This window comes from Leiobunum rupestre, chromosome 5 (genome assembly GCF_980474605.1).
Source record: "Leiobunum rupestre chromosome 5, qqLeiRupe1.1.hap1, whole genome shotgun sequence".
Lineage (NCBI taxonomy): Eukaryota > Metazoa > Arthropoda > Arachnida > Opiliones > Sclerosomatidae > Leiobunum > Leiobunum rupestre.
In genome coordinates, this window is record NC_143388.1 from 38,741,689 (window position 1) to 38,812,650 (window position 70,962).

Below are 70,962 nucleotides of genomic sequence, written 5' to 3' on the forward strand. Positions count from 1 at the left end.
GCGACGTTCAATAAGGTTGAGGAAGATAATAAGTTTATTTATAACGAAAAGGAACACGACTGAGTAATAATTTAGAATAATAATAAAAGATAAACGCGACGTTCAGGTCTTGTAGCGGGGACGGAAGATTCTTGGACGAAAATAATACTTTGGCTTAGCGGCGATTTCGGCGGTTGAACCTTCTCCTTCCTTCTCCGGACTTAAACCTAAAACCCCTTCTTTTCAAACCTCCTCTAACCGTCGTTTTTCCACCTCGCTCGAGCGCTCGTTCTTTAATCTCCTCCCCACGCTCTCCGAAGCGCGCGGGCTCTTCACCGATCTCGAATCTTGGGAAAGGTTCTTCTCTGAATGCGTCACAATATGCTTTATTTTTGGTGCTTTTTCAATTCCCAAAACGAAGATAGATGGCAGGGATGTGCACCTTTTTTTGTTCATTCCGCCAATACTACGTGGCGCTAGGTGTTAAATTGTCAACCTTTCTATGATACAGAGACGCCAGTCTATGTAGCGATGGCTTATATAGTCTTTGGTTCGTGTATATAAATATTCTTGTATTTCTTCCAACAAAGGATGCGAGGAAAGTTGTCGGGGGCTCGTTGGAATTTGAGTGAAAAAGTGGGTTTTACCTCATTACTGACTGCGACTGAAGGTCGCCAAAGGGGAGACAAAGCCCCAAGAAAAAGAAGCGAGTCATTGGGAGCTTTCCTCGGTCCCTCGAAAAGAAAGGCAAACCAGAATTGGTTTGAAAGCCCACTGTGCGGGTATAGGCATCGTGCGCCTCTAAATTTTTCGTATCTTGAAAATTTGTAACTGTGTGCTCTTAGTTATTAAACTTGTGTTATGTTTTTAAATTGTGGAGTAAATCTATTACGCGCATAATTACGTGCCAGTTCCTAGTTATTATTTAAGTGCCGTTAGAATTCGATGTTTCAGTCCGTTGGATTTTAACTTAAGTTTAGCTATCGCAATTAAAGCTACGTTGGACCAAAGTAAAAGTAACAAGCATGTATAAGAATTGCCTGCTCCGATTTGGACAAAATATTATGTCTGGATTGTCCTAAACCGCCATTAATTTCAGCCATTTAGAGCTCGGCGAAACAGAAATTAACCGCTAAAGTTTTGATAAACCATAAAAATTACTATTAACTGTTTATCCATGGCTATTATCCACGGCTACATAGCAATTTAACATGTAAAATAATCGGGTTTTTTTCGGATAATTTTCATTTGTGGATAAAAATAAATGAAGTGATTATTTCTTATCCAAACGCCGAGCTCTACACCCATTTCGTGCCATGCTCTACTAAGCACTTCACTATAGTGATCAGCGCCTTAGGTTGTATTTCGGTAACTGGTTCAGAACCATGGCGGATGCCAAAGAAGATTTCCTCCGTTTGATCCTGTCGTTCGACGAGTGTTCCTTTGGAAGGGACTGCCCATTTACACGCCAGAATAACCATATGTGGAGCGATGTAAAGCCGCACTGGGGATTTCCACATCACGATCAAATACCATTCCGCTTGAACGTCTGGGCAGGTCTACTAGGAGATCGGGTCATTGGGCCATTTTTTTCTTCCGGATGGGCGTTTCTACGAAAGAAGTAGCAGAAGCATTGGAAAATGTCCCTTTAGTCAACCTGCCACGCCTTTGGTTTTTGCATGACGGTGCACCTCCTCACCAGGAACGAGATGTGGTGCAATAGCTTAACATTGAGTTGTCTGAGCGTTGGTTTGGGAAGAATTGTCCAGTGCGATGGTCTCCTAGGTCCCCAGATTTGACACCGCTGAACTTTTACCTGTGGGGATTCGTCAAGGAGGAAGTAAACAAGACGCCAGTCACTAGCTTAAACAACTCGCGCCAGAGAATCATTGCAGCGTTCCAACTCGTTACTCCAGATATGGTCCGTGGTTCGTTCCAGAATATGCTTCATCGCGTACGGATTTGTATAGCAGTGGACGGAAGCATTATTGAACCGTATTTGTAACAAACTTTCTGTAATTCCTTATTATAATAATTGCACTTGTTCTTACATTTAATTTGTAAAAGTTAACTCCATTAAGGGTTTTCGAGTATGCTCTAAAACTTACTCATTGAAATTTTTCGTCTACCACCGTGAAAAATTTCACGATTTTTCACAGATATCAACAATCTCCACTAGAGGTCGGCGTTTGAATAAGAAATTATTCAATTATTTATTTTTAATCATAACCGCAAATTATCCAAAAATATACGAAACAAAAACGATTATTTTTACATGTTAAATCGTTGTTTATTCGTATAAAATGTTCATAAAAACAATTAACCCATTTTTTTAAGGTTAATCAAAAATTTGCCGGTCAATTTATTCGTTCCGCCGACCTCTTATCTCCCCCGCGAGAGTACATACTGAAAATTTCACATTTCTAGAAGATATAGGTTTTAAGAAAATGCCTGGGCCGATCAAATGAAGACATCCTGTTTAGGTCAATTAAGAAAGGAAGTCCCCTTTGTTATAATACAGTTTTTATTTTTATAATTTTATGTTATAAACGTATACGACAAGTTTCGCTTTCCCGTTCGGGAACATCATCAGGTCTAAATAATAGCGTTATATAAATTTATATCATTAAATGATAATCAAAAATTATACACAGTTACAAACAATTAAAAATATACAAAATTCCTTAAACAAGTTTATCTTTAGGAATAACAATTTTTACCCCTCTTTGAATTAATAATTTTTAATCCAATAATGCGCAATCGGGTTTTTTGGGTTCGTCATTTCTGTTAAGAATATTGTCGGGCTTTTGTTTACGTTTCTTTGTGATCCCTAAGTATAAGAAGCTGCCTACTTTACGAATTACTTTTATTTCCTCGAAACGGGGGATACATTTCAATTCGGTGGTGTGTTCAGCCAGACCTGATTTGTGAGATCTGTTAGGACGTACGTCAGCATTGTGTTCTTTAAGTCTGATTTTAAAATAACGTTTGGTTTGGCTTATGTATATTTTTACACAAGAACATGGTATTTCATGGACACCATAAATCCGTCAATTCCTCTATTGCGTATGTTGGTGTCGAATCCCCGGTTTTTGGCTATTGCTTTCATGAGTGAGATTTCTTGTTTCAGGAGTTCATCGTTCAAGCCTATTTTTATTGCTTGTTCGATAAAAAAATAAAATGATGTAAGTTTTTGGCCAAGGGGCATCGTATAAACGACGTGTATAAAACGACGGGTTAATTTGGAAATGTACTTTCTTCAACACCGGACTTTCGATAATGATGGCGCATTTTACCAACGCAGAATACGCCGACATGCACTTGATGTACGGACGAGCCGAAGGAAGAGGAGATAAAGCCCGACGATTGTACCAAGAAACTTTCCCTAACAGAAGACTACCGAATAGACGAACTTTCGAAAGTGTGGACCGGTGTTTACGAGAAACTGGTCAACTTCAACCCTCTCGAGGAGTGCGAGACGTTCTACTCCACGTAGAAGAACAGGTAATTATTTGCAATCTCTGTTTCCGCGATGTAGTTTATAACATAGTGTTTTCATTGAAAAAACCATCGGGAATGTTTCAGGTACTGACAATTTTCGATGATGACCCCAGCACAAGTACCCGTCAAGCTGGACGACAGCTGGCTGTAAATCACGTGATGGTCTGGAGAATTCTTCATGGTCATCGTTATCACCCTTACCACTTACAGAAAGTTCAAGCCTTAAGCGAAGCCGACTATCCACACCACCGCAACTTCTGTCAGTGGATTGTGGACAGAGTGCCAGAAGATACGCAGTTCCCAAGTGTCATCTTAGCACGCGATGAGGCCAATTTATCGCGAGATGGTATTCTCAACTTACACAATACCCGTTAGTGGAGCCAAAACCACCCTCACGGAACTGTGGTCGCAGCTCACCAAGAAAAATTCAGCCTAAACGTCTGGTGTGGCATTGTTGGAGACAACTTAGTGGGACCCTATTTCCTTCCGCCAAGATTGAATGGAGAGTCGTACCTGGAATTTCTGCAACGAGCCCTATCAGAGCTTCCGTTAGCGACTAGACATCGGATATGGTTCTTGCACGATGGGGCGCCACCACATTTCAGCCGTGCCGTGAGAGACCACCTCGATGCGACATTTCCTTTAAGGTGGATAGGACGAGGAGGAACTATTCCATGGCCAGCACGATCTCCCGATTTGAACGCTTGTGACTTCTATCTTTGGGGACATCTGAAAGACGTAGTTTATAAAACAGAGGTCCGAGATGTCGACGACTTGCGCCAGCGTATTATCGATGCATGTGAGACAATTCGAAACACACCAGACATCTGGGAAAACGTTCGTCAATCATTTTTACGACGTTGTCGTTTATGAATTAAAGTTCAAGGTGGTCATTTCGAACAACTCTTGTAAATAATGTGAAGGGTGCGTGTAACAATGTAAATAATTGTTCTGTTTTGATAAATAAAAACATACCATTAATTATGTTCTGCTGGTTTTTGTACTATCAAACAAGACTATAGGTTACAGTTAAACGTCGAAAATTATTACAGTCTTGTTTTTAAAGCTTCTTCGTAAATTCACAATCTGGAGTTGCATACTTCCGGACGATATTGTAATGATCTTTTGATATTCGGCGATCCTTTTATCACTTTATCTCTAAAAAACGACCGATCATTTTAATAAAAACTCGTTGAGGTTAACGGTAATAGTTAGTGTAGGGAGCTGTTGGCTTGCAGGGCTTGCCACCACCCTCCTACGCATTGTAACCCGGCCACCTGAATTTAAAGGCTTTAAAAGTCGCTCGATGACTTAGGCCTAGGGTGGTGCCTTGGGTATTAGCCTAGCTGATTATTATTATTATTATTATTAAAAAAAAGACAACAATTGTGATCAAGGCATAAGGATTTCACATTTGCGTGATTTTCGGTGTTGTTTAGGTCAAATTTTGAAAGCTTGTATCTCCTAAACAGTACATTTTAGGACCATGGTTCATTAGACATTTTCAACTCGTATGGACCCATAGAACACATTATAAAAGTTTCGGTACTCTTATCCGTAACACCCTGTATATGTGGATGACATTCTAGCACTATGGCGACAAGGATAAGAAAAATTAAATGCATTCTTAGAATACCTTAACTTACATAGCTGTTATATCCCACATAGAAAACGTGAATAACATCATCGGTAGCGTTTCAGGCCAGGCCAAAATTAAACCCATATCCAAACATCTTGATCGCCATAAAAAAATTATGATGTCTATGAAATACCATGTTCTTGTGGAAAAAAATATATCACCCAAACCAAACGTAATTTAAACATCAGACTTAAAGAACACAATACTGACGTACTTCCTAACAGATCCCACAAATAATGTCTGGCTGAACACACCACCGAATTGAAATATATCCCCCGTTTCGAGGAAGCAAAAGTCATTTGTTAAGTAGACAACTTCTTCCATTTAGATATACGCGAATCATAAGAAATCACAAAGAAACGTTAAAAAACCCGAAAATATTCTAAACAGAGACGATGGACCAAATATACAGATTGCGCATTATTGGATTAACAATTGTAAATTCAAAGCAGATAAAAAAAATTCCCCCTGAAAATAAACTTGTGGAAAAAATTGTAAATTTTTTATTTGTCTGTAACTTTGTATAATTTTTTTACTGATTTTACTTTTAATGTTAAAGACATATAAAAGAGCTTAGCGCTAACACTATAATTTCGACCTGATAATGCTCCAGAATTAGTAGGTTTAAAAAAAATTAAAAATTAAAAATAGAAACTGTATTATACAAAAGTGGAATTCCTTTCTAAATTGAAAGTGATAGACAAGTTAAACTTCCCCGAATGTCTGCTAAGCTACTCAATTTGGTTTAACTAACCTTTTCCCTTAAATAATTTTTGGTACCCCTTAGTCCAAAATACTACCGACAATGAGCAATTTTTTTATATTCAGACCTTGAGCAAATTTAACTTGAAGCATTCATGATATTAATTCGTTTGAAATATATATTAGAGGATATACATGTAGTAAGAGTAAAACATAGTCAATGTGATGTATAGCTCACAAAATAAGAGAGTAGTAAGAGTCTTAGATTGTGCTATTTTAATTGTAATATATCTTGAAAACCTAAATTATTTTATTATAATTTAGAACAAACTCAACATGTGGACATAAAGTCTTTAAGCCATTTCGTTTTAAGGAAAGAGGAAAAACTGCAAATGAAAAAGTAGGTCATAACAAACGTTTTAAATAAATATTGAAATAGGAAAAAAGAATGAAAAATAAAACATTATAAGACAAGGATCCAGCATTATCTTGTGCAAAATTCAATCTTATGCTCTCCTTTATTAGCTATTTCGGCTCCCGTGCGATGCTATAAGTTACGCGAAGCAATCGCGGGCTAATTTCCTTCGTTTGAAAAACAATCACTCTAACCACCTGCCAAAACTCAGGATCTTTAGATGTAGAGTATCGATCTCCCAACTAAGTAGGGGAGGAATGAGATTTTTACTTCGCGTGGTGGAGGTGTGGTCCAAGGTGTGTGTTAAATCTCCATAGGATTTTGCTGGATGAGATGTCTGAATCAGGAGGCTGAGGTGTATGTTAAATTTCAATACCATTTTTGCTGGATGGGATTTTTACTTCGCGTGGTGGAGGTGTGGTCCGAGGTGTGTGTTAAATCTCCATAATGTTAAATTTGCATAGAGTTTTGCTGGATGAGAGTTCTAAATCAGGAATGTCCGAGGTGTGTGTTAAATCTCCATAGGATTTTGCTGGATGAGATTTCTGAATCAGGAGGCTGAGGTGTATGTTAAATTTCAATACCATTTTTGCTGGATGAGATTTTTGAATCGCGTGGTGGAGGTGTATATAATTTTTCCTTTTAGAGGAGGAAATCGTTTTGGTATTATCAGTGCGTGATTAGGGCCAGATAAATATGGTATATAAAGCGCACGACGGGGGGAAACCGGCGCAAATAATTCTCTTAAACTCATCAACTCGGATAAATTATTGTAAAAAGAAAGCTAAGAAAGTGAGTGTTACAACTATAAAGTTGTATTATATACCTATCTGTACTAAAAAGTTGTTCTTTCCCTTAGAAGATGCCGTGTATTATAGATGGGAACTTTTTTCGTGCGAACGGCGAATATGTTGTAAAAGAGGCAGCGTTTGTCATAACGGAAACAGGAGAAAAAGGAGTCTTCCACTTCAAAGCTCCGTTCCCATACGGATACTTAACTAACAAGGATAGACGTACAAATTCATGGATCTCCCGTAATATTTGCGGTTTACTTTGGGACGAAGGGGAAGATGACTTATCAGATGTTTTCGCGCTCATTTCTGCTAAGTCGATGGAGTTTTTCACAAAGGGCTCTGAAAAAAGCGCGCTTTTATCCAAACTTTTAGGATGCAATGTAGGAAATTTGGAAGACAAAGGATGTTCTAAATATAGTTCCCTCAATAAATTCAACCTGGAATTTAATTGTAGATATCATGCTGAAAATAATAATTGCGCGTTGTTTAAGTCGCAACAATTAGCACAATTTTTTAATGAATGTAACAAAACATAATAAAAAAATAGTTTATTTCATTTTAAAAAATGAATATTTTTATTTATTCAAATTTTTTCTATCTACATACAATTAAAAATAAAAAAATGGTTTATTCTATTTTAAAATGAATATTTTTTTTTTTTATTTACATTCAATTAATTTATCCCGCTTGAACCGAAACCTCGACATCCTCTTTCAGTTTCATCTAACCGCTGTCGTTTAAAGAAATCATGTTAAGACTTTTTGGGGGTGTATATTAAATTGAAGTAAACTGACATCACATTCCGTTGCTGATGGGTATATAACACATTCACAAATCAGTTGCGCTATCCTATCCCCTCTTTGAATTTTGTACGCTTCCTTTCCATGATTGATAAGAATAGCACACACGTTTCCGGTGTAGTCCACATCGATTACGCCAGCGAGTACATCGATACCATAATGTAGAGCGAGACCAGAACGGGGTGCTTTAAGATAATGTAATCATAATATTGTAATCATGAAGTAAAATCGAAACTAAATGGGAATTACATACCTATACGGCCGTACGTGCCCCGTGGTACTTTAATGGACAAATCTGTTTTCACCACAACTCTATCTCCAACATCTATTGTATAATCATACGCCGATCTCAAATCCATACCCGCCGACTGTGTAGTAGCACGCGTAGGCGGGAACGCGAATTCGGTTAATTTAACGAATTTAACATCCATTTTAAAACAAAATGAGAGAAAGCGAGAATAACTTTAATTGCTAACGTAAAATATTTTTATACAGGCTCGGAGAAAACTGAAGTCTCTCCCCATAAACATTTATTATAATTGATTTTATAAATAATCAAAAGTGGTTCCGATTAATATGGAATTATCTTATTATATCGTCACATCTTCAACTTAATATTTTTCCGTGGGTTTATTAATCTTTAAAAAAAATCCAATTAAACCGTGATTTCACCATTTGATGAAAAATTGATTTCTATTTGGGAAGTTTCCAATGGTATGATTATATTCTCAAGGATTTAGGTTTTTAGAATAAAAGGCTGTGAATCTCCATTAAATGTATCCATATTCTTCTTCAACCGAGTGGAAGTAACAGCAGTAGCATCATGGCAGAAGCAGCAGTAGACACGAGCAAGACGCAGCAGGTGATTCGCCTTTCAGTGCTTAGAGAGACCGTCGCCGGGATACCCAATTTCCGGTTCGACTTCCAGGCCCTTAAAATTATTGTGGATAACTACAACAATTGGTATAAGAGAAAAAGTTATGTAAACCACACTAAAGAGTACATCGATGTTCACTTAGCCACCCATCACAAGATCAACAAAATCTTTGAGCGGTTGGGACCAGAGTCAAATAAATTTATAAAGGTAGGACCGTTTTTAAATATTATGAAATCGCTTTCTATAAACGTGTTTTTACGAAATTTCAATCAATTAGATTGAACGCCGGATGGTTTGTGCTTCGAAAGAGGAGGCGGAGAAAATGGAGACGGTTCTAGCCGTTTTTAATGGAGAGGGTGCCAGCTCATCAACCCCCGCCGCACCTGTCGAAGAGTTTGAGAGCTTCATTTCTCCAGCGTTAATATCCGCCATCAACGAAGTAAATTCACCCGCCCCACTGGAAAAGAAGAGACGACCGGAAGACGTGGAAAAAAACCCCAAAAAAATTAAAAAAAATATTGTAAATAAAAATCTTGAAAATATCATTAATTCAAAAGATTTATATTAAAACTTATAATAAAGGAGTTTATTATCTGTGATTGAATATATTTATTTCTTAAGTGGTGGGTCTTAATCGAAATAATTGATTAAATTATGTTGATATATAAGGGCTCCCATAAAATTCTTCAATTCATTCACCATTTAAAAACTGTCTAACAGTGATCCAGTTCTCTTGTAGAAAGGTTTTTGTGCGCGATTTGTTCGAAGGAGTTTAGTAGAAAAGATGCTTTAAACCGTCATACTAGGGAGAAGCATGAAAATAAGAAATTTAGTTGCGCAATTTGTGAAAATTCTTTTACACGGAAAGAAAACCTTAACCGTCATTCCCTTATTCATCAAAGGATTAATGATGAGAACGTCGTGGATAAAACCGAGAATTCAGCAACAACCCTCACTTCAATTTTGGATAACAATTCCACCAACTCAGCATCATCGAGTAGAATACTTCATCCCCCTATATTCCATTCCCGTTTATCTCCTTCCCATACCTCACCAACAACTCCTTCGTCCACACCTAACATTCCATCAATCCTCTCTATACCTTCTTCATCCTCATCAACCCTCACCCCCCCTCCTGAACCGCCCGTAAACCGAGGAGATGACATTATAAATTTTGATGAACTTGAGGAGGATATACCTGAATTGGATATCGAAGTGGTGGAAGCTTTGGGTGGTGCAGTCATCAGTTCCCGATACACCCCGCCTGAAAACTTTGTGGAACCACGTATTTTAATCCTGAAAATAAAGGAATCTCTTATCGAATATTTGGAGACCCGTCTTCGTCAGAATGGCATAAAGTGGTATTTTCTTATTCGCGCCCGCTATACGCGTGATGTAGCGGAAGGGCAAACTGTGGAAGCGCACCTATATTTTAGAAGTCAAACTTTCACTTCATTATCACCCGAAGAGTTAGCTAATCAAATCGAGGTAGGTATAGACCGAATCGTGAAAGCTATGGAAGAATTTGAGGATATGGGAAGCGGATTTAAGATTCAGAATATTGAATTTTTTCAAGTTGATATTGTTAAATATTTACCACTTGTTGCTGGGACATATATGGAACTCCCTGACAATGTTAAGAGTACCAAAGGTGTGCTTAACGTGAGATCTACAGATGAAAAGTGTTTTTTGTGGTGTATTTTAGCTCATCTACATCCCGTTAAAGATAATCCAAATCGTGTTACTAATTACAAAGGGTATGAAAACGAGATAGATTGTTCAAACATCACGTTCCCATTCGTATTTAATCCCTCAAAGCTTAAAGCTTTTGAAAAGAAAAATGACTTGTCAATAAACATATTCGCATATGAAGATGGTGTTTTCCCGCGCTATATAAGTGACGTGAAAGTGCTAGAAGGTCGTCAGATTAATCTTCTGTTTATCACTGACGAGAAATATCACCATTTCTGCTTAATAAAAAGTTTGAGCAGACTTTTATCTAAATTCACGAATCACAACGGACGAACATTCTACTGCCACTATTGTTTACACCGATTTTCCGGTATCAATTGTGAGATAAACCATCATGAATCTGAGTGCAGCGTTCACGATCCACAACGTATTAAATTACCATTCAAAGAACCTATTTTAAAATTTAAAAAAATTGAGATGAAACAGAAGGTTCCATTCGTAATCTACGCTGATTTCGAATCGATTCTGAATAGGGTAAATACGTGTTTTCCTGATTCAAAACTATCGTCCACGACTAGAATACAGGAACATGTAGCTTGTGGATTTAGTTACGTTGTTGTTGGACCTAACGGTAAGAAAAATATATATATATTTTTTTTTCATACAGATTGTTTATCGCAAATAATTCCGTTATAGGAGCTAACCCCCCCGTTTGTTATCGGGGCGAAGACGCGGTGGATGTTTTCCTAGAAAGTTTGAAGCTGGAGGAGGAGTACATTCAAGCCGAATTAAAGGGGAATATTCTAATTAATCTTTCCTTGGAAGAGATTGAGGAAACATATAATTGGGATAAATGTCATATTTGTGAAGAGTATTTCACTAGTGAGGACACACCTGTTCGAGACCATTGTCATTATTCTGGTATTCAGTTCTACGTTTGATAAGGAAATAAAATGAATGTTTTTTTATTTATTTATTTTTTTTTAGGGCAATTCCGTGGTATGGCTCACAATGAATGCAATTTAAGACTTAAAGTTGTGAAGTTTATCCCCGTTATAATGCACAACCTTTCGAGGTGGGGGAAAGATTTTCATACATTCTCGAAACCACCGTCGAAACAGATTGATTTTATTTTTTAATGAATTTCAGATACGACGCTCATTTGATAATGCAACGAATTGGTATTCAAAAAGAAAAGAAGCTTTCCTGCATCCCATCAACCACGGAAAATTATATCAGTTTTTCTTTCGGATCATTGAGGTTTCTGGATTCCTACAGATTTCTAGCTGACAGTCTCGAGTCTTTAGTAGTTAACGTTGCCAGGAAAGGAGCTAACCATTTCAAGATTTTAAATAGTTTTTACCCACCGGAACAAGTAGAACTGCTCTTACGTAAACAGGGTTATCCTTATGAGTATATGGACAGTTTCGAGAAATTTAACGAAACACAACTACCACCGAAAGAAGCCTTCTACAGTTCGCTAACTGAGGAAAATATTTCTGATGAAAAATACAACAACGTGGTAGACGTTTGGAGGAGACTCAATATTCAAACTCTCGGTAAGTTCTAAAACAAATATATAATAGTTTTCAATCATATCTTATTTTTTGTTTAATTATAAATAGGAGATTTGCACGACCATTATGTGAAGGTTGATACTCTTCAGTTAGCGGATGTCTTTGAAAACTTTAGAGATATGGGGATAGAAGATTTCGGATTAGACCCCGCACACTGTTACACAAGTCCTGGCTTTTCATGGGAGAATATGTTACCCATGACCAAAGTTAAATTGGATTTGTTCTTAGACCCTGATATGAATTTATTTATAGAAAAGGGGATTCGTGGTGGTGTTAGCATGATATCTCACCGCTTTGCGAGGGCGAATAACCCATACCTCCCCGAAACATACGACCCTTCAAAACCTAACAATTACATAATGTACCTAGATATAAATAACCAGTATGGTATGGCTATGTCTTATCCTTTACCTGTTTCTGGTTTTACAACAAAACCTCTTAGAGTATACTAAAGGGATTATTTTAAACTGCTCTGATGATTCCCCAATCGGATATATTTTAGAGGTAGACTTAGAGTACCCGGAAGAGCTTCACGAGGAGCATAATGATTATCCGTTAGCTCCGGAATCGATCAAAATTAGGGAACACATGTTTTCCGAATACTACAATCGTATGATGGAGGAATTGGGCATCCCGATTAAAGACACTGTACCTAAACTAACCCCCAACTTATACGATAGAGAGAAATATGTAGTTCATTACCGAAACTTGAAATATTATATATCTAAAGGAATGAAACTCATAAGTGTTCAACGTATCTTAACTTTTAAACAGGAAGCGTGGCTAAAACCATATATCGATTTTAATACAGAGAAACGAAAAGCCGCTACTGACGAATTTTCTAAAAACTATTACAAACTTTTGAACAACTCGATATTTGGTAAGACGATGGAGAACATACGTAATCGTATAAATTTCTATCTAGTGCACACCCCTGAAATGGCTATAAAGAAAGCATCCTCCCCCACCTTTGAAAAGTTCACAATTTTTCACAACGAACTCGTTGGAATTCAACAGGTGAAAAAAGTTCTTAATTTATGTAGGCCGATTTATGTAGGTTTTACAATCCTTGAGCTGAGCAAACTGCTTATCTACGATTTCCATTATGATTATGTTAGAGTTAAATACGGGAATCGTGCTCGTCTTCTTTTTACAGACACAGATTCACTTACATATGATTTCCAAACAGAGGATATTTACGCAGATTTCGGGGAGGATTCAAATCGATTTGATTTCTCGAACTACCCACCAGATCATTTTTTATATAACGATAAAAATAAAAAAGTGTTAGGTAAAATGAAAGATGAACTTGACGGAACTCCGATTGAGGAGTTTGTTGGTTTAAGACCAAAAGTTTATAGTATTCTCTCTGAAAAGGGGGAAAAGAAAACATTGAAGGGAATTTCAAAACGTGTAGTAAAAAGATATATACGCCACTTAGATTATCGCGTGTGCTTATTCGACAAAAAGATATCGGTGAATTCGATGAAGCGGATAGTGAGTGATAAACACAATGTTTACACAGTAGCGCAAAATAAGATATCCCTCAATCCCTGTGATAATAAGAGATACATTTTATTTGACGGTGTTCAAACATTATCTTATGGACATTGTTGGATAGATGTTATTGAGGAGAGATGTGGTAAAAAATAAATAATTACTTAATTTGTTATTTCAAATAGGAAATAAAATTTGCAAAAATATTTTTATTACAAATTTATTGAGTATTTCTTATACATGAATTCAGCTATCATACAGTCGTTAACTTTTTTATTTTTAGTGAATCTTTGTAATATTTTAAACATTTTAATTCCCTTACATAGATTAATAGCGAAATATACACAATACCCCCCACACGTTACACTAGTATTCCCCTGCAATTGGTATGAATTATAGGTTACAGTTAAACTGTTTCTTTCTATAAAGTAGTTAAATTTAAACAAGTCTGGACTGTTTCCGAAGCTTTCAAAAAATGTAGTATTGAGTTTCCTTGATATGTATATTGCGCACCTTAAATTAAAGATTGTTAACATGTTTTTTCTTTAATTATATATATATTACACCTATAACACAGCACCAGTGTATTCCTCCACCTTCTGAAGTATCAGTGTTTACAATGAACAGGGAAGGAAAGGTTTTGACAATCTTGGGAAGTTTATCGGCTGGGTCTAACATCTAAAACCTTTTGTTCGGCAAATATATGAACCGAAAACCGTTTGGTTTCAGAACCTGTGAAAACCCACGAAGTTTCAGCTTCGTTATTGAAATAAGCTTCAATGGCATCTTTCTTTGTCCATAGCTCTTGCAGTTCCGCTTCTGTTAGTTTGATACCCTTTGTTAAATCTAATAGACCGCAGTGGATGGTTTCATCTGCATAAACGATTAACCCTTTGTCAGCAGACACAGGAAATGAACAATTCCTATAAAATAAATACATTAAGACAAAGTTAAGAATTATCACTGAGTATTCCTACTTACATTTTAAGGTTCCTCGGAGTCACTTCCAATACAATTCAGATGGTGAACTTTCTAAATATGGTCTTACTATTATACGGTTTTCCCTTTTTATACTCTGAAATTATTTATCTTCGATATCTTAGGTAAATGTTAATTTTTCTGAATCTCTGAGAGAAAATTAAGTAACAGTCTTCGATCTCCATTGTTGGACTAGATCTTTAGAGTTGTTACGTGGAGCCGTGTTTCGTTTATTCCACAAATTGACAGATGATTGTCTCTCCCGACGCGTCTTATATATCAGTATTATCTCGTAGTAAATACACACGCGCGATATCAAGTTCTTATCTTATAAACTTATCTCTATAGTCTCGAACTATCACCCAGCTCTATCGAAATTTAACTCTCAACCATTCCTGATTTAGAACTCTCATCCATCAAACAATTCGAATGTAAATTTAACGTACACCTCCGCCATTCCTGATTTAGAACTCTCATCCAGCAAACAATTCGAATGTAAATTTAACGTACACCTCCGCCATTCCTGATTTAGAACTCTCATCCAGCAAACAATTCGAATGTAAATTTAACCTACACCTCCGCCATTCCTGATTTAGAACTCTCATCCGGCAAAACTCTATGCAAATTTAACATTATGGAGATTTAACACACACCTCGGACCACACCTCCACCACGCTAAGTAAAAATCCCATCCAGCAAAAATGGTATTGAAATTTAACATACACCTCAGCCTCCTGATTCAGAAATCTCATCCAGCAAAATCCTATGGAGATTTAACACACACCTCGGACCACACCTCCACCACGCGAAGTAAAAATCTCATTCCTCCCCTACTTAGTTGGGAGATCGATACTCTACATCTTAAGATCCTGAGTTTTGGCAGGTGGTTAGAGTGATTGTTTTTCAAACGAAGGAAATTAGCCCGCGATTGCTTCGCGTAACTTATAGCATCTCCCAACCAAACGTTTTCGGCCTTCGTACAACACCGCGAATAACGCGAAGAAATCGATTTTTTTTTGTTCGGAAGTAAGGAGACCTGAAGCGAACCATGAACCTTTACATCTTTAGTCTCACGTTTTCTTAATTGAACAATTTCGGATAACGAACGGGGTCGTGAATAACGGGAAACATATAGGGTTTGTAGCTTTATTTCGAATTGCAAAGATGCGTTTGCTGAGATCGTATTGTGTACCCCATCGCCATCAGAATGCATAACGTAATATCCTTCACGGCACCGAGATTGCAGAGGCGTGCTAATTTTTGAGTTAGTTTAAATAATTTGAAAATGGTTTGTCAAGTGGTATTGCGCTGAAAGGGCGCGTAACTTGAATTTAACGTGGCGAATACTAGCGCCAACGTGAGTTCAACTCCTGCAGGAACGGTGATGTCGAAAATGGTGTAGAGTTCGTAGGCTTCATCGCCGACCATATGTTAAAGTAGGGATTTGGACATCAGGCCTTGACTGTGATTTTTTTATTAATGTTATAGCACACAATATAAAAAAACCAATATTTCACTGTATATCACATGTGACCCTTCCTAACTAAGCGCATTGCTTATATTAAGGAGACAGAAGTACATTAGTTATTAACAAAAAAAATAATTTCTTTAGGAAAACTAAACCAAGATAACGGTCCGTTAGACATAAAACCCCGGGGAGATTTTTAAAGTGCCAAAAAAACGGAAAAAATAATTTGTCACCGGATAAGAGTTGTAAAAAATTGTGGTTGATATTTGGTTGCAATTTTAAATTTAATTTTATTTTCATTATTAAGACTTCGGCTTGAAAAGGAGCAACGGCTCGAAAGCTTGCCGTGATTGTAAATACAAATAAACCTTTTTAATCAGTCATGAAGTATCGTGTCTCTTTTATTCAATCCAACTATACTATTTTTAAATGTTTTTTATATTTTATATTTTTTATTTTTTAAGGAGAGAGAGAAGTGCCATCTGGGGTCTTTTAAATTTTACAATTAAAACAGGGGGATATTTTAAATTCTACAAATACAATAAAAATTTATTAACCTTATACAATTTTAATTTCTAACTTAGAAATTAAAATTGTATAAGGTTAATAAATTATTATTGTATTTGTAGAATTTAAAATATCCCCCTGTTTTAATTGTAAAATTTAAAAGACCCCAGATGGCACTTCTCTCTCTCCTTAAAAAATAAAAAATATAAAATATAAAAAAAAAATTAAAAATAGTATAGTTGGATGTATAGAGTAAAGGATTTTTTTTAAACGATCAGCTTCGCTGTAACAAAGGTTGAGATATTTTTGTATAAAATGACGGAGGACTCACCAGGACAGTGTAGTCCCTGAGGATGTTTTGCTAAGCGAAACGAAACTAGTAGGACCCATCGTAAATATCATCAATTGTTTTATTAAATATGCAAATATAACGAAGTCGTTTTTATTCCTCATAATCATCAACGCATATTGCACTTGCAACATCTTAAGCGTTTGTCATTATAAAATTACGTCTGCCTTCCATTTCTAATATATTCTTAGACGTTCCCTTTGCAATTTTGGTGCGTGATCGCTTACAACCACCAAATAAACCGGCTTTCCTACTCAGTCGTCGGCTTGCAAAACATCCATCAAAAAGGCAACCGTTGATTTCAATACTTCTCCGGCCCACAAAACGCCCGTTAAAAAGGCAGCCGCCCCTCCAGCAAAGTAACTATTTTTCCCGTTAATGAGTTTATAAAATATGGAATTTTTTTATTAAATAACGTAATTCTAAAAGGAGAAACCTTTCGGACGATCTGGAGTTTAACGTCGACAGTGACGACGAATTCGACAAATTGGCCAGTTTGATACCGTTCACTTTAATGTCTGGGGAAACTGTGATGAAATTATGGAGAGGAGTAGTTGAGGTGGAGGAAACTGGCAGTGGTGGTATACCAATTGAAGTTTTATAAGTTGAAATAAGGGTGTAAATAAATGTGTAATCCAATCGTAGAATAAAAATAAAAAATTCGAAATGGTTTTATGTAGTCTTTACCTATCTACCCCTTTTCTCTAGCATCCCCTCGGAGCGCGAACGGACAAAATTTCCACCAGCTCGCGCTCTGTCTCTCTTCTGCTAACGCCTCTGACACCCCGTCTAGCGCCCTTACCATCCCCCTCCACTTCTCTACAAAACGTTTCCGTACAACTCGCTTCTATCCCCGTCTAGCGCCCCCCTACCCTCTCGCTCTTACTCTCTCTCGCTCTCTCTCGCTCGCAACCCGTGGCTCATACCATTCCTCTTTCTCTTGCGCCCCCCCCCCCCTCCTTTGAAACTTAATAACGGACGGACAAAACTTTCCCATAGAACTCGCTGCTAAGAGAGCTACGCTCAATAAGCTAGATTTATTCCATCGCAAATGGTGAATTATATTTGTCGGTTCAAAATTTTAACTAATTTGAATGAGTTTAAATTATCTGGGCTATCAAAAATTATATTTACATTTGAAATGGCAACAGGGAAACAACTAATTTCAGCCAATAACGAAAAATCTATCGATTGTGTAATAGTCGTCAGCTCTAAAGGACAACAATACCTTTTATAAATTAACATAGTATTAAATGGAAATTAATATGTTAATTTTGAAAAATTGTAATTTGCGTTAACGAATAACTGAAAATAATATCCTTGTCGTAAAATGAATGTTTAATTAAAATAAAAAAATAAAACGTAATCAGCTTTTTAAATTCTTCCAATTTTAATGTATCACAATCCAATTTTATTTAAGCAGTTAATTTCGTATGAATTCTTAAATGCTGAAATTGCATGCTAACCTTCCAAAGGTGGTTATTAACAAAACTTCCCTTAAATTTTCGTAAGAATTCTTGGGACATTTTTTCCCAACGTTTAAACTCAAAAAAGCTCCTTCAAACCCCGTGGAATTTTCTTAAGATTTCTTAATAATGTTTTTGTAAGGGGAATTTGTACCTTTAAATTGAAATTATTGTTTATTTAAGATTTTCTATTTCCATATTTGCACAAGACAGATCTCAATTGGCTCTTGAGAGTTTCGGTAATATCTTTTCCAGTTCTTGATTTTCTTTCGTTAGTCGAACATTCTCTTCGGTCAGCGTCCCCAAACCATTTACCATACCAATAAGCATTCCAATATTTTACTAGAACCTGAGTTACGCAAATGAATGAAAGGAATTAAACCTGAAAAATAATTAAAATCAATTCGGATTGCAATTTAATAATATTTCATTTAATTATTAAATTACTTTAATTTAACTACAACAAACTTCTCACAGAACGAAAAACGAAAAAAAATTGATTGAAATAAAAAAGAAGTACGAATTTACAAAAAGGGCCAATTTTAATACTTCCTACTTGGTAGTACATGACCCAAAAATTACCAAATCCCGTGACCACCGATCTTTTTCATAATCACCTTTTTCGAATAGAACCTGAGTTTAAATTTATCGTCGTCATGTTTTTTTAATTTACAATTTAGTATCGGCGTACAGCCTATTTTAATTAAATAAAGTTTTATTCTTATCTCCCTTCCCAAAGCCACGGTTATTTTGCAGTCGATAACTGGTCGGGTTCGTAACCCTGGTAAATGCTAATTTAATAAACTAACAAGAACTAAAATAACTGTTAATCACTTGAACAAAGAATTATTCCTAAATATTCAACGAGTTATAATGTATAACAATATTTGCGGGGCTTGCGAATTTTCCTTTATCTTCGAGTCGCTTCTCAAAATTTAGGTCCATTTATGGAATGTGTGCGAACTCGCGAACTATATTACTGTTACTACATAATTTAGTTTGTTATTATTCTCGCACTGTTCTCAAAAATATATAAATGGTCAATGATATACCAAATAATTAAACTAAAGGCAGTAGTTACGATTATGATTGTGAAAATACTAATTTCACTCACTGAATTTCGAATATTGAATCGATTCTGACGTAAAGATGAATTTGCTATAGGCGCTTAAATAAAACATCTTCCCAGAAATTGCCAAGAATTCCGACAGCCAGGACTAATGAGTTACTATGTTACTATTAATATAGTGCTTGTTGAAATATTAGAAAGCTGGAAACTTTTCTCGAACATAACATCGGTTTTTTGCTAAGCCTTAACATGCCAAAAAAGTTACCTGGTTAAAAGGAAACACTTGTTGCATACCGTACTGCAAAAGTAATACGTTTAGTTCTAAAGGAATTAGTTTTCTTTTTCCGAAAGATAATTTTATACGAAATGAATTAACTCTGCCTCCATGAGAAGCCTTAAAATTGCCCGCTAATATAAAAATATTCCGTATAATTTTAATTATATATAACATAAGAGGATGATAATAATAATAATATTATCTTCTTATATTTAGTTTTAGTAACATTATATATTTTACCTTAAAATATATTATCGAAAATTAACATAAGTCGACGCATTTCTTATCTGACGCAAAATTCTCATGAGGGCAAAAACGCGTCTCCAATTGGCTTAAATATGACTTTTTGGCTAGCCATTCTAACCGTTTAACCGACCGACCGGAAATAGTTCCTTCCCAGATGAATTTGGAGAGGGGAGTAAAAACGGAGTATCTTTTATTGAAGTGTCCATTGAGTCGTTTTGTCGTGCCATGGTCGAGTAATGATGGAACATATACCTTCTCTGCTAGCGCTATAACCTCTTAAAGGTTGAAGTAGCTAACGGGATTAATTATATAGTCAATAATGATAAGAGTAGAACTGAAACCTTCTTCCAGGTGGTAAATTGTTTAAAATTATTTTTTTGCGAAGTTTAAATAAATTTTGGAAACTATTGATTTAAATCATAGAATGAAATGTTTTAAACTTTTTGGGAAATAAAGGTTTCATTTAAAATTTTATGAGATTTTGGACAATCTCGTTAAAATATTTATCATAGTTTTCTATTTTTTTGCGCTATAGCAGATTTTCCTATTTTTTGGCTTTATCCATATAATCTACTTCAAGCGCTTTTGATAATTTTCTCTGCGTCCTTGTAACTGGCCTGTATGAGTGTTGCTCGTGCGTGTACGTTGGGTAGTACTGTTACAACCATACGCCTCACTTATTTTGAAGCTGCGTGTACATCGGAAACTTGTTAATCGCTTTTCTCGTTTGCTCCCTTAATGCACGTCGCTGTGAATACGATAAGAACATATTACTAATTAAAATCTTTATCAGAGTAAATCAAACCATTTTTCGGGCCACACGTCCCAAGTATAAAATATTTTTCTTCATTTCAATTTTGGACAGAAGCAATTGAATATCCGAATTTATGTGAGTAAAATAAATATATTAACTTGCATTCAACTAAACTAACCATTTAAGTAATGGTTAAGTTTAATAAAATTTAATTTCATTCGGCATTTTAACAAACGTTTTGAAAAAAGGGTCAGTGGTATCCTTATATCCTTTTGGGTGGTTAACGTCCCTCTCCAATTTATAATTAACCCAATTCCAAGATTGAGCAGGAGAAGAATTATATTCTTTTTCGAAATTAAAACAAGGAAAAGCATAACAAACTTGAATTATCCTCTTCATGGAAAGATTTGTCAAAATCATCCCCAAAATGAAAAATCCTAAAGACCCCAGTGTAAGAGTACGCGTATAAATGACACTATTTGGTGTAAGACACATGTAGGTTAGCGCTAATCCTAAATGTTTATGATCCTTAGTCGGTAACTAATAAGGAACGGTGATATCGAGAACAGTTCCCTCTCGATTGTTTTAAAAGACACCCATTTTTGCAAGTCTATTGTCTCAGGATTTCCCCGTTCTGAGCGTAGAAATTAGAACGTCAAATAGAGACTTGACCGATATATAATCTCGAGGGTACTTAAAGAGCCGAAATTATTATTTTTTAATTCTACCCGAATTTCGAGTGGCCTCTTCTCGTGATAGAAATCCTACCAATAAAATTCTGGAGACTAGCACGTTAATTTTCGGAATTTGAAACGATTCTCGATCCATTTTGGGATTCACCGTTTATTTATAAATTTGTAAATTAAAAAGATGCTAAAGCTTAGTGGGAAAATGTGTGCTTCTTTTGCATAGCTTAATACTTCAACAAATCTACGAGGGCGATATAATGTCATGATCAACGTTATAGGTTTTAGCGCGCATGATAAAACATTTTAAAATATTAACATAAATATAAATTGCAAAATTTTCTGGTTTTCATTTAAGTTTATAATACCCAAATTTCTGCCCAGTTTCATTTGGTTTTTTCCCCAGACAGTGGGCGTATTTTTGTTTTGTATTTTGCGGTGTTACAGACACATCTACCGTTTTTAAAAATTCCCATAAAACTTATCCTCTTATGTTTTTTAAAAAGCACCAGACTCTAGGTTATTTCAAGTCCCTAAATATAGCAGTTTATTTCTCGGTTTCTATGTTAGAACAATTCTGGATCCATGATGCCTTGCAGACGTTAAGATAAGCTTATTTGACACTGCTAACATCGTTTTCGAAATTTCCGTTTTAGCCTTCTACATCGTTTTATTTAAACTTCTTGATAATATGGTGGAAAGAAAGCTAGAGGTATCAAGCAAATAAATGTTATGTTTTGATATGGTACGATGAAACTAGGAGACAACTACTCCTTTGACCCTAAGAACAAAGTTTTAAATATTCAAAGAGAGGCAGTTTAAACTGGACTGATGAGGGTCAATATACGGTTGGAGAAACCGTTTCTGCGTTCAAAAATTTCCCACTCTGTGCTTTTATATTTTCGTGTAGGTCACTTCTTTGTGCACTTCCAAATTTTCAATTCAAATCCATTCTTCCCGTAAACGTAAAATACTTAAAACCATAAACCATACAATGATTGCATCGAGAAAATTTGCAAAATTTTTATCAGCACCTTATTAACAATGAGAAACCAATTAATTAATTCGGATACAGTACTTCTGCATTTTTAAATATTCTAAATTAATTATTTCATTCTCAAAGAATACTTTTTTAAAGAATTCGCTTCTTAATTGGCACCACACAAACAGATTTGAAAAGACAAATACTTATAAAAACCTGTTATTAAGGTTGTTTTTCGTTTACACTTACTCATTATTGCTGAAGGTTAGATTTTCCAGGCAGAAAATCTATGGATAGAGGCATAGTGTCCTCAAAATTTGTCGCACTAAACTAAAGCCCTCTAAGGCGGGTTTTCACCAGGGCTAATCGCAGCGACGGCTAATATAGACGTAAACAAATTGTATTAAGTACAATGTAATATTTAATCGTTGACGCTCACCTTCGTAACGTATTAGCGTAAGTGTAAACCATCCGTTCAATATTTCCAAACGCGACTTTTCGTAGTGGATAATACTCTGATCGCGTGTCGCTCGACATTGCTTAAAAAAACGCTATACGTATAATTGGTGTTTTACTTCTATCAAGCACCGTTTCCGTTAACTAACAGTGCTTGTTCCTCTTTTGCGAGAGCGCCGAGAGTACGAGATTCTAACGAGAGTCTAAATCTGGGTCGTATAATATGAAAATGTAGTCTTCGTTCTTTATAAAGGTTATTCCGCGTAAATTAAGCTAGCGTATAATTAGTCTAATTCTGAATTTTAATTTTATTTTTCTCCAAAATACAGTAACTTAACAAATTCAAAGATATTAAGACTAGCCTCGTTTTAATATTAGTTTCGAAGATTTTTTAAATTCTGGGTAATTTTCAATTTAGAATCAGATTTTTACACCAATGCAATTTCATACTTTTGACATAAATAAAGTGTTCACACGAAATTCGTGGTCCAAATTTAGATAACCTTATGATGAGTCGAAATAAATAAGTTATTGGTGGGTTTCCAAATTTTGACTAGTACTAAACTATCAATTTTTTTTTAATTTTATATTCTGGGTCGCACAGGCTAATTTTTCTCTAGTTGAACTGACATAGAATGACCTTGTCGAATGCACTCTCAGCAACATGCCGTATTTGTAGAGTAATTCTCAAAAAAATATCTCTACCCGAAGGCGAGTAAGACACAGCGCGCTTCGATCCATTCTTTTTCAGTTAATTCGTATCTAAATAGCATTTTTTGAAAATGGAAAATAAAAGCTGTTAAGTGCTTAAAAGTGTTGAATCTGTGATAAATTATATTAATAACGAATCTTTAATGCGCTATACGTATCAATAACTGTATATAACTAAAGTATAACTGAACAGATTTTAGGTTATTATCAGGTAAATAAAATTAAGCAAACCCATCCATTAATCTTACACCATTCTCATAGCAACATAATTTAAATATCAAAAACAATTCTTTGGAAAAATTTGAAAACACCAAACGCCAGGGAAATTGATCAAAAATTTATATTTATCGTTACATTCGCAGGGTAATTCCTTAAAAACATATGTAAAAATAAATCACCGTTATTATTTGACTTTAAATAATAATAATTGCAAGTACTTCCTTAAACCCACGATCATTCAGTTTATTAGGAACGTTTTCCAGAGAGATTTCCGTTTTCCAGCCGTTAAAATGACGTAAAACCTTGGATCAATAATAGTTTAAAAAACAAGAAGCACCTTTTTCTGAAACATTGATTTGATTTGTTTCTGTCACGGGGGTTTATTTATACGGAAATTTGAAACAGATTACATGTAGCTCAAAGATACATTGGCCTTGGACTTACAATTTTTTACTTATTTCATTTAATAGACAACATTCAATTCTTGCATAGTTAAGTAGTAAGGGGACACGTATGGTTGAACTTGACTGGTTAACAAGAGGTCACAGACTTTTCAGTTTACAGAATATCCCCGATGAGTTAGATTCTAATTTGGAACAAATTTTAACCACCCCGTACAATAGCTTCATAAATCTTACTACAACAATCTAAGAAAAAAGAGTATAACCAAAACCACCTTGTACATATAATAATAATAATTTCACAAACACCCGGTATTTTATCATAGCAAACACTCTATGTATTAAAACCGAAGAGTTACTTTATCACACTCACGACGTCCGTATTACACTATCTAATCCAACCGATTCATTAAAAACAATATTTCTATCACCTTGAGCATTAACTTAATATGCGTATTAAGAAAAATTCCCGAAGAAGCGCTACCTAACCTACATTCTGTCTCTTAAGCTTATTAGCGCACTCAGCATTAATAACCTATGATTAACTTTACCACTAATAAAACCCGTAACGACGCTATTTCAAAAACCATAATAATAATTTCTACTACCTTGGCCATTACAAAAATACCTTTTGACCTCTCCGAGGGGACATAGTCCCTTAGAAAGGGTATTACAATCACCGTGTCTGTCTGTCTGTGGGTCTGTCTGGACTGCGAACGCGCTCGCATTTTCGGAGCAAAGTGTAATCGCTGCGTACGCAGTTTCTTAGAATTAGGGAAAAGGTTTTTCCAAAAGCTCCCTCTTTGTCATTGGGTGTATTAAAATTTTCAATTGCGAATTGTGATTGTACGTAAAGAATCTTCCACGTTTGAAACGGACCGAGTGCTGAGGGTTACGGTAAACGTATCAACGTACAAATGGCAGGGTTTCCAACAATTGTTCCCGGTGCACGTCATTGTATCATTTTACGATCGCATCGGGCGGGTTTTGAACCCGGGCCCTCCTGCATGACAGGCGAGTGTTCTACCACAAAACCATCAATAAACGTTACGATTAATTGAAAATTCTTACATTTTCTTACGTTTGAAATTTTAAAGGTCAAATCTTGTTTAGCGCAGTCAGCAGAGATAAGAGGGTTAAAGGGTAGAGCCCGTGAGTAGTCCACTTAGTAAGTTTTTTGTCTATCGGTAATTTTGAACCGTTAGAAGTCATTTATGAATACAACGCGCTTTTTTCGTTTTTCTTACTTTACTTGTAACTTCTTAATTTATTTTACGTGTTTTCTTATCGGCTTTAAATGTGTTATACATATTCATTAATGTGGTTACGTTGGTTTTATATTTGGAAATATGCGCTGTTGTTTAGCCTTCACTATTTAGTTAAGGTTTTTTGTGTGCGTTATAAGCCGGGAATTGTTAACGGTAAGGTGTTTTTGGTTTTTTCTATTACTAATTTCATTACCGTGGGTATATGGATTGACATTTTCTTGATTTATAAGTATTTAATTACCTTGTTGTTTGATTGGGTTATTATTATATATTTTTATTGCATATTTCTGTTAATACAATGTTTAATACTGTGGGTATTTTGATTGACTTTTTCTTGATTTCTAAGTATTTTAATTAACTTGTTACTTAGTTGGGTTATTATTATATATTTTTCTTGTTTGTTGATAATGTGGGGGATAATTCAAGTCTACGATTTTTTATTTGCAATGATTTTTATCGGCTTCGTTGGGTTGTCGTCATGAGCCCACGCAGTTTTTATTAGTGCTTTAACTTATAGTTTTGGTTTTCGCTTTATCTTTTGTGTTTTCCATATAAATTTTATTGTTTAAGACCTATAATACAATGGGTTGGTTTTTATCTATAAAGACTATAAAATAGTTTCTTGCACGTATATTTCACATTTATTGAGCGTTCTAATAATTTTAAATTTTGTATTTTCTATTTCTCAATTTGTTGCTATGGTAATTTAATAAATTTTTAGGTCTAAGGTGGTTTTTTGTTCAATTGATATCGGAAATTTGTTGCAAAAATATTTGTTATATATTTATTATAATTAAAATAAAAAATAATCTAATGGTTGGGATAACATTTTTTTGGAGGATGGTTTTGATGGCGAAATATCATAGAGCACCGTGTCCAGTAGTTAATATATATATATATATATATATATATATATATATATATATATTGGTAAGCTTGGCAACTTGTTATATTAGCAAACTAAGAATTTGTTTGGCCAAAGAAAAATTAATGCATTGTTAACAAGAGCGTTAACTAACCACTTTCTTAGAGCAAGAGTCAAGCAAGTCTGAGAACCCCTATTTGAGGAAAACCAGTTTTAAGTTCGAAATCTAGCATAATAACAATGATAATCTAATAATGTAAATTGGAGTAATATGACGCGAAATTTAATTGCTATTAAAATTAAATATAAACATGTAGTTCTTACGTGAATTGTAAGGTCCCGCTACAAACGTAGTAAGAAGGATCATGGCATAACTAAAAATTTATATTACATCTAAATAGAAGTTAATTTCAAAAATGTATGCAGATTTCGATGCGAAATCTCACCAAATAACTAAAATGGGCAAATGAACAGTTTTTGGTCCCGCAATCGCCGAAATTAATATTGTGAAATCGACGGTTAGATTAATCATTCACTGTTTTAACGGTTGAAGAATTATTTCCAATACGGTGGCGGCGACGGCTACGTACCAATTGAGAATAGTACACACTGTGTGCAAAACGGTAGAAGTAGATAATAAATTCAAATGAGGAAGTAAGAAAGTGATTCCAAAGAATTAGAAAGGATGTTTGAGTTCGATAATTGCCATTTAAGAGAAATTTACCGATTTTTTTGACAAGAAAACAAGTTTCCCGCACAATAAACTCCAGGTAGATGTGCGCTATTAGCCTTGAAATATTTGAACGCAGGTAGTCTGTTCAGACAATATTTTTGATATTTTGTACGCGGGTAAGCTTCATTTGAATAATAGTGGTTGTCCGAACTTGCAGGATCACGAATCCGTGTTTTTTTTTCATTTAATAGAATTAACCGACATACAAGGCCAAATCGTTTTTTTTAACTTGACATACAAGAGTATCCGCTTAGAAGAAGAAGGATTTCGTAGTCGATGAGAATACTTTATCTCGAACATCAAGGTATGTCTGCTTTAGTTCCGTTATTTTCATACAGCGAGTAGTTATTTAAACTTTTCTACTGTACTTAAAATGTGATAAATATTTCAACCCTAACAATATTAATTTATTTCATTTTAAAATTAGTGAAACCCTAGTTTAAATATTACATATTAGCATTTATTACTAAACATATTTCAGATGAATACTGATGTCAAGAGATTGCCAGATCCCATAAAATCGGAGAACGATAAGAGGGAATATCGTGCGATAGAGCTGAAGAATGGGCTGAAGGTTTTACTTATTTCGGACTCCGGAAATTCGGATAGCTCCAACGACTTGCTTAGTGACGAAGAAGGTGGAGGTGATGAAGAAACAGAAAAACATTATAAAAACGTTTGTTGAATAGTTTATAGACTTAATATGCCATAATGCCCATAATTTGTGAATAAGAATTATTAAACAATTATTGAAAATCAGGCTGCAGCTGCTTTAAGTGTCAGGGTTGGAACTTTCAGTGATCCGGATGATTTGCAGGGCTTGGCTCATTTCTTAGAACACAGTATTAATCATTTATTTAAAAAAAAACATAGAATTTCGGAAATAAAGCATTTCATTTTTTTCTAGTGTTGTTTATGGGAAGTGAAAAATATCCCGACGAAAACGGCTACGATTCATTCATCAAAAAACATGGCGGCTCAGACAATGCCCACACCGAAGAAGAATTTGTAAGTGAAAAAAGATTAACAGAACCAGATGCTTTGAAACTTAAAATGGAGACCATTAGCTAGGTTTAAAATTACCCAAAAAAAAAGCTCAGTTGCTATTGATGCTTTTCGAAGACCTATTATATATCAGCACAGATGAAGTTTTTGGTTTTGTAGCTATTTAGACACCTAAAAATTTGATGTTGATTGCCAAATTACTTGATAATCTACATACTATTATGCGATTAAAATAACTATATTTAATAAAAGCTGTACCAACTAAATTTCGAGTCGAATAAATTTATCCGAAACTGTTTATATACTTAATATTTAGGTATACGTTCTCTTTTAAGGGTAGAAACAAGTTTATGTCCGAAACTAGATGGTGTATAAGAAAAAAATTTAAAAACATAAATGGTTTTCGTTTGATAAATGTAGCAGAGCTTAAGTATAAAACGTGATCCGTAAGGCTCGAAGGTTTCGAGTTAACCTAATTTCGTTCTTAGTAAAATTCAATGATACAATATCCTCTCTCGAATGCAGCAACTAAAGAAATTGTCAAAATTTTATATTTTAGACTGTTTACGAATTTGAAGTTAACAGGAAGAAATTGAAAGAGGCTTTAGATATTTTTGCTCAGTTTTTCATTTCACCTCTTATGAAGAAGGATAGTATGGACAGAGAACTCAAAGCTGTAGACAGCGGTAAGTTACCTGGTTATAACAGATTGGCAAATATGAATAAAAAAGATAAACAAAAGATTGATGCGCATAAATAAATTTAAACTAAAATTTGTCAGTATTTAAACTTGGGCTATTTTGCTCTTGTTCGGAAATTGCTTGTATAGAATATCGGCTGGCGTACCCTGAAGATGGCTGGAGAAAGATATTTCTTTTAAATTCTACCGCGAAGGAAGGAAATCCCATCAGGAATTTTGGCGTTGGAAATCTTGAGACTCTGAAAATATTGCCCGAAAGTCAAGGAGTTAATGTTCATTCGCGACTGAGGGAATTTTGGGAGAAACACTATTCGGCACACTTGATGCGATTAAGCGTTATTTCACAAGGTATCTCTATTTCTAGCTGTAAAAAGTCATTCATTGAAATTTGTAATTTTACAGATAGTCTGGACACACTACAAGATTGGGTCATTGAAATATTCAACAAAATTGAGAAAAGGTAAACTTAAACCTCCTTTCTCATACAGACCAAAAATTGAACGAAAATAGCCAATTATGCCTTTCTGCACAGCATTTTTAATCATTTTATTACGGCAACTAAAGCTTTCCATTTAACGTTGTGCAAAAATCGTTTTGGGAAAAGAAACGACTCCACTAAAATTGGCTAAAACAATTCGTATATATCCAATTTAATTTCATTAAATTCCGGTGTAATTTAAATAAAACAATTAAATTTTAGTAACCCATTTTCGACAAATTGATGTGATTGTCGGCACACAAAGTCAAGATTTTCGTTATTTGGTTTGTCGTTTTTAAAGATAACAAAATGTATGTTCTTACCAGATTGACTTCTTAATAGATCTATAACGGCACCTGCATTCGTAGGGCACGAGAATCCTTTTGACACTCCTGGTTTTCATAAATTGTACAGAGGTGATTTTATTATCTTGTGTGTGAGATTTCCCAAAAAGCTTATCAGGGAGAGGATTTCTTATGAACAAAATAATGTCATCTCTCGTAAAATAAGCTTTATTCAGGACAATCCTTCTTGAAATGCTCGAGCAATCTCACTGGTGGTGCTTTCCCAAGAAAAATCGTTTACTGTCATTAATTTATCAACTAAAAATAATAAAGCATTTTCTTTACAGCGTCGCCAATTAGTAAAACTCAGGAATTAAATTTGAAGTGGTCTCTACCTAGTTTAGTTCAACAATACAAGTAAGTAAGATTAATTATTTGAGCATTCTGATTTCATACTGAAAGGAGTGACAAAATTTCTTTTATGTGTATTATACAAAAGCCCTTTAGAGTATTAAAGGGAATATAACATACAAAGCAATATTTATGGAAGTCCCCTTAAATTTTTCAAAATTACCCTGTATAGTGGCAGCAAACATTTCTTAAGCCAAAGGCAAGAGCGGCCAGAGCTGCAAACGTTTGTGCTCCACACCAAATATCTGAGGTTATATATCGTTTAAATATAAATTACAACTACCTTAACACAGGCATCTATCTCCTTCATGTGTAGACCATTTCGTATTGGCAAACATTTAAAGTCAAAACTGAAGTTCTATTAGCGTTTCACATACGGAATCTATAGCTTGAAATTATCATACTAAGGTAGTCTAAAATATCATGGAAAATTAGACGCTACCAAACTCTATGGCACAAACATCATTTTGGTCCCCTAAATATCTAAAAAGACACACCCACAATTAAGGTAATCCAGGATTGGTGGTTTTCGCTTATATTTATAGAAAGTTTTCCGATAGCCATACCCATAAACAACTTAATTATTACCGTTGGAAAGGTTTAATGTTGACCCCCAATATCCAAATTTATAAATAAAATTTAACTATTGGTTTTTCGTTACGATCTAGCATAAACTGATTTCCAAGTCAAATGTGCTATTAATAATCAGCTAGGCTAATACCCCAGGCACCACCTTAGGCCCAAGTCATCTTGCGAATTTTAATGCTTTTAAACAGGTGGCCAGGTTACAATGAGTAGGAGGGTGGTGGCCAGCCCTTCATGCCACGCGAGCCAACAGCTCCTTACACTAACTATTACCGCTAACCTCAACGAGTTTTTATGGAAGGGGAAACCGAAGAACTCGGGGGAAAACCCCTTTAACCAGTGGGGAGATAACTTGAAAACTCATCGCAGAAGGAGTTGTTCCGAGTTTTCACCAAGTGCCACAAATTGTGATTGTACCCAGCTCCTCTTGCTGCGAGGCGAAAGCGCCAACCACTCCGCCACCCCACATTAACATCGCTTTGGAGTATAACCATAAAAAAGTGCAATGGTAACTCCGAGTGGGAAACGTATTTAATAAACATTATTCTATACCTGTCACACCAATTGATCAAGAGATATTGTCTTAAATAGTTATCTTAGCAAAATTGAACTTAAGTGTTTATGGCTGTTGCGAATTCACGCAGCTTTCTTCTTATAAGTTGAAATAGTTTCCCATAGGGTGAAAATTAACACTTTAGATTATCTCTTTCTTTAAAAATTTTAACAATTTCGATCTGATTTAGATGCAACCCTGTGCGATATTTATCATACTTCCTTGGTCACGAAGGTCGCGGTAGCATAATGGAGTACTTAAGAAAAAGGTAATGTTACAAATATTTGAAGACTATAACCTCTTAAGCACAATAAGCTGCAATTTCCATCTCCGCCTTGTCCGGAGATGGAACTTCTGGTTTAAAAACGTAACTCTGAATGGTGCTAGATTTCCTTAAATGCTAAGAGTGCTGCAGGAAAGACCTCGCCAGGCATTGTCGGGTCTCTAATTTGGGGTCTTGTAAAGTCTCCCAGCACAAAGCCTACATTTGTACAAACCCGGCACCCTTTTTTGAAATTGTTACTGATGAAAGGCTACCAGATGCACTTAAGAAAAAAGACAGTTTTCCGATAAGAAAACAAACCTTATTTAGATGTTCGTATTTGCAGGGTTTGGGCCACCAACGTGATAGCTGGAAATAGTGATGATAACCGTGAAAACAATCAACTGAATACCTTCTTCGGAATAAGCATCTCGTTAACGGACAGTGGATTTGATCATATCGAAGACATTTTGTTAGTGGTGTTTCAATATTTAGATATGTTTAAAAAGCACGGGCCGCAAAAGAGTACGTACGAAGAGTTCTGTTCGCTCGAAGAAATGAACTTTAAGTGGAAGGACGAGGTAAGTTGGTTTAATTTAAATAGTAACGTGTTTCTATTGAATGATAGAATAATTTAAAAAATCCTAAAAATTAGGAAGATCCCGAAGAATACGTATCCAGTCTTTGTAGTAAAATGCAAAATATGGAACCGCAAGATGTCGTTAAAGGAGGTCAAGTTATGATGCATTATGATGAGAGCTTGATCCGCGCATGTATCGAAGGCCTCCGTCCCGATAATTGCAATATTATTATTTGGTCTAACCGTTACGAAAAAGGAAATCCTTGTGACCAAAGTGAAAAGTGGATGCAAGTGCCTTATAGCCAAGAGAGTAAATATTAAATGATATTCGTTTTGATAGATTTCTTCGAAGTTATGTTTTCTATTTTAAATTATGTGGAGTTAGAAAATTGCGGAGATAATTATGTCAATGATGATTTAATCAACAAAATTTTAAACTAATCTTTTAATCGGGATTTATGAAATCATTATTTAATATGATATAAAATATATTTTGGTATAATCTTTCAAACTACGTGTTTAAGCCTTAATTTTAATTGATCTGATCATATTTGTCACATTAGATACTACTCCAAAAAGGTTCTTGTAAAGGTTTAAGTGACAGATACCCAAAAGTATAAGCGACTTCCAAAAAGAGTAAATCCCTTGTTATTTTCTTATACAATGTCAGTACAATTTGTTTTTCGATAGCGTTACAAGCTCGCTCAAAAGGTTCTGTTGGAGATAAATTCCTTTTTAATCATACTTAACTGTCTGTCTTAATCTTAAAATATTAATGTACGGTTGATTACTCATTTATAAATAACTCTCGCTTTCCCAGATATTCCTGAAGGATGGATTGGCTCGTGGAAAAGTAAATGTTTTATTCAGATTTTTTTAATAAATACTTACTTAACAAAAATAAATTATTTTCAGGTCCTCCCCCAAATCCAGAAATTTGTTTACCACATCCAAACCAATTTATAGGTAGTGGTAACATTAATATAGATCACTCAAATATATATTTTTATATATATTAACTATTTTCAGCAACGAATTTCGAATTGAAAACTGTCGAACCAGAATACATTAAAGAAGTAAGTTATTCGTAAGATTTTTTATGTAACATTATTGTTGATTAATTTATTTTTAAGGTTCCTCTCAAACTGAGAGAAAATAAATTCCTGAAATTATGGTACAAGAAAGACACCCAATTCTCGATGCCGAAAGGCTACATATACTTGCACCTTAAGACACCATTGAGCAAGTGCTCTCCGCAAAAGTCAGTCACTTTCAATATGATATGATTAGAATTTTGGCAACACAAACCCGGTTGGCAGTGGTCTCGGTCGTTTATTACTATAAAATGAAAACGGCGCATCCGGTTGCCATCTGTGGGATTTTGTTAGGCAATAAATAAATTCGATATAATATTCAGGTTGTTATTATTTTTAGTGGACTACTACTGGATATGTTTATTTGTCAGCTTCTACAGAACTTGGGTCCAGAAGCGTATCCAGCCAAAGAAGCTGAATTGGAATATCAAATTGCTAAGGAGGATAACGGAATTAGAATTCTTGTTAATGGGTTCGACCAAAAGTTACCTGTAAGACTTTCTTTAAGAAATATAATAGTCATTTAAATTGCGTGATTGACTTTTCGACACTGACAAGGAGACTACCCGAGGTGGAAATCATCGATTTTGTTTAAATTCAGAGATTAATTAGACCTTCATGTAACTTAAAAATCCCTAAAGGGAAAAAATGCGATGGGCTTTAGTTTTACCATGGCAACCGAAAACATTTTTGACAACTAAAATATACTATTTCTCTATGTAAATTAACATGGTAAAATCGAAGATTCTAATGAAATTATTTAAAAAATTTTAAACAAAGGTGGTTAAATTTGGGTAAATATCTAATTTTTGATCAATGTGGAATTTTTCGTAACTATCTTAATTAGGGTAAATGTCTAAATTTGGGTAAATATTTAAAATTGGGTATTTAAATTTGGATAAATATTTCAATTTGAGTAATTATTTGGGTAAGTACTTAAATTTGTGTAAATATTTTAATTCAGGTAAATATCTGTATTTGGTAAATATTTTAATTCAGGTTAATATGCAAATTTAGTAAATAACAATATTTAAATATTTACCAATTTTAGATAAATATTTTAATTGACTTTTCGACACTGAAATTTTGAGTGATGGCGAATTTTTAATGTTGACAATGAGGTTAAAGGACCAATTTTTGGTCAGAGTTTTAGTTTATCAAGTGGTTTTCAAGATTTTCTTAAATATCCTTTCCATCGTAAAAACAACTTCTAAAGAAGTTCTAGTGCCGTACTTTAATTTATTTCATACATTATTCTTTTAAAGGTTTTACTGGCAACTATTCTGGACTACTTTATGGATTTTGATGTAAACGAAGAGATGTTTGAAGGATTGCGAGTGCAATTTTTGGAAGCCTACTATAATGCTTTTATAAAACCAAGTGAACTTGGTAAATCGCTGAGGTTTTACGTACTTGAGCTGCAAAATTGGACCTATATGGATAAGAGAGCCATGATAGAAAAATGTACTCTGCAGAATTTGAAATCATTTTGGCAACAACTCATCAGCCATTTATTCATCGAAATAATGGTTCATGGAAACTTCACGCCCAATGTAAACTTAAAAAAAAAAATGAAATAAGTTATTCTTTTAAAATAACGATAAATAAATTTGCAGGAATCCCTTGAAATTGCTGACATGGTTCAACAAAAACTGAAATACGAACCACTTCTTCCGGATATGCTACCACAAGTTAGTTACAACTTATGCTTCTGAGAATTGAGACTTGAAAATTTAACTTTGCTTCTTTAAAAGTTAAGGACATTGAAAATCCGGAGAGGAGAGAGAACTTTGCGTGTCATGTCTTTCAATAAAGACGATACCAACTCCAGCGTGACCAATTATTACCAGCTTGGGAGAGGAACTATCCAGCTTTCTTGCATGAATGAATTACTCTTGGTATAAATGCTTATGTTCTAGCGTTTTACAATCTGCCTCCGCAAAATTCGTGAGATACTGGGAGTTCGTTCCAAGGCTCTTCGATCGCATTTTAATGTCCCTTATGATGCTTGAAATTGGTTTATTAAGAGAGCTTCATTTAGCAAGAACTTTTATACGGTTTCTATCAGTTGCTAAAACGTCTCTGATATTCAGTCTAAGTAAAACGCCTTTTCTATTCCGACCGAATCGAAAAACCGTAGGAGTTCTTTTTTTTCTCTGTTTCCGTCCGAGTTCATTGAATTCCCGGAACACGTGCTGTAGCTCTCAGTCAGTACTACATTACGATTTGGGTGCCCTTCTCTATCTCTTCTCTATCCCTTGTGTTTGTACCCCCTTTCCCTTCCACTTGCCTTCGATCGTCGCTGCGGAATCTTGTCTCCGGTTTTTTAACGAAGCATATAGAGGATGCTGGTTCAATTGGTAAAGCTGAACATGGACGCGTGAGGAAAAATTTGACATAAAAAGATGTACAACCGTATGTAAAGCGTAACTTATATTTTTTTACCTTAGTTTGCAATATTTTATATTAAGATTTGAATTTTGTATGCAGTAGATCATTTGCATAGTCTGGATTCTTCACAGAAAATATGTCTACAAGGATTTAGAAGGCTTTAGAAAAATATCCGATTCCTATACCAAAAATCATATTCTTTTAACGAGTCCGTACCGAAATCTAGCCAATTAAACAATTCCGTTTGATTACCTCGAATGAATTTCGTTTAAGTCCGATTCCATCGGTTAAATTTCAAACAATTTCTTTAAATTCTGAGGAAAACATATTTATTCGGATTATTATGTTAATGAAGTCTCCATTTGTAAAGATGTCGAAGCTTCTTTATTCAGTTCAATATGTAATTATGCGTAAAAACGCATCTGCACTCCCTAGGAAATAAACGATAATCAATTAATTTTAAGTACGACTTATATCTTACAAACTATATAATTGTTTCCTGTTTCCCTCGCCTCATTGCCTGAAATACTCTTTTTCGCGGCTTTCCGCCCTCTCTTATAAGCAGTCGCGCGTCCGCGGGGGGGAGTCCAGGATTGGGTCTTTGGTCGGCGGAAAAGGAGAATGGGGGTTTTAATGGCAAAAACTCCAAAGGAGGCGCCCAGCAAAATACCGTGAAAAATAGTGTTACCACATAGTTTCTGTGTAAACACTTATTTCTTTAAGAGCCTTCACACAGCTAATATTATAGGAACTTGATTAAAAATTGCAGATGTCTTAAAATGAACGTAGATAATAGCAAAAAAAAAAAAATTGGGCTCCTAATTCTCGCCATAAACAAATGTGCGGACAACCAACTATGTATTGATTTATACATAAATGACTTTTTTTTTGACATGGTCGAATTAATTCCGGCACCAGTGGGGGAGAGAAAACGTAAACGACTTGCGCTTCAATTGGATCGATTAGGGAACTAATGAGTAACCAAGACGATTGAATTTTTATAAATCGTTTGAACAAAATCTTTTACCTAACAATACAAACATTTTCCATCTTAATACAATAATTTTTACCCACATTTTTTATATTAATTTTTAATATTTTCTTCTATACTTATTTTTATATTATTTTTTCATATTTAATTTTATATTTATTAACATGCTGCTATAAAATTATATTTTAAGACAATCATGCAAGAGCCATGTTTCGATCAGTTGCGAACTAAGGAACAATTAGGCTACGATATCAGTTGCGCTACTCGAAGCAATTATGGAATCTTGGGATTTGCGGTTATTGTGAACAGTCCAGCGGATAAATTTAGGTTTGTTAAATCGAGTTCCGAAGGTAATTCAATGTGTCCTCATTTTTTTCTTTTGGGATATATATACCTAAGGCATGTAAAACACATATACTTTCGTGACCCGAATTGTGTAGAAATTTTCCATATAAGACTAAATATCTTAATCTCACATGTATTGGTGTATCATTGTCTTCCAGTCTCTCAATTAATATAAATAACATAAATTGCATATACAGAGTGTCTCTATTTGCTCGATCAGGCCATTTTTCTCAAAATGTATTTATTATAGGTATGGAAGGCTTTGGTTACTAAATTTCAGAAAAATCGAACGATTTTGTGCCGTTTTGGAAAATATATTTTTTCACCGGTAGGTGTCACGCAAAATGTTTCAATAGAAAAGTTGTAGGGCATAGTCGAAAGTGTAAAAATAATTTTGGTTCGGTTGAAAAGACCTATTTTTCACTGAGTTTGGAGGTCAGGGGAAAAAACAAGGTGTACTATAGTGAGTTGCAGGCTAAGAAAGACAAAATATATAGTACAATCAGCGCAAGGATGCCATTTTACGGTCAAATTCGAAGTTTGCTCTTTTTGTCGTCTTTTAGCGCCATCTAGAGACCGAAATTGGAATCTTTATTTTTCAATTTCATAATTGTGGTGGCGAGCAAATTTAAAAGATAAGGCATTCCTATCATTCTTAAATTTAAAATAGTATGTAGAATTATTTATTTTTGTAAATTTATTTCTACGTCTTACCAGTTAAGTCACCAGTTTCTTTTAAAATAGTTACAACGCTTTCTTGGGGGTAACGTGGTCTTAATGAGCTATAGACGTTTAAAATTATATTTTTATCTTTACTTGTTAACAATAAACCTTTATCATGCTTTTTATAGTAACCTCTTGGGCTATTTAAAATATTTGGAGCTTCAATTATCGAACCTTCTTTAGCTGTATTCAGTAATTAAATTCGTGACAACATGAAATTAAAAAATATATTCCAATTTCGATTCCTAGATGGCGCGAAAAAACGATGAAACTCACAAAATTTGAAATTGACCGTAAATTGGTCTAATTTAAATTACGCGCGGTCGACTGGCCGGAAATGATCTGAGGTATCCTTGCGCCAACTGTACTATATATTTTGTCTTTCTTAGCCTGCAACTCACTATAGCAGGCCTTTAACGAATTGTAGGTAACATGCATTTCAGTTATAAGATTTCGAAAAATAAACAAATAATAATTAGCCCAAGTGACAAATGTTTTTTAATGACTTCTACAAAATGTTTTCAAAAATTCCACCTTCTGATGCAATGCACAAATATGCACGATGTTGCATATTGCGAAATGCTCCCCGAACCATTTCTGGAGTCACTGGTGACATGCTTCGATGATTCTTTGTCGTAAATCTTCAACGCTCGTCACGGGTGTTTGGTATACGTAGTCCTTTACGAATCCCCAAAGAAAAAAGTCGAGTGGTGTTAGATCAGGGGATCTTGCAGGACCAGTTCTTCCGATCCATCTTCCAGGAAACTCGTCGCTTAGATATGCAACCAAGTCACGATATTGGTGAGGTGGCGCCCATCTTGCTGGAACTAGATGCGTCTGTACTCGGCCAGAGGAATGTCGTCCAACACGTCGGATATTTCATTTTGAAGGAACTCCAAGTAGTTTTGACCGTTCAGACGATTTGGCAGGAAGAACGGGCCAATAATTCTGTCACCTAACAGACCAGCCCACACATTTAAGCGACACTGCACTTGGTGGCGATGAGGAAATCCCCAGTGTGGATTCTCGTAGTCCCACATATGTTGGTTTTGACGGTTGTAAGGCCCATCTCTTCCGAATGAACATTCGTCGGACATCAGTAATTGATCGTGAAAATCCTGGTATGCGTCAGCCATGAGGTAAAACCAATTGCAGAAGTCGAGTCGGCGCTGTCTATCACCGTCATGCAGTCCTTGGTGAAGTGTCGCTCGATAAGGATGAAAATGGTGTCTTTTTAGTGTTCTCCAAACGTAGTTTCGATCCAACCCTAAGTCAAAGCTGGCAGTCCTGACGCGCGCTCGAGGATAGGCGACGAAGTAGGCAAGTAGCGTGTTTTCCATGTCGATGTCCTGGAGACCACGACCACGAAACCTCGGATTGATATTACCCCAGTTGTCGAAGTCGCGGACCACTCTAAGAACCGTCGTATGACTTGGTCTGCAATTGGGAAAACTTCGTCTGAATAACTGACTTACTAGATTAGCATTACGACGACCTTCTCCGTAAAATAATTCTAGCATATGAGCGCGCTGATCTCGAGTGTAAAGAGGCATACCGGACAACAATCGGCCAAACTGAGATAATGTTTTAACTTTGAAATGTAAACGCTTTAAATACTACTCGGACAATTGATATTTCACGTTAAAAAACAACAAAAGAAAAATAAGCGTAATTTTTGGTCTACAAATCTTTGTTTGATGATCTTACTCGTAACCACGTCGAAATGGAAGACGTGGTCTTTGTCTACTTTGTCTAATTAGGTGTTGAACGTAATAATTTTCTTTAACAATAACTTTTTGAAGATCTGATTATTAACTACATAGCTGAAAGCATAAGTTCCCTAAAATAAATGTACATGTGTGTTGAGATTACGTACGATTATTTACGTTAAAGGCTATTGCCTGCTAGTACAACTTGTTTTTTCCCCCGACCTCCAAACTCAGTGAAAAATAGGTCTTTTTCAACCGAACCAAAATTATTTTTTCACTTTCGACTATGCCCTACAACTTTTCTATTGAAACATTTTGCGTGACACCTACCGGTGAAAAAATAAATTTTCCAAAACGGCACAAAATCGTTCGATTTTTCTGAAATTTAGTAACCAAAGCCATCCATACCTAAAAAATAAACCCTGAAAATTTCAGAACCCTAGCAAAAATACATTTTGAAAAAAATGGCCTGATCGAACAATTTGAGACACCCTGTATAATAGTAGAAAAAGAACGACCTTTGATTATTTGTCACATATTTAAAATGTTTTGGCATTTTACTAATGACTTTTGACCTTTTAAAATAATTTCCATTCTTTCGGAAACTATTTATGAAAAGAGAGGTTAAGCCACCACTCGAAAACATGTAGGATTGTAGACGTACCTTTGTGTGTACAGCCTGGACCTTCTACAAGTTATCTCTACACGTTTTCTGGACATTTTATGGTGCTGAATTAACCTCTCTAATATTTACGCATCAATGGTTAGAGGATTAAAAAAGGTGACACGACTTTACACGGGTATAGGATCATTTATATTTAAAAACTAAAAAAAAACAATAAAATTGACAAGTGTTAAAACGTTCATAAAAAAACTCATCGAAATTGCACCACGAAGGTGACCGAAAATGATGTCTAGTTTAGCTTAAAACACTTTAAAGCTTTATACAAGTCAATTTCGTTGGTTTTTTTTTTAATTTTTGAGTATATTATTTGCGCAAATAAAAGGCTTAAGTTTAAGAAATGGGATCATGTTGCTTATACTTTTCGCATCTTAAAAATCATCTTATTACAAAAAATTTAACTGAGAGAGACTTTTAAATGTAACTGCGGACTAAGTAAGCGAAACAAACGGTTCGTTAACAAAGAGACAACTAGGTCTAATACAATGGATAAGTTAGGAAGACAAACTCTGAAATATGATGGAATCTATATAATAAAAAGCTGTTGGTTCGGTGGTAGGTAGGTTCGTTCGTCAACCGATTTTCGAGATTTCTTTCTCGATTTTCTGACGCTTTTCGCGCGCGCGTTACGGGCGCGAGCGTCGCCTGGCATTTTTTTACGTACGCTGCGATTCGCGTTTTCGTATCGAGTCGGCTTCAATTTCCGATTTGGCTTTTAGTTTTTTAATTAGAAATTTTCAAAAGTGACGCAAATGTCAGTTTCTAAAAATGCTCAAAATCTGTCGCCCCTGAGGGAGGGAGAGGATCGTGCGGGGTTGCGGATTTCGAAGGGGGGGGGGGTCGTGCGGGGTAGTATCAGAAGGCCTCTGAGTTTTGGAAACGGGGGGGGGGGGGGGCTTCGGGTTCGTTCCGATTTGAAATCCCATGGCTCTCTCGCGGCGTACGTTAGTCCCGGGGCCTTTATGCATCAGCCATTCCATTGGATACAGGGGGTTTAAAGGGGTACAGGGAGGTTTGGAGCGACTGCGAGTTTGAGTTATTTTTGCGGGGAAAAGGGTACCACGGAAATTCTCGCGTTGGAAGGGGGGAGGGGAGTACTACAGAAATTCTCGCAAGGAGAAAAGGGGGAGAGGGGTACCACGGTAATTATCACATGTGAAAAACGGAGACGGGGTACCACGGTAATTATCACATGTGAAAAACGGAGACGGGGTACCATGGTAATTATCACATGGGAAAAATGGGGAGGGGGTACCCTGGCAATTTTCACGTGGGAAAAAAGGGGAGGAAGGGCCTAACTGCGGTGGTTTGACTATGGGGTAAAGGGTGCCACGGAAATTCTCGCGTTGGAAAGGGGGAGGGGAGTACTACGGAAATTCTCGCATGGAGAAAAGGGGGAGAGGGTACCACGGTAATTAACACATGGTAAAAACGGAGAGGGGGTACCACGGTAATTATTACATGGGAAAAAGGGAGAGGGGTACCCCGGTAATTATCACATGGGGAAAAGGGGGATGAACGGTAATTATAACATGGGGAAAAAGGGGAGGAACGGTACTTGTAACATGGGGATAAAGGGGAGGAACGGTAATTATAACATGGGGAAAAAGGGGAGGAACGGTAATTATAACATGGGGAAAAAGGGGAGGAACGGTAATTATCACATGGGAAAAAGGGGAGGAAGGGCCTTACTGCGGTGGTTCGACTATAGGGTAAAGGGTGCCACGGAAATTCTAGCATGGGTAAAAGGGGGGGGGTGCCTTACTACAGTGAATCGACTATGGGGAAAAGGGTGCCACGGAAATTATCCTATGGGAAAAAGGGGTTGGGGGCGTACTGGAGTGGAGCGCCTCGAAACACACAACTAGCTGAGGGCCTGTAAGGCGGGCTTCTCGGCTAGTCATCTATATTGAAACGAAATCGACTCTTGCATAGCTTTTTCATTCTTATCCTGCTCAATTTTAATTCACCAGTCCTTCAATTACTAAGATGTTTACTATTCTTTTTATAGCTGTTCTCACTTAGACCAAAGAATTGAAAATTTCTTAGAAGGTTTTCAACAGCAAATTTCAGGAATGACTGAAGAGGAGTTTGAAGTTAGAGTTTCGTCTCTTATAAAGAGCAAAAATTCTCCCGATTTGCACATGGGAGTCGAAGCAAACCGTAACTGGTCTGAAATTGTCAATTCTTGGCGTGTTTTTGATCGTCTTAAACGTGAAACCGAGTACTTGCGAAATATTAAAATTAAAGGATTCAAAGACTGGGCCGCAAACATAATGAGCAAAAGATTTGTGAGAAAATTAAGCATTCAGGTAACCTCTAACAAGCTTCATTTTATTTATTTTATTAATAATGATTTTCGAATTAGGTCGTAGGACAGGGCGACAAAGCTGTGAGTGAATGCATTCCTTTCAAGAGCTCTTCTACTGACGAGATGGATAACGAGTTGCAATACTTCTATTGCCAACAAAGCAACAAGGAAAATTTTATCAAAGAAATTTCTAAATTTAAGAATAACTTGCCAGTTTTTAATGTTTGCAGAATTAACAATTAATTTTAAAGATTTTTAATTATGGATAAAAGCTATGCACTTTCTTAAAAATTATATTTTTAGAAAAGCAAATTTAAAGTCTGATGCAGTGCGCAGTTAAGAGAAGAGATAGACTCAGGTTGCTTCGACAGTTTTATCCCAGCTTAGATTTCTTTTTACTTTTACTTAAAACGATTCAATTATAGAAACTCATTAATAATTAACAAAGGTGATGGTACAACAAAAATAATTTTAATTATCGCTTAAACTTAATAAAAATATCTTTTTCTCAATGCTTTAATTTTTAATTTGCATAATAATGTAATGTTTTCCTTTTACCAAATAAAATTATTCACGACTCTTTGATAACTTATTAATAATTATTAATCACCCCCCTTGAGTGGATTTACATTTTTTACACAAAGATGACCCCAAACCATGTAGTTGTGAAGTTTTGCAGGAGATTGCGGAGGAACTACTAGGGCTCGGATTTTTCTGATCGTTTCAACCGGTAAATTCAGTTAACCATGATTAATCGGAAAACTTCCAGATAATTTAACGGTAAAATCTCGAGTTTGTTTATCAACTAATTATATTTTTTTTTTTTTTTGACATCCACCCATCGGTGTCGACCCAAGGCCTTAGACATCAGCACACAATAACTGATTAATCAGGGCGAGATATGTGTAACGGCCACGCCAACGGGGGGATACGTGGGGACAGGGGTGGGGACACCCGTGGCGGAAGTATTCCGACCACCCGTTGGGGGATTGGTGGTCGTCCTCACACGGCCATCCACAAACTCTGCCTCCCGGACGCCTGGGATTACAGGAGTGAGCCACTACTCCCGGCTCAACTAATTATATAAATTGAAAAAAAAAAAACATTATCTTGATCGCAATAAATTCACCGCCGCCTTACTTACCCCGAATGTATTTTTTTATCATGAAGCCGATATGAACTTTTATTTAAATAAATTTGTACACACTTGTTTTTTTAAGAGAAATAAGATCAAATTATAACTCTTCGAAATATTTACGAATTAAATATTTACCGAAAAAAAGCAAATAGTTTTTCTCTGGAAATATAGACCATATTTCTTCGTTAATCAATCATATTTGTTGTTCCGGTTGCGATGTGCCTCGACTAAAATGTAATAAAACACTAATGGAAAACTCGTATTAGTCTACCCATGGATAATAGTCAACTACTTTATCTATTTTTATAATAAAAACCATAGTTTAGCAAATAATATAACTATGTTTTCATCTGGTGCTGCTAGTATCTTACACTTAATTCCGAAAAGGATGGATAGATAAATCACGAAATAAACCGAAGTGTCAATGCTGACTAATGAAACGGTGAAATACATTTTATTTTAACAAAATGGATAAAGTTGGTCATAAAATTCCCTTTCTAATCTGGGCCGCGGAAGTCTACAGACATCTGGCCAGAGCGCAATATAACCTGTGTCGTTTGCGCAGTTTACTAAAATATGGAGCGACGTTTGAGTGAGACCCGTGGGCATTTTTAGTCCTCAATGCCCCCACAACGCGATTGAGTGACCAGTCCTTACAAGCACCCGGGTACAAGTATCGCACTTTCAATAATCAGCCTTTTCAGTTTACATAGAGCCACGTAGTGGCAAATGCAAGAAGCTCATAAACTGCTGGATTTTCGTCTGCTAAGCAGACGCTTTATGGAAAAATCGTCTGCTTAGCAGACGAAAATCCAGCATTTCATGAGCTTCTCGCATTTGCCACTATGTGGCTCTATGTAAACTGAAAACGCTAATTACGTTTCTTTCTCCACTTCTGAAATAATATCCTTTTAGTAAGCTATGGAAATTTTACTTCCTTAATAGACAACATAAGTAAGGACTAGTAAACGTGTAGGGTGAATAAATATAGGAGTTATAGTCTTACAAGTTTACTCATTTTCTCCCAAGTTAATTTTTTCTACGCTTAACTTCCATAGTGTGCGTATAGATAATGTCAACAGTAGCAGACGTTGTCGTAGACAAATAAGTTACACGTAGAAAGGAGTTCTTCATAGTCCTTCAAAGAAAACAGGGGTCGGTTGCACACAGCAAAGCTATACGATATACACTCAGTGGCGTAAATAGCGCCCCCGCAGACCTCGCGGCGCGGGGGGGCCCCCGAAAACTAGGGCAGCCCCAAACGTATATGATTGAAATTGATGCTTTTTAAAAGGACCCCGAGTCGTTTTTCAAGGGGGGCCCCGGAGTTCCTAGTTACGCTACTGTATACACTCCTAAAAGTTGCCGGTGGTAATTATTGTTATATTATTTATTGGCGCCAAACCGGAAAAACTAAATAACATTTCTAGGAATATTTTAACAATTCTAGGAAGATTTTCAAACTTCTAGGAATATTTTCAAACTCTAGAAATATTTTCAAACTCTAGGAATATTTTAAAATTACCTATCAATTTTAAAAATCCTATATATTTTAAAGCGTTTCCTAGTTATTTTAAGAGAGACGTTTCCTACATATTTTACGGACATATATTTTTCGGCAAAACGCGGGAGAGAAAGCAGCGCTTGTAGTTTCCAATCGGAGAGTTGAGTGTGAACACTGTAAAGGCTAGCTATGATGGGATGGTATGTACTTGTACCGTTGATGGAGTGGTACTTGTACCGTTGACCATAAATTTTCTTGAGGCGAGAACACGTAGAGCTCAAGCATCCGAGTTCAATTAGGAATTTGGAGACCAGGTTTTCCAGAGGATACCCGTAAATCAGATCGCTTATTGAAGGATGCAGATTCGGACACTAGATCTTTCAGTGGAGGCTTATCATCAACGGTACAAGTACCTCTCCATCAACGGTACAAGAACCATCCCTGCAATGGTACAAGTACCATCCCATCAATGGTACAAGAACCATCCCATCAATGGTACAAGAACCATCCCATCAATGGTACAAGTACCATCCCATCAATGGTACAAGAACCATCCCATCAACTTTACAAGAACCATCCCATCAATGGTACAAATACCATCCCATCAATGGTACAAGAACCATCCCATCAACGGTACACGAACCATCCCATCAATGGTACAAATACCATCCCATCAATGGTACAAGAACCATCCCATCAACGGTACAAGAACCATCCCATCAATGGTACAAGAACCACCCCATTAACGGTACAAGAAACATCCCATCAATGGTACAAGTACCATCCCATCAACGGTACAAGTACCATCATAGTTCGCCTTTACAGTGTTCACACTCAACTCTCCGATTGGAAACTACAAGCGCTGCTTTCTGTCCCGCGTTTTAAAAATATTCACTGAAAGATCTAGTGTCCGAATCTGCATCCTTCAATAAGCGATCTGATTTACGGGTATCCTCTGGAAAACCTGGTCTCCTAATTCCTAATTGAACTCGGATGCTTGAGCTCTACGTGTTCTCGCCTCAAGAAAATTTATGGTCAACGGTACAAGTACCACTCCATCAACGGTACAAGTACCATCCCATCATAGCTAGCCTTTACAGTGTTCACACTCAACTCTCCGATTGGAAACTACAAGCGCTGCTTTCTCTCCCGCGTTTTGCCGAAAAATATATTATGTCCGTAAAATATGTAGGAAACGTCTCTCTTAAAATAACTAGGAAACGCTTTAAAATATCTATAGAAAGTTTATTAAAATATATAGGATTCTTAAAATTGATAGAGTTTGAAAATATTCCTAGAGTTTGAAAATATTCCTAGAGTTTGAAAATATTCCTAGAGTTTGAAAATATTCCTAGAGTTTGAAAATATTCCTATACTAGAAGTGTTAAAATATTCCTATACTAGAAGTGTTAAAATATTCCTATACTAGAAGTGTTAAAATATTTCTAGAAATGTTATTTAGTTTTTTCCGGTTTGGCGCCCCATACGTTTCAGCCATGGTTAATCGCAACAATTAAACGTGAAATATTTATTTCAACTACCTTGCGCATAAGTTTTAAAAATCGTTTTTTTTTAGTACGATAAGAAACCAAAAGTCTAAAGATTTTTTTTCCGGTAATTGATAAATATGAATTTTTTAAATATTACCAACTATAAATAAAGAAAAACTCACGGAAGATAATCAAATAAAGTTTTGGCCAAAAAGTAATAGAATAATTTAATTTTTTGGTTGAAAAAAAAACCTTAGGTGAATTTTAGATTATTGGATAATAGTTGAACTAAGAAAAAAACTATTGAACATATTTGCTAATAATTACATCAAAAGATAACTTTATTTAAAAAAATATACGTATTAATCAAATTATACGAATAAAATTGATCGAAAAATATTAACAACATTTTTATTCAAAGAAATATTTTTCGAAAAAATTCGTTTGTGTCTTAGTTACGGTTAAAAGTTTACCGACACCGAGCCCTAGGAACTACAAACCACTTATCTTATTACACCAATTGACTTTCAAATTAAACATTTTACGCAGATAAATCAACAGAGCAACCCACTTAAATGGCAGCAATGATAACGTTCACAAATATTATAAGCACAGTTCTTTGGTAGTTTTTATCGTTTTAGATGGCTGACGTAGACAAAGAAAGCACAGTTCATTTTGAAGAAATAAAAAAGCGAACGATCATTTTATGCTCTATTATTGATTGTTGTCTAGATAAAATATCTATCAAAATTCAGACTCTATTGCAGTTTTTCGAAAGTCAAATCTTAACTTTAATGACGAATGGGTACGCAGTTAAAGATAACTTACTGAACTAAAAAAAACCTAAGGTTTTGTTTCCAGCCGTGATCCTGTCGTTGTTAGTCCAATTTCTATATCGCTTCGCGTTAATTTTTTTATTTTAAATTGGTTTAAAACGTGGACATCGATCTTCGAAACAAAACGCGATTGGAAACATTGTTACTTTGTATCATGGTTGTTTGTTAGTAAACAGTATATTTCACGTTTCATCTCATTAATCGTAAGAATATTTTAATTTAATTAATTTTAAATAATCCACAGTCAAGCACGAAATCTGAGGAAAATAGTAAATATTTCACTTAAAATATCGATCAATTTCGGAATATACGGCCGTCAACTTAATCGACCAAGAAATATAGGATTGTGGAAGTATTACGTAGGCTCGTGGGATTATCATAACATTATATATTTACTAATCTTAGAATAATGATCAGTAATGGCGCAGTTTTGTCCCGAAACAAAGTCTGCACAAATGAATAAGAAACGCTTGGAATGCGTCAAACAATCCGTAGGTAATATATGGAAGCTAAAATGTACAGTCCTGATCAAAAGTTTCTGGCCGTTTTTGTTTGGCAGTCAATTTGTTTCTATTTTAGGTAGAGAGCCGAGTGAGGGCTTCACGGAAAGAATACCCTCACGAAAAAATTATGCCTGTTACGATAATGCTCTACCACTAGTAGGGCAAAACCCATACCGGAAATAGTAAAATCCCTCCGAAATGGCGTCACGAAACAATTAGTATAATTTGTCGTGCTTACGCTCGTTCGACGCGTTATCCTATTTAAAGGGAATATAACCTGCAAAGCAATCTTTATGGAAGACCCCTTCAATTTTTAAAAGTTCCCTGTACAGTGGCGCCAAACATTTCTAAAGCCAAAGGCAAGAGCGGGCAAAGTTGCAAACGTTGGTGTTCCACACCGAATACCTAAGGTTATATTCCCTTTAAAAACTAAATCTGGGTTCACTTTTCTAATCGGAATTGTGGTTGAAAAGTTATTGAAGAAATAGTGACGACGTAAAACACGAAAATTAACCCTAATTTGGTTTTAAAGTGAAACAAAAGCAAACGTGAAAGTAGTAATATTTGAAATAATATCGCGCGAGACCATTTATTAAATAAATTATAATTATAAATTTTAATAAATGGTCTCGCGCGATATTATTTCAAATATTACTACTTTCACGTTTGCTTTTGTTTCACTTTAAAACCAAATTAGGGTGAATTTTCATGTTTTACGTCGTCACTATTTCTTCAATAACTTTTCAGCCACAATTCCGATTAGAAAAGTGAACCCAGATTTGGTTTTTAAATAGGATAACGCGTCGAACGAGCGTAAACACGACATATTATACTAATTTTTTCGTGACGCCATTTCGGAGGGGTTTTACTATTTCCGGTATGGGTTGTGCCCTACTAGTGGTAGCGCATTATCGTAACCGGCATAATATTTTCGTGAGGGTATTCTTTCCGTGAAGCCCTCACTCGGCTCTCTACCTAAAATAGAAACAAATTGACTGCCAAACAAAAACGGCCAGAAACTTTTGATCAGGACTGTACAGTATTATCTCCCCGGTTTGGGGGGTTGGTCTCGAAGCATTGTTTTGCGTTTAACGAAAGTTTCAAAATCTCTTCGCTCAGTTCATGATAGCTTATCGAGTTGGTTTTGGAAAGTATAAGACCTACGCCAATCGTTTTCAATCAGGACGAAAACGGTCAACGCCACGTTTATTTGATGCGTCGTCCATTTCGCATTGATGAGTGACGTTTTGAGCCTTTCAATAGGAAAGAAATATCAATCAATTTAAGTAAACAGTGCTGGAGCTGATATAACAGTAAGAGTGATTAAAATGACAAAATACAATAAATAGTTTTTCTTTTATTATTTGGATTTTAAAAATATGCGTTAGGCTTTTTAAATGCTTTCTTATCGTAACTGAATTTGAATTTTTTACGTATTTATTTCGCGTAACTGTCAAATAAGAGTAGAAATTATGAAACTATTTTGATCACTTCAAACCGAATATAGAAAAACGTCTAAAATTATCAATCAATACATTTCTTGTCGCCTTTACTGAAGTCTGTTTTAAAAATAAATCATTTTGACAGTTTCTTCATCGCGGTTTGTGGTACTCTTACATATGATAACATTTTTCATACTGCATTGATACGAGGAGATGTGCTGCGTTTAATATTAAATTTGGGGAAAGTAGAGATATTACCTTTCCAGCGGTTTAATCTAATAACAAACAGATGGGATAAGCAAAATAAGATAATATCAGAAGTTTACCAGGGTATTAGTATTAAAATCTGATCTGCTGATGCAAGGTGTCAGAGATAATAAATAAAACTATGTTAATAAGGGGACGGCGAAGCATGTCTATGTGAGTCGGCTTGAGGTAACGGCAGCTACTCAGCTATATACTAATATCTTGGTGAAATCATCACTGCAAAAAAAGGTTCACTAGTAAATTACTAAAAGCACGCTAAAAGTGCACAACAAAATCGGATCACTATACACCAAGAGATCACATTTGGAACATAGTACTTCGTGTGTGTGTAACTAGTGTACTATAGTGATCTACAAGCGTGAATAATACGTTCTTTAAGCAATTCAAAAGTGTGTACAGGTGGATCACTAAAAGATCACCAGCGCAACAAAATTAGCTCACTTGCTCACTTAAAGCACACTTAGGAAACACATAAGAGAACACTACTGTTTAAGTGTTTTTTGGTGTGTTTTTAGTGTTCCTGAGTGATCTTGAGTTTTTTTGGCATTCTGAAAGTGTTTCAAAAACAGTTCAAAATAGAGCACTAAAAGATCACCTGCGCAACAAAATTGGCTCACTTGTTCAATTAAATAACACACCGGAAACACAGTAGAACACTTAAACAGTAGTGTTCCCTTATTTCTTTAAGTGAACAGGTGAGCAAATTTTGTTGCGCAGGTGATCATTTAGTGCTCTAATATTGAACGACATTATTTTTGTTTGAAATTTATTAACGTGAATGATATAAGTATCTTTTTCTGCTACTACAGATATATCTAAAAAAATAGTTTAGATCCCGTGCGTTAAAAAAACTTGGTTTTACCGATATGGGTAGGAAATAAATATGTAAGGCAATAGGCTCCTGGCGTAGATAAGATATCTGGCAGCATTAAAGCTATCCGCAATGAGGAAAAATACCACATGTGGCTCTCATTTTCGTCTGCTTTATGAAGTTTACCCTATAGTCCTTGGATAAATTAAAAGTTAAGCAGACGATTTTGAATGTACTTGTATCTTCTCTTTTCATGCACGGGGCCTATAGACGCCGTGCGTAGAAAAACAGGAATAAGAGTCGGCGCCTACTGTCCGTGTTTGAAAACAAGTGTGTTAGCCATACTTGAAACGAATCTAGGTGGCGCCAGCGACGCAGAAGCTTTTGCTTAGCTTCTGCTAAGTTTGATCACCGTGTATCAAATGTCTGTTAAGCTCAAGCTTTAGCGTCTGCTAAGAGGATATATATAAACAATTTGATGTTACGCTTAGTGTACCAATTGGCACTATAAATTTAAAGTGTTCGAAAAGAGATTATGTGGTGTACCAAATTTTACAACGTGGTGTCCTCAAAGTGATAATTTAGTGTACCAAACCATTGATACTAGTGTTCTAAATGTGTTATGCGTTCTTTAAGGGCACCCTGATCACTTTAAGATCACTGATAGGTGAAACGAGATCACTTCTAAGCGATATTTTCAAAAGAGTGAACACTCAGAGATCGTAAAAGCACAAATGGGATCACTTTGTAGAACATATACAGATCACATGTATGTGCTACCAATGTGTACAATAGTGATCTTAAGGTGAACGATTTATTTGCAGTGATGATAGTATTCGTTAGAAACTTTGACGTAAACGAACTAGATAAGAAAGCTAAATTATTATCTTTTAAACATTTATAAGGAACAAAATTCTCTTGGGGAAACCTCCGTGGTAATCTAGTGCGTTTGGCGTTGAATGGCAATGCCACAAGCGTATACTTTTTTTGCCATATTTGACCATTGTCACGGTGCAGTCTGGGCAGATTCTGCCTCTTGTTACCCTTAAATTTCGTTTAAAGGTTGAATCTCGGCAAGATAACGAAAATGTGCCTTATTATATCACCCCTGCATGATTGAGAAGGGGAAGCATATTATCAGCTTGAAGGATCTTTACGGAAGGCCCTCAGGGAACAATTTTCGGAAGAGGATCTCAACAGCTTGTTCCATGGAGGGAACGAAAAACCGGGTTCCCGAGTGGCGTGAGGTTCTAACATCTTAAACAAAGATAAATCCAAGTACTGTTGTCCCATAGGCTACAACAATAAATAATAACTTATCCCACAAATTATTATTGGAAAATGAGCTACATTTTGTTCATTTGATGTGTTTTAGTAAATTTACCGAATATTTCTAGCTTAAATTGAATATTCACGGAAGAAACCACCATAAATAAGAAATTATTAAAATATTGTTTATAAAATATAAGAGAGGGGGATGTCTATCCGGTGATTGAGAATTTCATTCTCAATCACCGGATAGACACAAAGAGCTTGGCTCCAGCCGTTCACCCGCGCCTATCCCGTTCCTCCCCCACCCGCGCCCCCATCTCAATCACCAGAATTTCCAATCACCAGAATTTCTAATCACCAGAATTTCTAATCACCAGATTCCCCCGTTCACCGGTTGCTTTCCCCCAAACCCCATTCACTGGATACTTTATCTCTCGTTCACCAGCTCCTTTCCCCCATTGCTTTCACCCCTTCTAATCACCAGTTGCTTTCCCCCATCTCTAGGCAATAAAAACAACCATAATTGTTATCTCTCATACTATCGAACCCAATCGCTAGAAATTGGCTTTTTCCCCATTCGCTATAAATCGCAGCAGTTTGCCAGAATTAGTTTTATCTCTCCGAAATAATTAATGTACCCAAAATTGGACCGCCAGTTTATTATTCTTTTTAGGGGAATCTCTATGGGAGTTTAACATTACAATAAAGCTAAAAGGTCCAGTTTGGGGTACATTTGGTCCGAAATGGGGTACATAGGGCCGAAAATGGTGACTTTGGTCGTTTTTGGGGTACATTTGGTCCATTTTGGTCCATTTTTGGGTACATCCCTGCTTTCCCCCATCCCCATTCTCCAAAATTAGTTTTCCTCGCGCAGATATCTGGAGATTAGATTTTTACCCGTTTGCTTATCGCTTCAGAACTCCTTAATTTTCTAATCTCTAGGCAATAAAAACAAGTTATTTACATTTAATTTTTTATTTTAGAACTTTGTTTTACATGTTGGTAGGTACTATCAGATATTCCATTAGATGGTTATCTTGTACATTACACAATTAAAACAAATTAAAGTAGTTAAGTTTACAGGCATTTAAATGGGGTGAAACGATCTCCTGCAACTTAATTTAATTAAAAGTTCTAACTCACGTATTTGTAGTGTTTAGCAGCAGTATCGTCTTCTTCTTCTTCTTCAGGTACAGGTGAGATGTATTTGTCAGCGACCGTAGTTGCTTTTGGCGTCGGTGGAATGTCCCATTCTAGCGAGATGTACTTTTTTTCCGATGGTGAATTATCCCTCGACGGACAGTGTGGAAAGAATCTGGCATGTTCCCATTCTGGTACGTCTCCTGATTCCCATCCTTCTAATACGCCGTGGCACTTGTAACATCGTACTTCATCGCCCCGCTGAATATAGTAGAATCCAGCCTTCGCTAGTTGCTCCTTAGTAACGTGGGGATTTTTCCAGTGACGAAAAGTTTCAAGTCGATACACTTCGATGTCCATAGCTGATCTAGACCAAATACGTTCTATAGTTTCAAATGATACATTCTCTAAGCCTACATTTACCCCTAAGTCTACTAAACCTAATTTTATCAATATGGTTTAATTTCTACGCTAAAATTCTCAATATAAACGCTTTTTTCAATATGCAAATTGTTTTAAATATGTCTAAAAATATAGTCTATTACAAAGAAAAAAATAGTTACTTACTTACTTTACGGGTAGAAATCCATTGTCGAGCTGTAGAAAAGACTGAGCGATCCGTCAGCAGGTCTTTACTCGTCAATGCGCCGTAGAGAAATGACGCATGGAAAATTAATTTATTCCTATCTTGTTGAGAATAATTCATCACGTGATCTAAACTTCAAATAACCCTCAAATTCTATTGGCTGTCTCTCTCTGACAGTTTAAACTGCCTCTAATGATTGACGACACATATTAACCCACTTGAGTATTTGGAAAAAACCCTTTGCTACTCGAAGGAGAGTTTTGGAAATACCACGTTGACGATATCAAAATCGAGCTCTCACTTGAAAATGTTTACGGAAAACAATCCTCTTGGAAAATTGAGTTACGTAGAAGATTGCTAAAAAATGGCTAAGTGTTATGTTTTTTTCAATAACGAGTCTTATTTTTACATTTTAAAGTATTTATTAAGAGTGAAAAATCCCATGACTACACTGACGGCATATCTTAAGTGCCGGTGGAAAAAAATCCATTGCTCAAAGTTCAGTTATCTTATTAAACGTGCGCGTGCACAGAAAAATGAACGAGTCACGTGATAGTAACTTAATTTCTACGCTAATCTTACCCCTACTAGGCCTAATTTCTGTCTAATACATTTCCAATATATATATATATAAAAGAATGCCTAAAAATTTCATTTTAAATATAATAAAATAGCCTAGCTGATTATTATTATTATTATTATAACTTACTTTTCAGCGTGACCTTCAATGACTATTCCCAATGCTAAGACTCTTTATTGAGATAACGAAAACTTTTAGTATACTATTAATACCATTTTGCGAACTACAGTGAAAAAAGTTACAATTTTACGGTAGAAACGTTTTCAAAATACCATTCTCATTTTAAACGCTTTTTCAATAACTTAATTGTCTAAAATATATACTCTACAACAAAAACAAAATAGTAAATTACTTTCTACGCTAATCTTGGCCTAAAAAAAAAGCAAAATACTAAATTTAATTTTTAACTCTAATTCAGATTCCTACCTGGTAAGCCTAAATTTGATATACTAAGTATAATATGCCTTAAAGTTCAAATACTGTCTAATACAATAAATATTCATGAAAAATTCTTACTTTGTATGTACAATGAACGCTCCAAAAGGCTGAAAATGTAACATGGGACAAGACAGAATTTCTACACAAACCTTTCCGATTGTATCGTCAAATAAAACAAAGTTCAGCTATCTTATCAATGGTACGCGCGCGCTCGCTCGGAAAAATGAACAAGTCACGTGAGAATCGGTACGTCACGAGCCCCTATGCATAAATGTTAGGGCGTCTTACTACCATTAGATCTAATCGCACTAGCACATTCTCGAAAAATAAACCAGTTCTTGGGAATAAGAGACGGTTTTTTTTTATCAAAGATAAGCCAATTTATAGTTTATTGTATGAAAATATTAATTAATTCGGAAATATATTCGATGCTTACTGTTTTTTTTTTATAAGAATACGCTGAAATACATTTTCCAATACGTAAAAAATTAAAGCTAGACCTAAAAAACCTGTAAAGTGTAAATAGTTAAGACTAAATTTCTAACCCTAACCCATGAAAGTACATTTTCCATAAATCATATCCTAACATGAATGCATTTGTTAAGAATACATGTTTTTTTTTTTTAAATACGCTAATTAATTTCGTAAAACAAGCATAGATTTTAGTTAGCCCTTCCTCCAAAATGTCCAATAGAGCTAGTACATTCTCGATAAATATACATGTTCTTGGGGGAATAAGAGACGTTTTTTATCAAAGTAAGCCAAGTTTAAAGCTTATTGTCATTGGTTCCATAACAAAAACCATATTGTAACGTGATAATGGCTGCTCACTAATCCCAATTCCATGTGAAACTCTTCCAGTTTCTTTAAGTTCCTTTTGAGTTACAAAATAGGGTTTTAGAAATAGATTTTTCCTATTTCATTAAATATAAGTATTAAAATTAGAATTGCTTCATTAAATTATGCATTTGTACTGTACTGTACACAATACCTGCATTTGAAATTGTATAACATAAAACACAGTTTTTAAAAAAAAAAATATATCAAGGTTTTCAATTCAGTTAAAAATAATTAAATTAGTTGTATTGTGTTTATATTTTTAACTTAATTGCATTGATGTTTTAAAAGCAAACCTCGGGCCTAAGAAACAGGCAAAGTGTAAATTGCTAAGACTAAATTTCTAACTCTAATAATGTGTAAATCAATTATACAATTATCTATTCATAAGTGTTAGAGACTTTATTACAATGAAATAAAACCATGTAGAAATGTATATGTTATAAATTTAAGAAAACTCAAACATTCTGTTTTAAATCAACAATTTTATTATTCTTTCTTATCATTTTTTTTTATACAACCATTTGTTTTTATATAGATAACCTGAGGACGGCTATAATATGAACATATACCTAAAAAAAATCGGGAATTAAACATACATAGCTTCGATAGTATCCAGAGATTGTACGATTGTTATTACGAAATGAAACTAATTTATTTTATAATAAATATAGGTAGTAAATTGCTGCAAAAACCTCTGACTCTACGTTCGATACGTTAAAATAGATTACAATACGTAAATATAGGTGAAAACATACTAGAAAAACACGCATACTATTATTTTTTTTAATTTTTGGAAATACACAACATCCACCAGTTACTTCGCAATGACGAACTGGCTGCTCTCTTTGTCCCAGGAGACATGACCAATGAGTTGGCAAAGTACGGAAAAGACTCGTACATCCAAGAATTGGCAACAGGTGGCGCAAAAAATTACGTGTTCCGTATAAATCAAGGCGTAATTTTTTGCGCCACCTGTTGCCAATTCTTGGATGTACGAGTCTTTTCCGTACTTTGCCAACTCATTGGTCATGTCTCCTGGGACAAAGAGAGCAGCCAGTTCGTCATTGCGAAGTAACTGGTGGATGTTGTGTATTTCCAAAAATTAAAAAAAATAATAGTATGCGTGTTTTTCTAGTATTTTTTCACCTATATTTACGTATTGTAATCTATTTTAACGTATTGAACGTAGAGTCAGAGGTTTTTGCAGCATTTTACTACCTATATTTATTATAAAATAAATTAGTTTCATTTTGTAATAACAATCGTACAATCTCTGGATACTATCGAAGCTATGTAAAAATATTATTAAAATGTTTAATTAATCGATAGTTTTTTTAAATCAATATACCTACTTTCTAATGTTGTCCTACCACCATATGTATCAACGCTATTCTAAAATAAATCATTTAACATATAGTTATTCTAAAATAAATCATTTAACATATAGTTATTCTAAAATAAACCATTAACTTAATATTTAAACTTCTAAATAAAACAATACTTTACCTGGACGTATACTATTTTGCTATTAGATCCACCTATAATCTATAATATAATTTATCATTTATAAAACCTTTAATTATTTTCATATAAAATATATTATAAGTAAATTACCGCATTGTTGATGTTTAATGATTCACCTTTTTTCGAAGATATACAAATATTATATCTTGATGCACCGTAATCAGTCGGTTTTTGTTTATGATTTTTAATTAACTGAATACTGCTTACTGGTGAATCATCTTTTGGATTTTCCAAGTTAATATCTTGATGCATTTTCTTTACATTGGATTCAATAGATTCATTATTACTTCCTAATTTAAGCAATTCTTTTCTCTCTCTCTCTTAAAGAAATCTTATTGTAATAAGCTTAAAAATTTAGGAATAAACTTATATTATAGGATGAAGAAAAGTCAATAGACATTTATTTGTAAATTATTCGCAATTTTATTTATTTATTTATCTATTTATAAAACGAACTACAGTTCGGTCTCTGGGAGGCTTAGGGTAATGACAGCATCCCATGAAATCGAACGCTGAGCACTCCTCCCGTCGACGGCTTCTCTTCGACCCTCTTCTTCCACAGTACGTACAGCGGAGATGGGGCGGGAACTCCTTTATAAGATGCCCTGGGATGTGTTTGGTATAGACATTACCATGTCGAAAAATTACTCCCATTTGATAATGCGCGCCCTCTCGACCCCAGCAAAAGAAGAGTCCTCCGCCTCTTACTGCCAATTCTTCCGTACATTCGCCGCAGTGAAAGCAAATCATAGATTCGGTTGTCGTACCGACGTACTCATTTCCCGAGGCCAAAGTTATGGAAATAGGATCCATTACTATAAAATTAGTAAGAATGAATGATTGAATATAATATATATACAAAGTTTAGAATTTACAATTGACGTATATCTACGTACTTAGTCCCTCGAGCCGATTCCGAAACAATTCGAATTGGCTGTTTTCTTAATACTATCTCTCAATTTTTCTGTTTACCCTTTTTATACTCGAAAAAAACAATTTACAACTGACATCATAATTATAAACTGGGGGCGGGAAATTAGGAAGTAATAATGAATCTATTGAATCCAATGTAAAGAAAATGCATCAAGATATTAACTTGGAAAATCCAAAAGATGATTCACCAGTAAGCAGTATTCAGTTAATTAAAAATCATAAACAAAAACCGACTGATTACGGTGCATCAAGATATAATATTTGTATATCTTCGAAAAAAGGTGAATCATTAAACATCAACAATGCGGTAATTTACTTATAATATATTTTATATGAAAATAATTAAAGGTTTTATAAATGATAAATTATATTATAGATTATAGGTGGATCTAATAGCAAAATAGTATACGTCCAGGTAAAGTATTGTTTTATTTAGAAGTTTAAATATTAAGTTAATGGTTTATTTTAGAATAACTATATGTTAAATGATTTATTTTAGAATAGCGTTGATACATATGGTGGTAGGACAACATTAGAAAGTAGGTACATTGATTTAAAAAAACTATCGATTAATTAAACATTTTAATAATATTTTTACATAGCTTCGATAGTATCCAGAGATTGTACGATTGTTATTACAAAATGAAACTAATTTATTTTATAATAAATATAGGTAGTAAAATGCTGCAAAAACCTCTGACTCTACGTTCAATACGTTAAAATAGATTACAATACGTAAATATAGGTGAAAAAATACTAGAAAAACACGCATACTATTATTTTTTTTAATTTTTGGAAATACACAACATCCACCAGTTACTTCGCAATGACGAACTGGCTGCTCTCTTTGTCCCAGGAGACATGACCAATGAGTTGGCAAAGTACGGAAAAGACTCGTACATCCAAGAATTGGCAACAGGTGGCGCAAAAAATTACGTGTTCCGTATAAATCAAGGCGTAATTTTTTGCGCCACCTGTTGCCAATTCTTGGATGTACGAGTCTTTTCCGTACTTTGCCAACTCATTGGTCATGTCTCCTGGGACAAAGAGAGCAGCCAGTTCGTCATTGCGAAGTAACTGGTGGATGTTGTGTATTTCCAAAAATTAAAAAAAATAATAGTATGCGTGTTTTTCTAGTATTTTTTCACCTATATTTACGTATTGTAATCTATTTTAACGTATTGAACGTAGAGTCAGAGGTTTTTGCAGCATTTTACTACCTATATTTATTATAAAATAAATTAGTTTCATTTTGTAATAACAATCGTACAATCTCTGGATACTATCGAAGCTATGTAAAAATATTATTAAAATGTTTAATTAATCGATAGTTTTTTTAAATCAATATACCTACTTTCTAATGTTGTCCTACCACCATATGTATCAACGCTATTCTAAAATAAATCATTTAACATATAGTTATTCTAAAATAAACCATTAACTTAATATTTAAACTTCTAAATAAAACAATACTTTACCTGGACGTATACTATTTTGCTATTAGATCCACCTATAATCTATAATATAATTTATCATTTATAAAACCTTTAATTATTTTCATATAAAATATATTATAAGTAAATTACCGCATTGTTGATGTTTAATGATTCACCTTTTTTCGAAGATATACAAATATTATATCTTGATGCACCGTAATCAGTCGGTTTTTGTTTATGATTTTTAATTAACTGAATACTGCTTACTGGTGAATCATCTTTTGGATTTTCCAAGTTAATATCTTGATGCATTTTCTTTACATTGGATTCAATAGATTCATTATTACTTCCTAATTTCCCGCCCCCAGTTTATAATTATGATGTCAGTTGTAAATTGTTTTTTTCGAGTATAAAAAGGGTAAACAGAAAAATTGAGAGATAGTATTAAGAAAACAGCCAATTCGAATTGTTTCGGAATCGGCTCGAGGGACTAAGTACGTAGATATACGTCAATTGTAAATTCTAAACTTTGTATATATATTATATTCAATCATTCATTCTTACTAATTTTATAGTAATGGATCCTATTTCCATAACTTTGGCCTCGGGAAATGAGTACGTCGGTACGACAACCGAATCTATGATTTGCTTTCACTGCGGCGAATGTACGGAAGAATTGGCAGTAAGAGGCGGAGGACTCTTCTTTTGCTGGGGTCGAGAGGGCGCGCATTATCAAATGGGAGTAATTTTTCGACATGGTAATGTCTATACCAAACACATCCCAGGGCATCTTATAAAGGAGTTCCCGCCCCATCTCCGCTGTACGTACTGTGGAAGAAGAGGGTCGAAGAGAAGCCGTCGACGGGAGGAGTGCTCAGCGTTCGATTTCATGGGATGCTGTCATTACCCTAAGCCTCCCAGAGACCGAACTGTAGTTCGTTTTATAAATAGATAAATAAATAAATAAAATTGCGAATAATTTACAAATAAATGTCTATTGACTTTTCTTCATCCTATAATATAAGTTTATTCCTAAATTTTTAAGCTTATTACAATAAGATTTCTTTAAGAGAGAGAGAGAAAAGAATTGCTTAAATTAGGAAGTAATAATGAATCTATTGAATCCAATGTAAAGAAAATGCATCAAGATATTAACTTGGAAAATCCAAAAGATGATTCACCAGTAAGCAGTATTCAGTTAATTAAAAATCATAAACAAAAACCGACTGATTACGGTGCATCAAGATATAATATTTGTATATCTTCGAAAAAAGGTGAATCATTAAACATCAACAATGCGGTAATTTACTTATAATATATTTTATATGAAAATAATTAAAGGTTTTATAAATGATAAATTATATTATAGATTATAGGTGGATCTAATAGCAAAATAGTATACGTCCAGGTAAAGTATTGTTTTATTTAGAAGTTTAAATATTAAGTTAATGGTTTATTTTAGAATAACTATATGTTAAATGATTTATTTTAGAATAGCGTTGATACATATGGTGGTAGGACAACATTAGAAAGTAGGTATATTGATTTAAAAAAACTATCGATTAATTAAACATTTTAATAATATTTTTACATAGCTTCGATAGTATCCAGAGATTGTACGATTGTTATTACAAAATGAAACTAATTTATTTTATAATAAATATAGGTAGTAAAATGCTGCAAAAACCTCTGACTCTACGTTCAATACGTTAAAATAGATTACAATACGTAAATATAGGTGAAAAAATACTAGAAAAACACGCATACTATTATTTTTTTTAATTTTTGGAAATACACAACATCCACCAGTTACTTCGCAATGACGAACTGGCTGCTCTCTTTGTCCCAGGAGACATGACCAATGAGTTGGCAAAGTACGGAAAAGACTCGTACATCCAAGAATTGGCAACAGGTGGCGCAAAAAATTACGCCTTGATTTATACGGAACACGTAATTTTTTGCGCCACCTGTTGCCAATTCTTGGATGTACGAGTCTTTTCCGTACTTTGCCAACTCATTGGTCATGTCTCCTGGGACAAAGAGAGCAGCCAGTTCGTCATTGCGAAGTAACTGGTGGATGTTGTGTATTTCCAAAAATTAAAAAAAATAATAGTATGCGTGTTTTTCTAGTATGTTTTCACCTATATTTACGTATTGTAATCTATTTTAACGTATTGAACGTAGAGTCAGAGGTTTTTGCAGCATTTTACTACCTATATTTATTATAAAATAAATTAGTTTCATTTCGTAATAACAATCGTACAATCTCTGGATACTATCGAAGCTATGTATGTTTAATTCCCGATTTTTTTTAGGTATATGTTCATATTATAGCCGTCCTCAGGTTATCTATATAAAAACAAATGGTTGTATAAAAAAAAATGATAAGAAAGAATAATAAAATTGTTGATTTAAAACAGAATGTTTGAGTTTTCTTAAATTTATAACATATACATTTCTACATGGTTTTATTTCATTGTAATAAAGTCTCTAACACTTATGAATAGATAATTGTATAATTGATTTACACATTATTAGAGTTAGAAATTTAGTCTTAGCAATTTACACTTTGCCTGTTTCTTAGGCCCGAGGTTTGCTTTTAAAACATCAATGCAATTAAGTTAAAAATATAAACACAATACAACTAATTTAATTATTTTTAACTGAATTGAAAACCTTGATATATATTTTTTTTTTAAAACTGTGTTTTATGTTATACAATTTCAAATGCAGGTATTGTGTACAGTACAGTACAAATGCATAATTTAATGAAGCAATTCTAATTTTAATACTTATATTTAATGAAATAGGAAAAATCTATTTCTAAAACCCTATTTTGTAACTCAAAAGGAACTTAAAGAAACTGGAAGAGTTTCACATGGAATTGGGATTAGTGAGCAGCCATTATCACGTTACAATATGGTTTTTGTTATGGAACCAATGACAATAAGCTTTAAACTTGGCTTACTTTGATAAAAAACGTCTCTTATTCCCCCAAGAACATGTATATTTATCGAGAATGTACTAGCTCTATTGGACATTTTGGAGGAAGGGCTAACTAAAATCTATGCTTGTTTTACGAAATTAATTAGCGTATTTTTAAAAAAAAAAAAACCATGTATTCTTAACAAATGCATTCATGTTAGGATATGATTTATGGAAAATGTACTTTCATGGGTTAAGGTTAGAAATTTAGTCTTAACTATTTACACTTTACAGGTTTTTTAGGTCTAGCTTTAATTTTTTACGTATTGGAAAATGTATTTCAGCGTATTCTTATAAAAAAAAACAGTAAGCATCGAATATATTTCCGAATTAATTAATATTTTCATACAATAAACTATAAATTGGCTTATCTTTGATAAAAAAAAACCGTCTCTTATTCCCAAGAACTGGTTTATTTTTCGAGAATGTGCTAGTGCGATTAGATCTAATGGTAGTAAGACGCCCTAACATTTATGCATAGGGGCTCGTGACGTACCGATTCTCACGTGACTTGTTCATTTTTCCGAGCGAGCGCGCGCGTACCATTGATAAGATAGCTGAACTTAGTTTTATTTGACGATACAATCGGAAAGGTTTGTGTAGAAATTCTGTCTTGTCCCATGTTACATTTTCAGCCTTTTGGAGCGTTCATTGTACATACAAAGTAAGAATTTTTCATGAATATTTATTGTATTAGACAGTATTTGAACTTTAAGGCATATTATACTTAGTATATCAAATTTAGGCTTACCAGGTAGGAATCTGAATTAGAGTTAAAAATTAAATTTAGTATTTTGCTTTTTTTTTAGGCCAAGATTAGCGTAGAAAGTAATTTACTATTTTGTTTTTGTTGTAGAGTATATATTTTAGACAATTAAGTTATTGAAAAAGCGTTTAAAATGAGAATGGTATTTTGAAAACGTTTCTACCGTAAAATTGTAACTTTTTTCACTGTAGTTCGCAAAATGGTATTAATAGTATACTAAAAGTTTTCGTTATCTCAATAAAGAGTCTTAGCATTGGGAATAGTCATTGAAGGTCACGCTGAAAAGTAAGTTATAATAATAATAATAATAATCAGCTAGGCTATTTTATTATATTTAAAATGAAATTTTTAGGCATTCTTTTATATATATATATATTGGAAATGTATTAGACAGAAATTAGGCCTAGTAGGGGTAAGATTAGCGTAGAAATTAAGTTACTATCACGTGACTCGTTCATTTTTCTGTGCACGCGCACGTTTAATAAGATAACTGAACTTTGAGCAATGGATTTTTTTCCACCGGCACTTAAGATATGCCGTCAGTGTAGTCATGGGATTTTTCACTCTTAATAAATACTTTAAAATGTAAAAATAAGACTCGTTATTGAAAAAAACATAACACTTAGCCATTTTTTAGCAATCTTCTACGTAACTCAATTTTCCAAGAGGATTGTTTTCCGTAAACATTTTCAAGTGAGAGCTCGATTTTGATATCGTCAACGTGGTATTTCCAAAACTCTCCTTCGAGTAGCAAAGGGTTTTTTCCAAATACTCAAGTGGGTTAATATGTGTCGTCAATCATTAGAGGCAGTTTAAACTGTCAGAGAGAGACAGCCAATAGAATTTGAGGGTTATTTGAAGTTTAGATCACGTGATGAATTATTCTCAACAAGATAGGAATACATTAATTTTCCATGCGTCATTTCTCTACGGCGCATTGACGAGTAAAGACCTGCTGACGGATCGCTCAGTCTTTTCTACAGCTCGACAATGGATTTCTACCCGTAAAGTAAGTAAGTAACTATTTTTTTCTTTGTAATAGACTATATTTTTAGACATATTTAAAACAATTTGCATATTGAAAAAAGCGTTTATATTGAGAATTTTAGCGTAGAAATTAAACCATATTGATAAAATTAGGTTTAGTAGACTTAGGGGTAAATGTAGGCTTAGAGAATGTATCATTTGAAACTATAGAACGTATTTGGTCTAGATCAGCTATGGACATCGAAGTGTATCGACTTGAAACTTTTCGTCACTGGAAAAATCCCCACGTTACTAAGGAGCAACTAGCGAAGGCTGGATTCTACTATATTCAGCGGGGCGATGAAGTACGATGTTACAAGTGCCACGGCGTATTAGAAGGATGGGAATCAGGAGACGTACCAGAATGGGAACATGCCAGATTCTTTCCACACTGTCCGTCGAGGGATAATTCACCATCGGAAAAAAAGTACATCTCGCTAGAATGGGACATTCCACCGACGCCAAAAGCAACTACGGTCGCTGACAAATACATCTCACCTGTACCTGAAGAAGAAGAAGAAGACGATACTGCTGCTAAACACTACAAATACGTGAGTTAGAACTTTTAATTAAATTAAGTTGCAGGAGATCGTTTCACCCCATTTAAATGCCTGTAAACTTAACTACTTTAATTTGTTTTAATTGTGTAATGTACAAGATAACCATCTAATGGAATATCTGATAGTACCTACCAACATGTAAAACAAAGTTCTAAAATAAAAAATTAAATGTAAATAATTTGTTTTTATTGCCTAGAGATTAGAAAATTAAGGAGTTCTGAAGCGATAAGCAAACGGGTAAAAATCTAATCTCCAGATATCTGCGCGAGGAAAACTAATTTTGGAGAATGGGGATGGGGGAAAGCAGGGATGTACCCAAAAATGGACCAAAATGGACCAAATGTACCCCAAAAACGACCAAAGTCACCATTTTCGGCCCTATGTACCCCATTTCGGACCAAATGTACCCCAAACTGGACCTTTTAGCTTTATTGTAATGTTAAACTCCCATAGAGATTCCCCTAAAAAGAATAATAAACTGGCGGTCCAATTTTGGGTACATTAATTATTTCGGAGAGATAAAACTAATTCTGGCAAACTGCTGCGATTTATAGCGAATGGGGAAAAAGCCAATTTCTAGCGATTGGGTTCGATAGTATGAGAGATAACAATTATGGTTGTTTTTATTGCCTAGAGATGGGGGAAAGCAACTGGTGATTAGAAGGGGTGAAAGCAATGGGGGAAAGGAGCTGGTGAACGAGAGATAAAGTATCCAGTGAATGGGGTTTGGGGGAAAGCAACCGGTGAACGGGGGAATCTGGTGATTAGAAATTCTGGTGATTGGAAATTCTGGTGATTAGAAATTCTGGTGATTAGAAATTCTGGTGATTGGAAATTCTGGTGATTGAGATGGGGGCGCGGGTGGGGGAGGAACGGGATAGGCGCGGGTGAACGGCTGGAGCCAAGCTCTTTGTGTCTATCCGGTGATTGAGAATGAAATTCTCAATCACCGGATAGACATCCCCCTCTCTAATATATTATCGAAAAATGAAAATTGCCTTAACTCTATCACCTCACGTTTTCAGTTTTTATTTAATTTTTAATTTTAATATCAAAATAGTAACGACTGAAACTCCTCCTATGCTTCTTTTGCCTTCGACTAAAAGTAGTCTAATCATACGCATACAGGCAGCAAATAAAATGAATTCAGCTTTTCCCCCAGAAGCTTAAGCCAATCTCATCTTGCTTGGGAAAAAGAGACGTCTTACAGTTTTTCAATATCAAACCATTTTATCAAAATAACAATTACAGTTTTTATAACCGCGTTTTTGGCACTTCAATTCTTTCATCCAATATCATATCGTTAATGTAAATAATACCCTGATAAACAATAGTTACAATAATTTCCTATCTTAATAACTTTTCCAGGGTAAAATTTTGTGTAATCATTAACGCTAACCCAGATCATAGCACCGCGTCAGAGTGTTAAATTATAACGAATCTATATAAATCGGTTACAATAGAAATTGATTTGACAAGAAATAATATTAAAAGTTTTGTTTAGAATCACTATTTCAAAAGAATAGATTTTTTATTGAGTTCGTACATCTTCTGAATTAAAATGAAAATGCCAAGCCTCTTAAGCCAATCAATAATAAACCCTTTTGAGCGACTTCAAAGAACGGTTGCGCCGCGCAACGCAACTTCCGTGAGAAAGTGGCATTGCATTGAGAGTCATCAAGACCTGTGTAGCAATTCTGTGAATAAACGACGCATAAACAAATGTTTCTCCAAAAGTGATATTACAAAACCAAAACTCTGCGTACCTCTGCAATGGCGTCTCTATCTAGTGACGTGATACCTGTACCTTCAATTTCGTACGTGTCAAGGCAGCATAATATATCGAAGCCATCCTAATAAAGGTGATAGAGAAGAAGTTTATTATGTACTACATCTATCGAGAGTATTGTCGATCTAGGCCAAAACTTTGAAGGTTGTACCCTCGCAAGCTTAAGTTAAATCTCAATGGGCGTATAGTTTTTTCAGAAATCGCCAAACTTAACGCTACATCATGGCTCGAACGTTCCCCCGAGATCTTTTCTGCCTAACGAGTAAAATATTACATTATTTTCTTTTATTAAATTAAAGTACCAATTTATTTCTCGTTCAAAAGCGTTTTATGATTAGTATTTTGAAAAATGAAGCCTCTTAGAAGCATGTTTCTGTATATAAAAAATTATAATATTCAGCTAGACTAATACCAAAGGCACCACCTTAGGCCTTCGGTCATTAACTCGGGTGGCAGGGCTACAATGCGTAGGACTGTGGGGGCAAGCCCTTCGTGCCACTATAACCGTTAACATCCACAAGTGTTTTATGGAAAGGGGAAACCGTAGAATTCGAAGGGAAAGCTACTTTGACCAGTAGGGAGATAACTTGCAAACTCTACCAAGTTCTTACCCAGTGCCACAAGCTGGGATTGAACCCGGCTCTTCTTACTGCGAGTCGAAAATGGTATAATTTTTATATAATTCTGATAGAAAAGATAATGAAATTAATTAAATTGAAAGCTGGTTGGCGTATGTTTTCTCGTACCCTCTCACCTTTAAGCCATTTATTTTCTCGTACCCTCTCACCTTTAAGCCATTTATTTTCTCGTACCCTCTCACCTTTAAGCCATTTATTTTCTCGTACCCTCTCACCTTTAAGCCATTTATTTTCAAGAATAGATATAAAAATTTATTAAATCACAATCATGCTTCACCCATTTTTTAATTTTAATTTTACCAAATAATTATTTTTCCGCTAATTGTTTCCAATTTTCCTTTATTGCATTTTCCACGTCTTCATAATCTTTAAACGAGTCTTTTGACGCTTAGTCGGTTGCAATTTTGTGTCTCCTACAAATATGTCTAAAACATATACCACAATGACTAGACTTTGTTTCGTGGCCAAACGTGAACGCTGACATTTTTAACAAAACACAACGGCAAAACTATATAATTAACATGGTCGTAAGTTAGTATATCCATTTTGAAATTAGTTACTGCAAAAAATTTGCTTTGTCTTCATCTCAATAGTTATTATACAAATTTTTTTAATTTTTCAAACGTTTATTAATTTTTATCGGAGTTGTTTTTAAGATAAACCAAAAAATAACTATAAAATATCTAAATCTGCCTAAAAGTATTAGTTCTCTACTTAAATGATCCAAGTGATAAATAATGGTGGTGCTCGGAACGACTGTTTCTGCGTTGAGTTTGCAAGTTCTCTCACCACTGTTTTAAGTGGTTTTCCCCCGAGCTCTTCGATTTCCCCTTCCATAAAAATTGATCGAGGTTAAAGGTAATAGTTATTGTAGGGAGCTGTTGGCTCGCGTGGCATGAAGGGCTTGCCACCACCCTCCTACACCTTGTAACCCGGCCACCTGGATTAATGGCTTTAAAAGTCGCTGGATGACTTAGGATATTAGCTTTACTAATTATTATTATTATTATGGTTCTGCGCATGGAAAAAGGCTAAACAAGGAGGGCTGACGTACCTGTCCGTAGAAAAAAGTCTGGGTGCCCTCACAAACGTGACAAATAAGATTTTGAAAATCCGATATGTTGGTATAAGGAAACAAAGGACTGCATTTTGCAATTGCGGACTAGAACGGCACAAACGCTAATTAGTTACCAACTCATTGTTTTAAGTTAAGTTGAAGTAAATACTATCCCATAATTATCCTTGAAGATTAAATATTAACTTTCTACAATAAAGTTTCTTATTACGATATTATTGGCTGTTGACAACTTATGAAACGATAAGTGGCGTTAAGCTACACCAAAAAACGCCTTAAAAGTGATTTTCGGAAATGTAAGTGCAAAAAACAATTAAAAATTAACATCGTATTAAAATACCCAAAACAAAATAAACTTATTTTATGTTAACTAGCTATCATATTAAAATATTTTTTGTATAATTAAAAAGAAAACTTGCTTGAAGCTGTATTCCATTTTTTCCTGCACAATCGGCGTAATTTTTCAGGCATTTCACTTTGTCAATTCGGGCTAATAAAATGAAATAAATAGTAAAACGTTAGCTTTCTTTTATGCATGAAAGCTACAAATGAATTAGTTCTGTAATTATTTCACGTAACCACTAAAAGTCAGGACTAATTTTCGGCTTTGAGCAATGTTTAAAAAATGTAAGCCGGTGTCGTGTTTTCATAAAAATCGGTCTAGAAAATGATAACTGAAGTTTGAATAAGGGTGAAATCAACGAATTGAAAGGGTTCTTCACTGGAACACAACTGACTTCGTTTTAACAAACGTCAGAAGATAAACCGCTTTTAGGCCAAGTTAGAGGCAATGTGACAGACTGTGCATTTTATCTGCATCGTTATCATGATCAAACGGTTGCCCGTTTATACAAAGAGCTACCATTTAAAACCTTCAACTGGCTGTATTTAATTAAATATTTCAAATAGTAAAAAAAATTAGAGAATACATTAATTAGTATTTCAAATCAGTTAACTATATGCTTGTATTCATAAATTTCAAACTAAATTTAATTTTTAAAAATTCACTACATCAAATAGATGCCGCTCCAATCACCAACATATCAATTTCAGAAACAAGCTACACTATATTTAAAATACATTTAATATAAATTAATTATAAAAAATAACTAAATCTAAATGGCGCTCTGTTAATAAACCGTTCATATTTGAAATTTTCGTGATAAAAACTCGAAAACAATTACTGAATTTGTATAAAACAATTATCGTTTAGAAAAAATATTTTTTCACCACTAGGTGCTAGATCAATTTTGTCAATTGAGAAATTGTAGAGAATCATCTGAAACATACGTATACCTTTAATTCTATGGAAAAAGACATTTTTCACTGAAAAACGCAACTTAAAAAATTAGACTTTTTGGATCCTGGAAAGCATCGCTTGATTCTCTACAATTTCAATCATTATTTTTGTGGAAAACGTTAAGTAGACTTCAAAAAACTAGGAAATGGATTAGCCATAAATGGCTTAAAGTTCACGTATATTATTGGTATTTAAATGGAAGTCACTTTTTGTTTAACATCAACGAGATTGTCAAATTATGGTTCGTTTATCTAGAGCATATTGTTGCACTGTATTTTGTAGAAGTTGGCCAAATTTGACGAAGAGTGTGTAAGATCTTTCAAATGCGACATCCACTAATTACAGTTAAGTGAGCTGTCAGTGAATTTCAACAATTTGGTAATGTAGAACCCTGGTTTCGTGGATTGGGTCAGCCTTATTTTGACTTTGATAACACTGTTCTTGTATTGTTTGCCGTATACCATCGACGAATACAGGTTGCAGTAAGAACTGTGTTTGGAAAATTTTATGCAAATAAAGGTACCATTCCTACAAAGCTTCGCTTCACCAAGGACTGATTGTAGGGATTTTCAAAGACGTAACGACTTCCGTAACTGGCTGCTCAATGCGGTAAATGACGATCCGCAATTTACGTGGCATGTTATCTACACCGAAGAATGTTCATTTTGTAGAGATGGACCTTTCAAATATAAAATTATAACGTAAGGCAAGACGAAAACCGTCACTGGGGATTCGAACATCATCACTAAGTTAATTTCCAGCTCTTAAACGTTTGATTTGGACTTTTAGGATATCGTTTGAGTGGTCCAGTATTTTAGCGTCAAAATCTGAACGGCCAGAACTATTTCCGTTTTCTACAGAACGAGCTTGCTGAAAGACGCTGAATTTGGTTTCAGCAAGATGGCGCCCCACCACATTATCACTGAATTACTGAACCACAAGTTTCCTGACAGATGGATTGAAAGAAATGGTCCAGTTCTTGGCCTGCAAGGTCTCTTGATATGAGAAAACAAGAACCACCGTTGGTCTAAAGGTAACAATGAACACGGTTGAAGAGGTAAAAAAGACCAACATTTGGGGAAACTAAAATATATTTATTTACAACTTATGTCGGGTGATACATATATTAATGTATTTAGTATAATTTAGTAAGTATACATGTAGATGGTGTTCTGATCATTAAATAAAATCGCGCTGTTGTGCTTTACATTTTTCATGTGTTTGCTTAACAAAAAATACACTTTTAACTTGGCGAATTAACCGATTAACTTTGCTATTATCAAAATTAATACACGTCAACAGTAAATGTCACCATGAGCGTTATCACGACTTTGTTTATGGTGGCACAAAATTGTACATTAGTTTCACATTAAATGAGACAAAAGTAATTTAATGTAAACCTCATTAATACTGCAAAATATAGATGACAAATTGATTATCAACAGTTGAATATCTATAATCGGTCTGTCTTTAATTTTATATATATCATATTATTGCTCTAGGGGTAGAACTTTCTATTTAAACTAGCTAAAGAACACAGGCAGTGGTCGAGATCCATCACCATTTGGCTCTAAAATCAGAGCGTAGGTCATAGTGACCTCAACTTCCCCCGGACGTATTAAGAATATAATTGTTAAGTTTTAAAAAATAACACGAAAAGTCCAGCGAGCCAGCGAATCTGAGCTATTACTTTCGATCTGAGAAGTAAAAATGACCAAACTACCGGCTAGTTGAATAACTTAAGATATGGGTGATTGTAGCTGTTACCAGTAAAATTTTTGATTTGCATATTTCTTACGAAATTAATTTTGCTACTACAAATATTTGATTTTATTATATAATCTAAAATTTATAGTCAAAAAAAATTTACAAGACTAGCTATACTTTAAATTGACCTACGATTATAGCTGGCTTTTTTAAAATTAACATTAATTCGATAATTGTCTTAGCTTGCTCACACTCCCCATCTTTCTTCCATACTTAAAACTTTAACGATATTTTTCTAGAAATTGATAAATCAGTGATAAGATTGTTTGAAACATAAAATTAACTTTAAAACAGAGGCATAGAA

The 70,962-nt window shown here is 34.8% G+C and overlaps 4 protein-coding genes across 6 annotated transcripts in view; 1 reads left to right on the plus strand and 3 right to left on the minus strand.

Moving 5' to 3' along the window:
- Nucleotides 1-6,670: 6,670 nt before the first annotated feature.
- On the minus strand, nucleotides 6,671-8,261 carry LOC149944415 (deoxyuridine 5'-triphosphate nucleotidohydrolase-like). Its single transcript, XM_090176348.1, has 3 exons — nucleotides 8,084-8,261; nucleotides 7,825-8,015; nucleotides 6,671-6,781 (listed from the first exon to the last, which is right to left on the minus strand). The coding sequence occupies exons 1-3, from the start codon at nucleotides 8,259-8,261 to the stop codon at nucleotides 6,671-6,673; spliced, it is 480 nt and encodes a 159-aa protein (XP_090032474.1).
- An 18,841-nt stretch (nucleotides 8,262-27,102) lies between these two features.
- LOC149944416 (nardilysin-like) lies at nucleotides 27,103-42,522 on the plus strand. The gene is made up of 23 exons (XM_090176349.1): nucleotides 27,103-27,212; nucleotides 27,390-27,584; nucleotides 27,669-27,750; nucleotides 27,816-27,916; nucleotides 28,473-28,599; nucleotides 28,743-28,961; nucleotides 29,016-29,073; nucleotides 29,434-29,507; nucleotides 29,723-29,792; nucleotides 31,115-31,192; nucleotides 31,533-31,767; nucleotides 31,842-32,076; nucleotides 32,587-32,619; nucleotides 32,682-32,732; nucleotides 32,796-32,842; nucleotides 32,900-33,027; nucleotides 33,201-33,351; nucleotides 34,126-34,413; nucleotides 34,477-34,551; nucleotides 34,615-34,758; nucleotides 36,433-36,569; nucleotides 41,713-42,013; nucleotides 42,070-42,522. The coding sequence occupies exons 2-23, from the start codon at nucleotides 27,390-27,392 to the stop codon at nucleotides 42,253-42,255; spliced, it is 3,015 nt and encodes a 1,004-aa protein (XP_090032475.1). The 5' UTR covers nucleotides 27,103-27,212; the 3' UTR covers nucleotides 42,256-42,522.
- Nucleotides 42,523-52,391: 9,869 nt separating this feature from the next.
- On the minus strand, nucleotides 52,392-53,071 carry LOC149944417 (death-associated inhibitor of apoptosis 2-like). 2 transcript variants are annotated; one of them, XM_090175801.1, is made up of 2 exons: nucleotides 52,987-53,071; nucleotides 52,392-52,782 (listed from the first exon to the last, which is right to left on the minus strand). In XM_090175801.1, the coding sequence occupies exon 2, from the start codon at nucleotides 52,773-52,775 to the stop codon at nucleotides 52,410-52,412; it is 366 nt and encodes a 121-aa protein (XP_090031927.1). In that variant the 5' UTR covers nucleotides 52,776-52,782; nucleotides 52,987-53,071; the 3' UTR covers nucleotides 52,392-52,409. The 2 variants fall into 2 exon arrangements, with proteins under 2 accessions (XP_090031927.1, XP_090031926.1); XM_090175800.1 differs by having other exon boundaries at nucleotides 52,983-53,071.
- A 12,524-nt stretch (nucleotides 53,072-65,595) lies between these two features.
- The window catches only part of LOC149944418 (uncharacterized), a 7,524-nt gene continuing 2,157 nt past the window's right edge, over nucleotides 65,596-70,962 (minus strand). For both annotated transcript variants that reach the window (XM_090175782.1, XM_090175781.1), the window contains 4 exons: nucleotides 68,011-68,081; nucleotides 67,571-67,678; nucleotides 65,856-65,942; nucleotides 65,596-65,786 (listed from right to left, as the gene is read on the minus strand). In XM_090175782.1, coding sequence (XP_090031908.1) covers nucleotides 65,646-65,786; nucleotides 65,856-65,942; nucleotides 67,571-67,678; nucleotides 68,011-68,081 — 407 coding nt within the window. In that variant the 3' untranslated portion in view covers nucleotides 65,596-65,645. The remainder of the gene's footprint in view (nucleotides 65,787-65,855; nucleotides 65,943-67,570; nucleotides 67,679-68,010; nucleotides 68,082-70,962) is intronic.

What these genes read in the sequence shown, in the direction of transcription:
- LOC149944415 (XM_090176348.1), bottom strand. Translation starts at nt 8,261, where the DNA reads ATGGATGTTAAATTCGTTAAATTAACCGAATTCGCGTTCCCGCCTACG. An exon ending in GGGCACGTACGGCCGTATAG is followed by an intron (nt 8,016 to 8,083) that starts GTATGTAATTCC and finishes ATTATCTTAAAG; the next exon opens with CACCCCGTTCTGGTCTCGCT. An exon ending in CATCAGCAACGGAATGTGAT is followed by an intron (nt 6,782 to 7,824) that starts GTCAGTTTACTT and finishes CTCCTGATTCAG; the next exon opens with AAATCTCATCCAGCAAAATC.
- LOC149944416 (XM_090176349.1), top strand. Translation starts at nt 27,390, where the DNA reads ATGAATACTGATGTCAAGAGATTGCCAGATCCCATAAAATCGGAGAAC. An exon ending in ACTCAAAGCTGTAGACAGCG is followed by an intron (nt 28,600 to 28,742) that starts GTAAGTTACCTG and finishes TTGCTTGTATAG; the next exon opens with AATATCGGCTGGCGTACCCT. An exon ending in TGAGAAAATTAAGCATTCAG is followed by an intron (nt 42,014 to 42,069) that starts GTAACCTCTAAC and finishes TTTTCGAATTAG; the next exon opens with GTCGTAGGACAGGGCGACAA.
- LOC149944417 (XM_090175801.1), bottom strand. Translation starts at nt 52,775, where the DNA reads ATGGACATCGAAGTGTATCGACTTGAAACTTTTCGTCACTGGAAAAAT.